General features: G+C 46.3%; 3 protein-coding genes and 3 long non-coding RNA genes across 6 annotated transcripts in view; 2 read left to right on the forward strand and 4 right to left on the reverse strand.

The window, feature by feature from the left end:
- Positions 1-20,772: 20,772 nt before the first annotated feature.
- Positions 20,773-22,484, reverse strand: LOC127297403 (uncharacterized). The gene is made up of 2 exons (XR_007849138.2): positions 22,147-22,484; positions 20,773-22,041 (listed from the first exon to the last, which is right to left on the reverse strand). It is a non-coding gene; the product is annotated as an uncharacterized lncRNA (long non-coding RNA).
- A 5,030-nt stretch (positions 22,485-27,514) lies between these two features.
- Positions 27,515-28,526, forward strand: LOC139830115 (putative FBD-associated F-box protein At5g56690). Its single transcript, XM_071818421.1, has 2 exons — positions 27,515-28,469; positions 28,522-28,526. The coding sequence occupies exons 1-2, from the start codon at positions 27,515-27,517 to the stop codon at positions 28,524-28,526; spliced, it is 960 nt and encodes a 319-aa protein (XP_071674522.1).
- Positions 28,527-28,564: 38 nt separating this feature from the next.
- Positions 28,565-30,072, forward strand: LOC127348159 (uncharacterized). Its single transcript, XR_011744251.1, has 3 exons — positions 28,565-28,763; positions 28,912-29,204; positions 29,597-30,072. It is a non-coding gene; the product is annotated as an uncharacterized lncRNA (long non-coding RNA).
- Positions 30,073-30,699: 627 nt separating this feature from the next.
- Positions 30,700-34,589, reverse strand: LOC127297404 (uncharacterized). The gene is made up of 3 exons (XM_051327711.2): positions 34,381-34,589; positions 31,790-33,700; positions 30,700-31,329 (listed from the first exon to the last, which is right to left on the reverse strand). Exons 2-3 carry the CDS (start codon positions 33,689-33,691, stop codon positions 30,991-30,993), a joined length of 2,241 nt encoding a protein of 746 aa, XP_051183671.1. The 5' UTR covers positions 33,692-33,700; positions 34,381-34,589; the 3' UTR covers positions 30,700-30,990.
- Positions 34,590-48,079: 13,490 nt separating this feature from the next.
- LOC127297405 (voltage-dependent chloride channel 1, chloroplastic) lies at positions 48,080-51,902 on the reverse strand. Its single transcript, XM_051327712.2, has 4 exons — positions 51,129-51,902; positions 49,359-49,526; positions 49,064-49,270; positions 48,080-48,678 (listed from the first exon to the last, which is right to left on the reverse strand). The coding sequence occupies exons 1-4, from the start codon at positions 51,897-51,899 to the stop codon at positions 48,475-48,477; spliced, it is 1,350 nt and encodes a 449-aa protein (XP_051183672.1). The 5' UTR covers positions 51,900-51,902; the 3' UTR covers positions 48,080-48,474.
- Positions 51,903-66,765: 14,863 nt separating this feature from the next.
- The window catches only part of LOC127297406 (uncharacterized), a 5,031-nt gene continuing 106 nt past the window's right edge, over positions 66,766-71,690 (reverse strand). Inside the window, exons 1-3 of the long non-coding RNA XR_007849142.2 lie at positions 70,950-71,690; positions 69,948-70,032; positions 66,766-69,856 (exon numbers count right to left, since the gene is read on the reverse strand). The exon at positions 70,950-71,690 is cut by the window's right edge and continues 106 nt beyond it. This is a non-coding gene — a long non-coding RNA (uncharacterized lncRNA). The remainder of the gene's footprint in view (positions 69,857-69,947; positions 70,033-70,949) is intronic.

The following is a 71,690-nucleotide window of genomic DNA, read 5'->3' on the forward strand; positions in this document are numbered from 1 at the left end:
CGACAACTAGGAGTCTTCCGACGTCAAGCGTTGGCCTGTGGACTAGAGAGTCCATTTGTATTTACGCTTCCGCTATGAACTTGTGTTTGTTCGTTGATCAATAGATCAACTATTCGTGTAATATGGATCATGTGATCTGAAGTTGTAAGACAATATGGTTTGTAATGAATGATGACTATGATATTCGACTATTATGCCTCGCAACAACACTATTCCTGGGATTGCGATGAATGACATAATAGGCATCTGGACTTAAAAATCCGGGTGTTGACAAGTTGGTATCAGAGCCATTGTTTGACCTTAGGAGACCCTAGTTAGAATGGACGTCTGAAAAACTTAGTTTCAAAACCAATGAAGTGGATATTTATGAAAACTTATTCTCACCCTTATCCTTGAGATCTTTTTCAAAATGAGAAATTCATGCTCTACTTTCTTGAAAATTCTACATAAAAGTTTGCACACTTGACCACTTCTCTAACTTACTTATCCTCATTATTCCTAGATGGAGTACACCTGCAAGTCCTATCAGCTTGGCCACGGAGGAAACCTCATGTTCGAGAAGGATCTGAAACAACTGGTTGAATATCTGGGACGCCCGTATCCAGAGTTCTTCGGAATACCCCTCAACCATCCATCAGGAAGACAACCTCAGTGGGTAGTTACTGCAGATCTGAGAGGAAAGCTAGGAGCCCCAATTTGGGAAACCATCTGGTTTTCTGTAACGGGAAACACTTGGAAGGAAGGAATAGTTAGAGCTATACAGGAAGCACTTGCCCGTCTGTGTGGGCAGAATGTGAACAAGCTCAAGAACACTCGCTTCATCTACTACCCAAGACATGATCCCATGGGAAGACCAATAACCATGTCCCCGCACCCAGAGATGAACCACTATGTCGCCTACCTGGACTTCATGCTGTACAAGACCCGCAAGGAGTTGGAAAACGCCCTCAACTTTCGCCAAGCATATCACCCGTAAAGACGAAGAATCCACCCTGAAGAGTAGTATCACTACAGCACTGAGTAGGTGTGAGTTGTATCAGGATCCCCTTGTATCGTAGAACGAATGAATGGTTCTTAAAACCCCCTGTGTGTTTGTTTGTAATGTGTGATGCTTGGTATAAATGAAAAAGTGTTGTTGGTTTTTTCCCCCTCAACACTACTCAAGTTTTCAAGTTTTGAACTTGTTGAACTTTAAACCAAACAAACCATAGAATTTCCCTCTTATCCTATCATCCACCTCAATGTTCAGATGGCCCCTCCAACTCGCAACAGCAGCCAAGATGCCATGATGCAACTACTGCAGACCCTGATGGCAGATAGAGAAGCTGAAAGAGCTGAAAGACAAGCCAACATAGCTGCACTGCAACAGCTTGCCAACAACAACCAAGGCCATGGAAACCATGACCACCCAGGATCAAAGCTGAATAACTTTCAGAACACCAACCCACCTATTTTCAGCAAGACCGAAGAGCCCCTTGACGCCGATGACTGGCTCCAGACAATGGAGAACAACCTAGAAGTTGCGGGAGTAGAAGCCGCAGAGAAAGTGCTATTCGCTACCCACTACCTGTTAGGACCTGCACGAGCCTGGTGGACAAGCGCCCGCGCAATGAATGCGGGACAGATGATGACATGGGAAGACTTCAAGCTGAAGTTTAGCAAGTACCACGTGCCCCCTGGTCTTATCAAGAAGATGAGGGACGAGTTCCGTGAACTCAAGCAAGGACGGATGACGGTGGTGGAATACCGCGACAGATTTCTCACTCTGTCAAGGTACGCCCCGGATGAGACCGACACCAATGAGAAGAGAAAGGAGAGATTTCTGAATGGACTGCATGACGAAATGCAAACTGTGTTAGTGAACATTCTGTTCGCTGACTTGGAAGCCCTGGTGGACTCAGCCATACAGATGGAAGGGAAACTGCACCAAGCCAACGAGAACCGCAAACGCCGGATGATGAACCAGCATGGGTCCGGCAACACCCAGAAGTACCGCAACAACTCATCTGGAGGATATGCTCCAAGATACAACAAGCCCACTGCTCAGAATTACCGCCCAACCTACACCAACAACCCCGGAGGACCCCCGAAGCCCGGAGACAACAACAACAACAACCCCAACAGCAACAACAACAATGGGAACAACAACAACTCCAACACTGCTCCAAGGACTGGGAGCAATGCCATCCCCGTCGCCCCCAAGGACAAGTCGACCATAACTTGTTACGAATGTGGAATTGTGGGACACTACTCCAATGAGTGCCCCAACAGGTTAGCCAAGATTGCCGCCAATACCGCTGCACCTGCTCAGAATCAGCGCCGCTTTGCCACAAGAAGGAACCAGAACAACAACAACGGTCGCCTCTACAACATGACTGCCACAGAAGCCCAAGAAGCACCTCAGGCCATGCCAAGTATGTTTTCCTGTTAAATCATATCGCCCAATCTCTCTTAGGAACCTAACTTTTCTTAAAATCTTGGGGCGAGATTTATTTAAGGGGGAAGAGTTTGTAACATCCCAAAATTTCAATAAAAGAGAGAAGAAGAATTCCAGAGATTTAAAATTCAGAACCAACAAAAACTTTTATTTGCATATAGGGCCATGCATAGGACTTGTGCATTTGAGTGATATGCCATGATGAGTGTTAGTGTGATAAACCCTAAAGCCCTAAAGTGATCAATTGAAGATCACAAACCAAATAAAATAAAAAAGAGAAAGAAATCAAATAGGGATAAAACCCTAAAACCCTCACTTATGGCTTATGCCATTTTTGAAAATATTTACCCTAGACCATTTTTGTCTTCACCCTTAGTTGCTTTATGTTACTAAACACTTATTACAACCTTTGGAATCAAAGAAAAACAAATTAAATCAAATCCCAACTCAATTGATGGTCACATGAAATAATGGCCATTTCTGCCATTTACAGCCTGATCACTACTTTGAGCCCCTGGATTTCAAGTTTTTCAAACTAAACTTTCCCAATTCTTTGCACCTCATCCAAGAGCACATCAAGGTGAACAACTTTTGTAAAGACCACCATACCAAAATCATCTTGGATAAAAATCTATGCTCATGCAAAGTTGGGACTTTTTAATATGAGCAACAATCCCACTTTGTCAAATTTTGCAATTCTTTAAATTTTAAAATTCCACCACCACACATGGTTGTCTCTGGTCATTCACAACTCAACCAAACCAACCACTTTCAAATTTGGAATCTAATTGAACTCAACCAAATTTTGCAAGAAATTGAATTGGGCAAATATGGAATAAATTCAACACTATTTGAAATAGTGTTTTTGGACCAACCCTATGCCACCACTTGTGCTCTACCTGTCCCCTGGTCCCCTCTCAACCTCACCAATGCATAGGAGCCCTAGATAGAGGCCAAACATGGCCATGGCAATGCCATGCCGGCCACCTTGCATGCACACATGCTACTCTCCATCTCTCTCAACCCTAGCACCTGCCACCATGTCCCCCTGCTCCCTCACACCCTACTGAGCAAGCCTACCTCAGCCCTGATCGGTGAACGACACGGCACCGCCAGGAACGGGACGCGCCCACGACGTCCAGGACGCGCCAGGGTGCGCATCGGCACGCCCTGGACGCCACAGAGCGACGACGCGTGCCGTCGACCCAGGCCCCCCTCTCGCCATCTCCCTTCACCAGCGAGCTCCACTGGACGACAGCCGCCCGCCAGACAAGCTCCCTTGCCCGCACGCGTGCTGTCGCCGACGGCAACATCGCCGCCTTTCCGCCACGGCCTCGCACACGCCCGACACGGGTAGACGCCGCCTGGCTTCGCCAGCCTGCTCCCCAGGACCGCCTGGAGACCAGGACGCTGCTGCGCACATCGCCTTGCCCTTTTGCGCCCTGGAACGCCATCGCCATCGTCGACCTTGCCGCACCCCACGGCCACCTCGCGCCACTATAAAAGACGCACGTCCCTGGACGATTTGAGCACGCCATTCCGCTCCCCTCCTCTCTCTGACCCTCCTCCGCTCACTACCTCTCCACATTATCGCCGGTAGACCCCCAATCGACCGCTCGAGTCCGCGGCGGAGCTGCAGAAGGCGCCGTCGATTTCGGCCACCATCGGAGTCGCCGTCTGTCCCAGCCGCCTCGCCATCGACGACAATATCGCCCTGCCACAACGCCGCCGCTCGCCGGAGCCCCAGCTCGCCGCCGACCCCCTACCTCCGCCGTACCAGCGCCTCCCTCGCGTCGATGACGACGACGAAGCTCCACCGTCCGATTAGATTCTAATCCTACGACTCCCAGCGACCGGTACCGTTTCGGTGAGTTTCAGTCGCTGACGCGCGGACCCCACTGTCAGTCGGCCCGCAACGCTAGCTGGGCCGGCCCACCTCTCTCTTCCCCGATTCGGCCTGTTAATTTTCCCGCCTAGGCCCATAATTCAAATTCTGTTAAATCATTTTAGTATGAATTCAAATACTGGCCCTGTACTAAAATTTAAATAGTTTCAAATCTACCCAACCAAATTTAGCAAACTTTATATCCCTGGAAAGCCCATGAAATTATCTAAACAATGCCACTGGTCTCAACCCTAGATTTGGTGTAGAAATAAAATAACAAAATAAACAAGGCAGAGACTTTTTCAACTTCAAATAAATCTTAAAAATCAACCAAAAATGATATTGAGTTGAGTTCAACTCTCAGAGCTCACATTTCACTTACACTAATTGTTTCTGCAAAAATATGGTGTGGTCACTTTGCATGATCATGCCCTGGTTGAAATAAAGGACTAGATGGCTAGCTTAGTTAGGGGTTATTGTCCAAAAATATTATGTAAACCATATGAATTGTTCACTTCATTTAAATCTTGTCCCAAATACTTTCATATGAAGTTGGACCACTGGTCAAATACTCTCACATGAAATACTTGGTGACATTAAATCATTTATAGAATAATTAAATAGTATGAGGTGGTCTACCTCATTTAAATCATTTTCTCAAATAATGATGATGAATGGTTGACTTAGGTCAACATGATTTCATGTAGGATTGTTTGAGAAGTTAAATCTTAAGAAGATATAATGAGAGGAAATTATTTCCGCCACACAAAATGGAAACTATCATTTACATATATAATGAGAGGAAATTATTTCTCTAACACTAAATAAGAAAACCCTAGATTTATTTTAGGTAGCAAGGTTAAGTGATCTTTTGGAGTGAGCCATTAAGGCTAATTAAGGCTACTTAAGTATTGTTTGGTGATTGTATCCTAGTATTCGTGTATAGACGTTAGTACCGGAGAATACTGATACGTCTCCGACGTATCGATAATTTCTTATGTTCCATGCCACATTATTGATGATTTCTACATGTTATATGCACACTTTATGTCATATTCGTGCATTTTCTGGAACTAACCTATTAACAAGATGCCGAAGTGCCAGTTCCTGTTTTCTGCTGTTTTTGGTTTCAGAAATCCTAGTAACGAAATATTCTCGGAATCGGACGAAATCAACGACCAGGTTCCTATTTTCACCGGAAGCATCCAGAACACACGAGAAGGACCAGAGGGGGGGCACTGGGCCCCCAGACCATAGGCCGGCGCGGCCAGAGGGGGGGCCGCGCCGCCCTATAGTGTGGCCCCCCTGTTAGCCCTCCTGCGCCGCCTCTTCGCCTATATAAAGCCCCTGGATCGAAAACCCTGATACGTTCGACGAAAACCACAGAAACCTTCCAGAGCCGCCGCCATCGCGAGGCCAAGATCTGGGGGACAGGAGTCTCTGTTCCGGCACGCTGCCGGAGCGGGGAAGTGCCCCCGGAAGGCTTCTCCATCGACACCGCTGCCATCTCCACCGCCATCTTCATCACCGCTGCTGCTCCCATGAGGAGGGAGTAGTTCTCCATCGAGGCTCGGGGCTGTACCGGTAGCTATGTGGTTCATCTCTCCCATGTACCTCAATACAATAATCTCATGAGCTGCTTTACATGATTGAGATTCATATGAGTTTTGTATCACAATTCATCTATGTGCTACTCTAGTGATGTTATTAAAGTAGTTCTATTCCTCCTGCACGTGTGTAAAGGTGACTAGTGTGTGCACCGTGTGGTTCTTGTCGTAGGCTATGATCATGATCTCTTGTAGATTGTGGAGTTAATTATCATTATGATGGTATTGATGTGATCTATCTGGTTATATTGATCTATCTTACACTATAAGGTTACTTAAACATGAGCATTATTGTGGAGCTTGTTAACTCCGGCATTGAGGGTTCGTGTAATCCTACGCAATGTGTTCATCATCCAACAAAAGTGTAGAGTATGCATTTATCTATTCTGTTATGTGATCAATGTTGAGAGTGTCCACTAGTGAAAGTGTAATCCCTAGGCCTTGTTCCTAAATACTGCTGCGTTACTACTGCTTGTTTCTTGTTTCTTTGTGTTACTACTGCTGCAATACTACCACCATCAACTACACGCCAGCAAGCTATTTTCTGGCACCGTTGCTACTGCTCATATATATTCATACCACCTGTATTTCACTATCTCTTCGCCGAACTAGTGCACCTATTTGGTGTGTTGGGGACACAAGAGACTTCTTGCTTTGTGGTTGCAGGGTTGCATGAGAGGGATATCTTTGACCTCTTCCTCCCTGAGTTCGATAAACCTTGGGTGATCCACTTAAGGGAAAACTTGCTGCTGTTCTACAAACCTCTGCTCTTGGAGGCCCAACACTGTCTACAGGAAAGGAGGGGGAACGTAGACATCAAGCACTTTTCTGGCGCCGTTGCCGGGGAGGAAAGGTAAAAGGTACTCACACTCCGGAACTCGGCTACCAAGCTATTTTCCGCCATTGTAAGTACTCGAAGCTATTTCCTTTAGATCCTGCAATTGCAACTTTTTGTTTCTTGTTTTACACTAGTAAGGCATAATGGAAAACATCTGTGAGCTCTTTGTACTATTTCCTGAGTCAAGACATGAATGGTTTAATGCGAAAATTAAAAAACCTATGGAACCTTATTTGCATGATAGTAGCAATGATATTAGTATGAACACTTTGAACACCATTGTTGCTAATGATATGGAAAATTCTAAGCTTGGGGAAGCTGGTTTTCATGATCTTTTTAGTCCCCCAAGCATTGAGGAGAAAATTTACTTTGATGATACTTTGCCTCCTATTTATGATGATTATAATGATATTGGTCTTTTAGTGCCGCCTACTATGGAGAGTAATTTTTATGATGATAATACTATGCCTCCTATATTTGATGATGAGAATAATAATGATAGCTACTTTGTTGAATTTGCTCCCACTACAACTAATAAAATTGATTATGCTTATGTGGAGAGTAATAATTTTATGCATGAGACTCATGATAAGAATGCTTTATGTGATAGTTATATTATTGAGTTTGCTCATGATGCTACTGAATATTATTATGAGAGAGGAAAATATGGTTGTAGAAATTTTCATGTTACTAAAACACCTCTCTATGTGCTGAAATTTTTGAAGCTACACTTGTTTTATCTTCCTATGCTTGTTACTTTGCTCTTCATGAACTTGTTTATTTACAAGATTCCTCTGCATAGGAAGCATGTTAGACTTAAATGTGTTTTGAATTTTCCTCTTGATGCTCTCTTTTGCTTCAAATACTATTTCTTGCGAGTGCATCATTAAAACTGCTGAGCCCATCTTAATGGCTATAAAGAAAAGAACTTCTTGGGAGATAACCCATGTATTATTTTGCTACAGTACTTTGTTTTATATTTGTGTCTTGGAAGTTGTTTACTACTGTAGCAACCTCTCCTTATCTTAGTTTTGTGTTTTGTTGTGCCAAGTTAAGCCGTTGATAGAAAAGTAAGTACTAGATTTGGATTACTGCACAGTTCCAGATTTCTTTGCTGTCACGAATCTGGGTCCACCTCCCTGTAGGTAGCTCAGAAAATTAAGCCAATTTACGTGCATGATCCCCAGATATGTACGCAACTTTCATTCAATTTGAGCATTTTCATTTGAGCAAGTCTGGTGCCATTTTAAAATTCGTCAATACGAACTGTTCTATTTTGACAGATTCTGCCTTTTATTTCGCATTGCCTCTTTTGCTATGTTGGATGAATTTCTTTGATCCACTAATGTCCAGTAGCATTATGCAATGTCCAGAAGTGTTAAGAATGATTGTGTCACCTCTGAATATGTTAATTTATACTGTGCACTAACCCTCTAATGAGTTGTTTCGAGTTTGGTGTGGAGGAAGTTTTCAAGGGTCAAGAGAGGAGGATGATATACTATGATCAAGAAGAGTGAAGAGTCTAAGCTTGGGGATGCCCCGGTGGTTCATCCCTGCATATTTCAAGAAGACTCAAGCATCTAAGCTTGGGGATGCCCAAGGCATCCCCTTCTTCATCGACAACATTATCAGGTTCCTCCCCTGAAACTATATTTTTATTCCATCACATCTTATGTACTTTACTTGGAGCGTCTGTGTGCTTTTGTTTTTGTTTGTGTTTGAATAAATTGGATTACATCATGCTTGTGTGGGAGAGAGACACGCTCCGCTGGTTCGTATGAACACATGTGTTCTTAGCTCATAATATTCATGGCGAAGTTTCCTCTTCGTTAAATTGTTATATGGTTGGAATTGGAAAATGATACATGTAGTAATTGCTATAAATGTCTTGGGTAATGTGATACTTGGCAATTGTTGTGCTCATGTTTAAGCTCTTGCATCATATGCTTTGCACCCATTAATGAAGAAATACATAGAGCATGCTAAAATTTGGTTTGCATATTTGGTTTCTCTAAGGTCTAGATAATTTCTAGTATTGAGTTTGAACAACAAGGAAGACGGTGTAGAGTCTTATAATGTTTTCAATATGACTTTTATGTGAGTTTTGCTGCACCGGTTCATCCTTGTGTTTGTTTCAAATAAGCCTTGCTAGCCTAAACCTTGTATCGAGAGGGAATACTTCTCATGCATCCAAATCCTTGAGCCAAACAACACTATGCCATTTGTGTCCACCATACCTACCTACTACATGGTATTTCCCGCCATTCCAAAGTAAATTGCTTGAGTGCTACCTTTAAAATTCCATCATTCACCTTTGCAATATATAGCTCATGGGACAAATAGCTTAAAAACTATTGTGGTATTGAATATGTAATTATGTACTTTATCTCTTATTAAGTTGCTTGTTGTGCGATAACCATGTTCACTGGGGACGCCATCAACTACTCTTTGTTGAATTTCATGTGAGTTGCTATGCATGTTCGTCTTGTCTGAAGTAAGAGCGATCTACCACCTTATGGTTAAGCATGCATATTGTTAGAGAAGAACATTGGGCCGCTAACTAAAGCCATGATCCATGGTGGAAGTTTCAGTTTTGGACATATATCCTCAATCTCATATGAGAAAATTATTAATTGTTGTTACATGCTTATTGCATAAAAGAGGAGTCCATTATCTGTTGTCTATGTTGTCCCGGTATGGATGTCTAAGTTGAGAATAATCAATAGCGAGAAATCCAATGCGAGCTTTCTCCTTAGACCTTTGTACAGGCGGCATAGAGGTACCCCTTTGTGACACTTGGTTAAAACATGTGCATTGTGATGATCCGGTAGTCCAAGCTAATTAGGACAAGGTGCGGGCACTATTAGTATACTATGCATGAGGCTTGCAACTTGTAAGATATAATTTACATGATACATATGCTTTATTACTACCGTTGACAAAATTGTTTCATGTTTTCAAAATCAAAGCTCTAGCACAAATATAGCAATCGATGCTTTCCTCTTTGAAGGACCATTCTTTTACTTTTATGTTGAGTCAGTTCACCTATTTCTCTCCACCTCAAGAAGCAAACACTTGTGAGAACTGTGCATTGATTCTTACATACTTGCTTATTGCACTTGTTATATCGCTTTGCATTGACAACTATCCATGAGATATACATGTTACAAGTTGAAAGCAACCGCTGAAACTTAATCTTCCATTGTGTTGCTTCAATGCCTTTACTATGAATTATTGCTTTATGAGTTAACTCTTATGCAAGACTTATTGATGCTTGTCTTGAAGTGCTATTCATGAAAAGTCTTTGCTTTATGATTCATTTGTTTACTCATGTCATATACATTGTTTTGATCGCTGCATTCACTACATATGCTTTACAAATAGTATGATCAAGATTATGATGGCATGTCACTCCGAGAAATTATACGTGTTATCGTTTTACCTGCTCGGGACGAGCAGAACTAAGCTTGGGGATGCTGATACGTCTCCGACGTATCGATAATTTCTTATGTTCCATGCCACATTATTGATGATTTCTACATGTTATATGCACACTTTATGTCATATTCGTGCATTTTCTGGAACTAACCTATTAACAAGATGCCGAAGTGCCAGTTCCTGTTTTCTGCTGTTTTTGGTTTCAGAAATCCTAGTAACGAAATATTCTCGGAATCGGACGAAATCAACGACCAGGTTCCTATTTTCACCGGAAGCATCCAGAACACACGAGAAGGACCAGAGGGGGGGCACTGGGCCCCCAGACCATAGGCCGGCGCGGCCAGAGGGGGGGCCGCGCCGCCCTATAGTGTGGCCCCCCTGTTAGCCCTCCTGCGCCGCCTCTTCGCCTATATAAAGCCCCTGGATCGAAAACCCTGATACGTTCGACGAAAACCACAGAAACCTTCCAGAGCCGCCGCCATCGTGAGGCCAAGATGCGGGGACAGAGTCTCTGTTCCGGCACGCTGCCGGAGCGGGGAAGTGCCCGGAAGGCTTCTCCATCGACACCGCTGCCATCTCCACCGCCATCTTCATCACCGCTGCTGCTCCCATGAGGAGGGAGTAGTTCTCCATCGAGGCTCGGGGCTGTACCGGTAGCTATGTGGTTCATCTCTCCCATGTACCTCAATACAATAATCTCATGAGCTGCTTTACATGATTGAGATTCATATGAGTTTTGTATCACAATTCATCTATGTGCTACTCTAGTGATGTTATTAAAGTAGTTCTATTCCTCCTGCACGTGTGTAAAGGTGACTAGTGTGTGCACCGTGTGGTTCTTGTCGTAGGCTATGATCATGATCTCTTGTAGATTGTGGAGTTAATTATCATTATGATGGTATTGATGTGATCTATCTGGTTATATTGATCTATCTTACACTATAAGGTTACTTAAACATGAGCATTATTGTGGAGCTTGTTAACTCCGGCATTGAGGGTTCGTGTAATCCTACGCAATGTGTTCATCATCCAACAAAAGTGTAGAGTATGCATTTATCTATTCTGTTATGTGATCAATGTTGAGAGTGTCCACTAGTGAAAGTGTAATCCCTAGGCCTTGTTCCTAAATACTGCTGCGTTACTCTTTGCTTGTTTCTTGTTTCTTGTGTTACTACTGCTGCAATACTACCACCATCAACTACACGCCAGCAAGCTATTTTCTGGCACCGTTGCTACTGCTCATATATATTCATACCACCTGTATTTCACTATCTCTTCGCCGAACTAGTGCACCTATTTGGTGTGTTGGGGACACAAGAGACTTCTTGCTTTGTGGTTGCAGGGTTGCATGAGAGGGATATCTTTGACCTCTTCCTCCCTGAGTTCGATAAACCTTGGGTGATCCACTTAAGGGAAAACTTGCTGCTGTTCTACAAACCTCTGCTCTTGGAGGCCCAACACTGTCTACAGGAAAGGAGGGGGAACGTAGACATCAAATACCAAGAAGAAGAAGGCTTCTACCAAGAGGAGGAAGAGGAGAACTTTGACCACTACCAAGGCAAGCTAATATTCTTGCAAGTGCAAAGCTCTCATGAGCAAGGCACTATTCCATTTTCACCCTATGTTGAAATTTCCCAACCCAAGTTTTTACATTGCAAGCTTTTACTTGGTTTGTTTAAAGCCTACTTTTATAGTTAACTTTGGTCTAAGTATAGAGTAGAACAAGAGCATCAAACTTAGCCTAAGAAGCTTATGAGTTAAGTAGCACTCATCAAGACTAGTTGCTAGTGCTAACAAATAAAAGTGGCTACTCTAGATGGGAACATGTGACTTGTTTTTGAATTTGAAACCTTGGAATGATGAGTCATTCCATTGAATGATTTTTGAAGGTGAATATGACCAAGAGAAGATGGTGATTTTTGATAAAACTGATATTGGTTTGGATGCGATACCTTTCCAATTTTTGAGTACCCCCACAATACCTGATTATGGGTAGGGCTTAACTGGAAGTTTACACATCTTAGTATGGGTTCCCTCTGAACACACGTCATAGGGGTTATGCCGCGGCTGCCTCCGTTGTTGAGAAATGATGTGAATTGAGGTGAATTGTACGGCCAAGCCCTGTGCAGTTCCCAGGTTGACAGTTGGTCTTCACTGGGAGGCCAAGCTCATGGGGAGAGGTGCTCATACTAGGGCATGTAAGTGAAAGGTTATGGTTGATGATCCGCGTACTGAGTTACGATGATTCAGGGTTATCCGTGACGGATGTAATCAAATGTTGTGGCACAAGTGTGCAACCTCTGCAGAGTGTAAACCTATTCGAATAGCCGTGTCCACGGTTACGGACGGTTGGAAAGGCCATACAGTTTCCGGTGTCAGATTCTTAAAAATATGGGTGAAGTGAATGATGAATGGGGACTTGTTTTTGAATCACACTTGACTTGTGGGAATGACACTAATGTTCCCACTTGAGTTAGTTAGCACATGAATAAGTCTTTCTCAAATGCTTGTGAACTAAAATTGGCTTTATGCAAATAAACTAGAGCTTAGACCCCCTTACTAAAATTGTTAGTACTTACCCTAATGTTAGTTTGCGAGTACTTAAAGTACTCACGGCTGTGTCCCTGGCTATTCAAATGGCCAGAGTATGAAGATGGACAGAACTACCAAGGAGATGACCAGCAGGATGCCTACGACAACTAGGAGTCTTCCGACGTCAAGCGTTGGTCTGTGGACTAGAGAGTCCATTTGTATTTACGCTTCCGCTATGAACTTGTGTTTGTTCGTTGATCAATAGATCAACTATTCGTGTAATATGGATCATGTGATCTGAAGTTGTAAGACAATATGGTTTGTAATGAATGATGACTATGATATTCGACTATTATGCCTCGCAACAACACTATTCCTGGGATTGCGATGAATGACATAATAGGCATCTGGACTTAAAAATCCGGGTGTTGACAGTGGGTGCATCTTTGCACTCGTTTAATGGAGGTTCAATTGTCGGAGTCACCTGATTCGTTTGTTTGGAAGTTGACAACGTCTGGTGTTTTCTCGGTTAAGTCTATGTATTTAGACTTTATGAATGATAATGTTAGATTTCTTTGTAAATACATTTGGAAGATCAAAGTACCACTAAAAATTCGTATATTTATGTGGTTCTTGCATAAGAAGGTTTTGCTTACAAAGGATAACTTAGCTAAACGTAATTGGCAGGGTAACAAGAGATGTTGTTTTTGTGATAAAGATGAAACAATACAACATCTATTCATTGCATGTCCTTTTGCTAAGATAGTTTGGCGAATTGTTTACATGGCTTTCAACATTTGTCCCCCCGGCTAATATCACTAATCTGTTTGGGAATTGGCTTGGTGGAGTCCCGAAATATGATAAAGTGCAGATCAGAGTTGGTGTTTGTGCTTTACTATGGGCGATATGGAACACAAGAAATGATTATATCTTTAACAATGCAAAGTCAAATTCTTTTATGAAGGTTATCCCTAAGGATACTCATTGGATCTGTTTGTGGTCCTTCCTACTGCCAATGGAGCGGCAACAGGCTTTGGATATTGGGTGCAACCGGCTAGAGAGGGTGTCACGGGATTTATACAACCAGTGCAGCTGACGTTTTGATCATAGGATTAAATGTTAATGCCAAGCCATTTTATGTTCCTCTTTTTGTTTCGATGGTTGATTCATGTATCGACCCTCAGTGACCGTTGAATACTTCTTTTGTGTAACTATACAATTTTAATAAAGTAATAAAAGCTGCATGTATCAATTGATGCAGAGGCTGGAGCTTGGCCTCCATTTCAAAAAAAAGGGGTTTCTCCCGAATTGACGCGAGAAATGGTGGAAAATATTCTCCTTCTTGAACCTCATACGGGTATACAAGGTTGGTGCAAAGAGAGAAATCACATGGGAACACTACTTTCACGATTCTTCTTGCATGTGATAACGCGTACTCAGTAACATTTATTTAGGTTATAACTCAGATTTCCGGTCACTGATTTGGGTTTGGTATCTGTGATTATGATTCGACACTCAAGATAGTTAGGTAAAAGTGATTCAAGGAAATTTATGTTGAAGCTTTATAAGGCGTTTCTATGTTTTTGGAGGAAAAATATATTTATTTAATGGTTCGAATTAATTGAAAAAATCTGTGCATGTCTACTGGGCTGAACTGAACTATCCAAAAGACCAAAAGGAGCCTTATTTGTTTGATGAGAAAAAAAAAAAAGCGCCGTTCCCTTACATGTTTTTCCCCTCCATCTCCTCCTTCCAATCGCGCCATCGCCGCCTCTCCAACCCACCTAGCCGGCCACCCCAGCTCCTCCCACCGCCGGCATGGACGCCGCCTGCCCTCTCTCCCTCTTCCCCTCCAATATTCCTCCCCCCTAACCCTCCACGATGGCATCACGGCGGCGGTACCAGTTGAGGACCCGTCCGCGTGCACCGTCGGGAACGCCTCGTAGACGGGTCTGAGTCGAGCCGCGAGCGAAGACGACGGATGTGGGGACGAACGTGACGGCAGCGGGCCGGCGGTGGCGGTCGGAGCGGTTTCGCCGGACCACGTCTACTACGGCAGCGCCAAGGAGCGGACAGGTACCTACCAGGACGACGCCATCGAGCTCGGCAAGGTGCTTGTATGTGCCAGCTTGCTCGTCCTTAATTCCGTTGATATCCTCCGACAAAAAGGGCCCGTCTTTCCCATCGATTTTTCCGCGTTCAGGGTTAGGTGGCTCGCTAGCTAGTTTTGTGTGCTCCCTGCTTTGCTGCGCCGAAAATGGCAGCCTTGTGGTTGTGGGGGCAGGTTTCTGCTGCTGCTGGGGCCTCGGGCTCCATTGCATTGCATTGCATTGCCGGTTGGAGGAAGTGGAGCAACCATCCGTGGCGATTGTATTACTCCAGTTTTGTTTCTTCAGAGAACTAGCCAGTTGTTTCCATCCTGTAATTGCCACCATGGCAATAGTGTTATTGCTCTCTGGTCTTATTTGTGTAGTAGTGCTTTATTCTTGTCTTTTGGATCAAAAACTTACCCAGCATATACACAATCGCCAGTTTTGTTCCTCGCAGGGAGCTGCAGCTCGTCGGCGTCGAAGTAGTGATGATCATCGCCTGCAAGTACGACGAGGTCTCGGCGCCCGCGGTATGGGCTCCAATGCCTTGTCATCTGCTTCGTCTCTTTCATTGAATCAACTGTCAAGTCTGAACCTCACATGTGTGTGTGTTTTGCAGGTGAAAGATGAGCTGTGGAGTGGTAGATTGGTGGAGGTATTGAACAATTCCTCTTAGCATCGAGACGGGTTCGGTGCTGGAGCCTCATGCGGCGGCTGAGTCATGCCGCAAGCGAAGACGACCGAACTCGGCAGCGGGCCGGCGGCTGCGTCGGAGCAGTTTTGGCGGACCTTCGTCTACCGCGGCAGCGGCAAGGAGCGGAAGGACAGCTATGAGGACGCCGCCGTCAGGCTCGGCAAGGTGTTGGTATGTGGTATCTCAATCGAGTCCGTTGATTTTGTCAGAGACAAAGGGGCCGCCTTTCCCATGGATTTCGTCCGTGTTCTGTGTTAGGTAGGTGGCTAGCTAGTTTGGTGTGCTCCCTGATTTGTTGCGCCAAAAATGACAGCCTCGTGGAGCAATTTGGTGCTGCTGGGGGGTCAACCATCCATGCCGATTGCGTTATTTTTGTTTCCCACAGAACAGCTAGTTTTTTTTTTGATAAGGTACCGCGTTTCATATATTAGTTGCAAGGGTGCCATTGCAGGCACCAAAACAACTAGCTGTTCTGTCGCCGGAGCTCTGTTTCTCCGGCGACAGAACAGCTAGTTGTTTTGGTGCCTGCAATGGCCACCATGGGCACTGTGTTCTGAAGCTGCTAGCTGGGGAAAGCAGTAGTGTCATTGCGCTCTTGTCTTGCTTAGTGGTTTATTTCTTGTTTTTTATATCAAAACTTACCCAGCATAGTCACAACCGACAGGTTCCTCCAAGGGATCCGGAGCTCGTTGGGTCGCACCAGCAATGATGCTCATCGCCCGCAAGTACGAGGAGATCTGGGTGCCCGAGGTATGGGTGCCAAAGCCTTTTTCATCTGCTTCGTCGTCTCTTTGAATGAATAGTCAATTCTGATCCTCATGTGCGTGTGTGTGTTTTGCAGGTGAATGATGCACCATAGAGTAGTAGTTTGGTGGTCGTCTTGAACAGCGCCTCTTTGCGTGGCAACCTGGAGCTTCTGCCCTTGACAACGTCCCGGAGCTGCTGCTGCTGCTGCCGGCTCGTGTGTTGCGCGGAATGGAAGAGCAGCTCGACCGCTTTCCTTTTCCTCGATTGACCGTCCCCATCCTGCCACCCACACACACTGTCACTGCCCCACGCCGCCGCGAGGCTCTCTCCGGTGGTGGAGCTCCGCTTCGCCCTCCGGTTCAAGTTTTCTACGCGCTCTTACATGGATGTGAAGGCGCCGCTCTTCCACCGCGCCACATCCATCGACCTGCACGGGCTCCGCTACCTCGCCTTCCCCGGCTCACCGCCCAGGTGGCTCCGGCTGCATCTTGCGCCCGGCCTCCATCAGGCTTGACCACGCGCGTCTACACCGACCCACGGGACATGCTCCCCGCGCTCGAGAGGCCCGTCATCTGCATCGCACGCCCATTTTATTTCATTATTGAAGATTGATGATTACAAAATAATGCTACAACTCATGGGTCGCATCAATCAACCATCTAAAGAAAGATAACAACATGAAATGCTTTTGCATCAACATGATATTCTATTGTTAAGACGCCATAGATTTCAAAGGCTGAATTATTTCTGTAGATTTCATTTAGTTTCCCCGAGGCAGCAGCGGTAGAGCTTACCACAGAGATAGAGAAACATACGATTATCCATTTCTCTATTTTGGAGCTACATTTCATGACAAGGGGACAAGTTTTCGGAGCACTTGCATTGCATATCCTTGGGATGCACCGGATTTGTACCGCTACACGAAGCCTTAAGATCGTCCTGTCGAAAGAGGTAATTCATCCCGGTGCTTATATATTCTGAAGAAATCTAGATACACTCTTGATCTAAGGTCTTAATTATGGAGCATCTATGATGCATTGGAGTGATTCACATCTTTTTAGGATAAAGAAGCATGCCCAGTAAATTGCACTTGTGATGAGCCCAGGAACTGGCGAAGCCAATCAATCTCCTCGACCAATCTCGAAAGTGTAGAAATCAAAGGCTTCGAAGGAGAGAATCATGAGTTTGATTTCCTGGAACTGATATTCAGATGTGCAACAATGCTGAAAAAAGTGACCGTGAGACCATCAGATGGGGTCACAACAATGTTGAAAAAAGTGACCGTGAGACCATCAGATGGTTACTTGAAATGGGCAAAGAATAATGAAGGGGCCAAAGCTGCCAGTGGTCATAAGGGCAAAAATCTTGTTTCTTCCTGTAAGTTCCAAGTCTTTGTCTCTTTTCTTCAGCATAGGATCCATAAATTAACTGTATTGGTAGCCTGTGGCGGAGATTGAAGATTGAGGCCGAGCAGGCCAAGTAAACAAGATACACATGGAACTTTGGACATTGTTTGGTGCCCAAGTGTATATAATTAAGAACTCCATTAAGCGTTTAGTTTAGATTGTAAAAGTGTCTTTGTCCACGGACCACCCTGGTTGCTCATAGAGAACTCCGCTCCAGCTGCCAGCTGCGTAATTTCAAAACATAGCGAGGACACTATACTTTTTTAATCATACCCATATTTCTTTTATTAGTAGCCCAAGGAACCAATTCTCCCTGGGACATTCCACATTTTCACCAGGCCTGCTTAAAGATATTTTTGTTCCGTCTTTTTTCAGCACCATTCCTGTCAGCTCACCGCCGCCTGCTCTTCTGTGCTGCATCCAGATTTCAGAGGGCAGTTATTCCATGGATGGAGCACGCCGTCATGGTGGACATTCGGAGCTTGGTGGTCCAAGCAGCAGCGGAGGAGCTGACCTCATCAGCGCCCTCCCGGACGACATGATCATCCAGGTCCTCGTCCGTCTGCCCTGCGCCGGCGTCGCTGCGCGTACCAGCCTCATCTCCCGCCGGTGGCGTGGCCTCTGGACCCGCCTCCCTGACCTCATCTTCCGCGATGTCGTGCCAGGTTTGCTCCTAGCGGCGCTCTCCTCACTTGGACCCGGCGCCGCGTCCCTCTCCCTCCTAGACATCCACGTCCCTGCGGTACTGGACGTTGTCAACCGTGTCTCTCCAAGTTCAAGGGCAGGTCTCCGATCTTCGTTAAGAAGAAGGTGGCCTGCCAACTACGTCTCCTCACTGCTCCGCGCCGCTGCGAGGCTCTCGCCAGCTGCGCTCCGCTTCAGTCACCCGCTGAACCTAGAGAAGCCTTACGTTGACGTGGACCTGTCCGCCTGCTTCCATGTCACCACCTCAATCGAGTTGCACGCGGCGTTCCTCTGCTTCCCTGGCCCGCAGTTTGAGCTCCCTGCGCTCCAGAGCCTATCTCTCTCTGGCTGCCGCATCAGCCTTGTTGCCTTGGTCCCCCTCTGCCCGCGCCTGAGCATGCTCAAGGTGGTCGACGCTTTCCTCCCAGCTGATGACATCATCATCCGCTCGGCTTCGCTGCAGGAGCTCATCATGGAAAACAATGTCATGGGCGCATGGACAGGACGTGTCCATGTCGAGGCCCCGGCGCTCAAGCAATTGACCATGCACCTCCGCACCGGCAGTGACCTCAGCGTCTCCGTCTCGGCACCACTGCTGGAGAAGGTCTCTTGGCGGTGCATGTATTCTGGAGCTTTTATCGGGCTTGGCATTTGGGGGCTCTTGGCAGCAAGATTGGAGACAGAAAAGAGCAATGGGCAGCTGGGAGATGACGCCCCTCGCGTTCAGGTCCTCTGGCTACACATGTTTGCCAGAGTATGTATATATGTCTCCTCGATCTCCTGCTCAATTTACTTGCTGGATTAATTTCCCAACTATATTAAACTTCTGATCATAAATCATGATGTACTTTCGAAAATTGTTTTACCAGTGTCCACGCAGCTATCCAGACACAGAGACCGGTTTTGCCACGGAGATAGAGAAACATATGATTACGGACTTCTCTGGCTTAGAGGTACACCTCATGACACCAGAACATAAGTTTGGATACAAGTTTTACAGTGATTGGTATTTTTAATAACCATCCATCCACCTCGATCTAATGGTGGTAAATAGACGGAACCAGATGGACGGAACCAAAAATATGGGACCGGAACCAAAATTTGTGGGACCGAAACCTCTAATATATTTTACGAATATTGTAAAAAAAGAATATCCTTTTGAGTGGCCATAGCATCCGATGAGAATGCACGAATCTTAAAGTCACGGGTGATTATATTCGCGCTGGAAAAATTAAATAAATTCGCAACAAGGGGGTTCGAACCATTCATCTAAAGACGCGCGATGGAGGCCTCTAACCAACTAAGATGGTCCTTCTGTACGTTTAGGGAATAGAAATTATAGTTTTGTAATATACTACCTACAATGTAAAACTGAAAACTGAACAAACATGACACTTGTATGTTTTTCTCCTTGCACTTGCAGCTTGCGCTGCATGCGAAATACATACACCGGCCTGCTAACCTACTTGAGTACTTGGCGGTTTTTGGCTGTAGACCTTTCTTAGTACCCATGATATGTAGGGTGGTGAATGGGTGATATCTAAGAGCATCTCCACTCGGTCCCCCATACGGCGTCAGGTGAATTGGTTTTTTGGCCCGTGTGGGGGGTGCCGGCGCCGATGTGATTATGGAGAGGTGTCGGTACCCCGTTTACCCCGTCCCCCGCCCGCCCCTCGGTTCACGTAGCAACCTTCATCCTCTTTCTCTTCCTTCGGGTCATCAGTGATGGCATCTTCCTCTGTCCCATGGGGATTCTCCTCCTCCTCTTGGTCGTCAACTATGGTGTCGTGTGGTTTCGGGTCGTTCGCCGGTGACATCGTTCGGTAAGGAGCGGGTGGCAGTGGCGCAACTTCAGATCTCCGATAAGGCCCTTTTCCTAAACTATGGGGATTGTGGTCAAGAAGTATAATACAATCAAGCATGAAACACTTAGAGCATCTCCACCGGCGAGCCCACCCTCGATAGAGATTTGGGGGCCATCTCCAAAATTGGGCTCACACCGGCGCGCCCCAAAAAGCGCCAGGAAGATTTGGAGCCCAATAAAAGCACCAGCAATCCGCGCTGGCTCTACGAAGAGGGCACCGATCAGGCCCGCCGGCGCCTCGCGTCACGTCGGATTCCGTTCGTGGGCTCCTCCTATCTTCCGCACGACCCCAATCCCTACAGGTTTCCCCCAAATCTCTCCCCTCCCGCCGCCGCTCATTTTCTCCCGCCCGCCGCTCCATCTCCTGCGCCTCGCCGCCATGCCACCGAAGATGAAGGCTCCGGCGAAGCCATCAAAGACGCCGGCAAAACCGAACATGGTGGCGCCGAAGGAGAAGCTGACGACATGATTTGAACTTTCTTATGTATATGTGTATTCCATCCATATAGTGATATCTATTAGAGCTAATGTTCTGCAGAGAACTGAGGCAGCAGTTAACATCCTTGTTTGTATTTCGACATACTACTCATCAAAATTTGGAACACACACTAAAAACAGCTGCAACAGTTGAAAACAAAAGCCTCTAGTGAACAAAGCAATCTAGTGAGCATTTCATAACCACACGCATAAAACATCACTTCTACATCATCAACACGCTATAGATGGCCATTCTAGCAGCACATCATTTTTACAGAATTGAACTTACGGACACACGTGGATAGCAGCCGGTGGGGTTACAACCCGGAAATCAAGGAGGGCCAAAGATTTGCACCAACCAAACTTTTCCACGTATGTCCGTAAGGTGAGCCCGTAAGTCCAATTCCGTAGGTCTAGGATTTCCGCCTACATTATCATTCAGCGTGTCGCTAGCTGCTGTGCTCCTGCTAGCCCATCGCGTTGCCGGCCTGTGCTCCTGCTAGCACGTTGCTGGCCCCTGTGGTCCTCCTAAGATCATTAGAACATACAAAAGAGAACTGAGATCATTAAGATGCCAAAGCCAGGCTCGAATTATAAAAATAAACTGGTCCATTATCTTTGTCATGAATATGAAGAACTCACGTACATTCATAAAGAAAAACTAGCCAGGAGTAAGAAAGAGTATGGAGAGACTATACTGTCAAGCAATAACTGTTTAATACAAGCAGTGATAATATTTTCCAATATTCTTGACTATACTGTCGAGCGGATAAAGAGATGGTAGCTTCGATCTGATTACTTGGAACCTACAAGAACCAGGTAATCATCAAATGAAATAGACATTGAATATATCAGAGTCTAGCTACAAGGTTCAACAAGACCAAGATAAATTTCACATTTAGATGTCTCACTGTATGCAAGTACAAAAAGTCAAGATCACTAGGTATAGCCGAAGTAAGTTGAGCTAGGAAGGATTGAAATAATTATCCAAAGGCTGACATGTTGCACAAGTCTACCCTATTCACTATTCAGCAAAAAGCTAAATGCCGCTTCTAGATACTAATCGCTCTATAGAAACCTGGGCACTAAAAGCAGTCCAATAACTAGATGTCTGCCAGGAAGCAACATGGTACGACCAGAAAATGTTTCAAAACATTATATTGTTCACTACAAGGATAGTTTACTAAGAGATGATGACCCCAACAAAAATCTGAAATTGCTAGCCATCTGCTGCAACACACCATAGCCAAACGGTACTAGCAGCTTAACTGTTGAATTAGATTCCTCTTTCCTTTTCTCTTTCCTTTAAACTACAAAGGAGATACTCGTTGTATGGCTGCATCTGCTCAAATAAAAGCAATCAATCACGCAACGACCAAACTAGCACCAAAGGGAAGGCAACCACGCGTACCTGGCGGCCTCAAATTTCTTGAAGTAATTGACTAACCTTGACGAATGTTGTCCGATCCCGCAGGAGAGGAGGGCAGCGGCTGCCGACTCCGATCCATCTATGGTGGCTGGGACTCCGATCCAGCTGGTGTAGAGAGCGATGGCGCAACAGACATGGCCGCGGAGAAGTCCTTGGTCAGGCGTCGGCCGGGATCTGCGCCGGGAGGATCGAGATCTCCAGTTTCTGGGAGGCGTGGGGTGGTCTTCATGAGGGCCTTCGATGAGGAGCGCCACACACCGTGGTGGTTCTCCGTTGAAAGAGGTGGCGGCGGCGCTCCATTGAACGGATGTTTGACCCATATCCACTGATGGGATTATAAAAAAAAAAAATCAACCACTCGCATGTACAGTTTTGATCGTCGAAGTAAAATAATTGTTACGGGTTGTTTTAATCAACGGTCACGAAAAATCAGATTAGACGGAACCTAAATCAGATTAGACGGAACCTAAGTTCCGTGCCAATCACCGTAAAACAGCTCAAGTTTGGATCATTTATGTTGAGACTACTTGGAATACATCGGATCCGAACTGCTACACGCAGCCTTAAGATCATCCTCCAGAGATTTGAGGTAATTTTCGATGTGCTTACATTTGGGAAATATGTAGAGACAAAAAGGTTATTGGTACATTGTTGAGCTTATTAGATATGAATAGTGGATGAAGCATGTAAGATCATCCTCCAGAGATTTGAGGTAATTTTCGATGTGCTTACATTTGGGAAATATGTAGAGACAAAAAGGTTATTGGTACATTGTTGAGCTTATTAGATATGAATAGTGGATGAAGCATGTAACTCGCGTTTGTTTCAGATGAAAGGCAGATGTACACCCCTAGTGAGTTGTTCTTGTGATGAGCCAAAGGACTGGACAACCCAGACTATCTCCTTGACCAATCTTGAAAAGGTGGAGATCAAAGGATTTGAAGGGCAGGATCATGAGTTCGATTTCTTGAAATTGATATTTAGATGTGCGCCAGTGCTTATAAAAGTAGGCCTGGAGCTGTCAGAGGGATTCATACCAAATGATGATTGGTGTACAGAAATACAAAACACCTTCATGGCCTATCCTTCTGTGGAATACAGTGTTGATCATTGTCCTGGTAAGCAGGTTCCATGCACACACTCCTACATGAAACAATTTTTTTTTTCTGTACAGTTTCGTCTAAGGATAAGATTATTGATGTTAACCTTGTGTCTATATTCTGCTCTCAAACCTTTATAGCCATGTCACTCAGTGCCTTCCATGCTGTGAAAGTGTGTAGGGGTGGTTAGAATTTGTTGTTGACATGTCAATTATCCATTCCAGGCTAACTTAATTTAGCTTACCTCTGCCCCTATTTGTTTGCTAAAGGATGGTCATTGTGACGCTCTATATGTTTAGGTGGTGTATTACCACTCTTAATGCTTGTATTTTGTTTAGGTTCTGTTTCCTGTAATGGAGCCCAGGGACTAAACCATCATCCTATAAACTTATTTCCAAACAAAGTATAGTTCTAGTCTGCCAGGAAAAATTGCTAGTTTGCATGAATGAGAGGCTATATTTTTTGTCCGGTCCACTGATGTTTGGTTCTGACTCTATCACAAAAGTTGTCTGAGTATGCTATATAAGTGCTGATTTTTCATTGAGTATACTATTTCTGCTCAATTTGTAAGCATACATTCTCAATTTTTTTGTTCTTTTAAAAATGACAGTTGAGTGGTGGAAGTGAGAGTTTTTAGGTAACTTTCTAGTCTATGCAGTCTCCTCACGTTACTAGCTGCCCATTTGTTTGATGCAACCGTCTCTATTTGTTGCACCCTTCGGTTTTGCGCCAGTACGTTCAGTAGACAATAAAAGAAGTTTTTGCGAGATTATCTGAAGCTAATTGTCTCAATTTAATTAATCAAGCAATCAGACATATTAGAAGGAACTGCTAGCTCTAATATTTCGAGATATGCATATTTTTATTCTGTGGTTGACATTCTAGTTTCTGTACACAAAGACTCCATATTCCCATTCCAAGATACTGACCAAAACTGGTTTCGATTTACCTCCTCTGCATGCAGGGTCTATGCAGGGCAGCCCAAGTTGAGCTCCCAAATGATTATGGTCTTCACACTGCTGTATCGGTCCTTAATCCAACTTGAATGAAACCTCGGCGGCTTGGCGAGGAGGTGTTTCTACTGAAGAGATGTAAGCGGCGAGGAGGGGTTTTTGCCGAGTTCCTGCACGTACTGAGACGTGAGACCGGAGCAGAGAACCTAGTCATCGGCAAGGCGAGAAAACTGTCATCAAAGGCAACCGAAAGGAAAAGGGACTGCCGTTATGAGCGCTGTGTGACGGATGTGACCGGCGCGAGCGATGGTATACTGTTTGGAGCTCAAATTCGTAGTTGTTTGGTAGCAAAGAAGATAACAAAATGTGCTTGAATAGTAATGGTAAATTCGTTGTCACTATTATTTTTTCTGCGAAAGAATTCGTTGTCACTATTCATCACTGGGTTTTGCTTCCTGAATGGATTTGGTTTTTAACTTCCATATCTACCCATGCCATTGTCTGGAACACTGTCGTCACGCCATCTGATCAAAAGTACAAAATTTCTACAGACTTCATGTAGACTAAGTGACGTTTTGTCCAAGAGTAGAGGTTCGATGTACTGCGCCGCTCTCCAGCATGAACATGTCACACGCACCAGAACGACGTCCCTCTGAACCCTATATATACCATGTACATGCCCAAAGCTTAACCCCAAGGCTTCACTCTCCTCAATCCTCATGTCGTCGAGGCGATAGCAAAGGAGAAGAGATGCCCAGGTCCTGCTGAAAGGGGCAAGTCAATGGAAATTTAAGGGGCAGCAGAACAATGCGATGAGATCTGGGATCTCTCCCACCGGCGATCGCTGGTGATCGGGTGTGTTCCTGCCGTCCCTGCGCCCCTCCCTCTCTCCACGGGCACCATGGAGGGCGCGCCAGCTCGCTGGCAGGTAAAATTCTGCTCCTTCCTCTCCAAGCGTCCTCTCTCCGCGGATTCCGACTCTGGCTTTCTCTACCTCCGTCCGCATGCAAGGCGGCTTGCCCTTATGGATCAGGAGGGGCTTCTGGTTGACGCCTGTTTCCTCCGCTCCGGCGAGGTTATCTCTCTGGGCTCTGAGATCTCCCTGCCATGTCACCGGGTCAAGATCTGCTCACAAGATCAGCCCTCTATGCGGGTAATGGCGGATCATGAGAGTGGCCCTGCTCTAGATCTCCGCCCTGGCATTAATCTGCAGAAGCAAGTCTGGAATCTGTTCCACTGCCCAGTAGCCTTCTCGGCATCACATAGTCGACAAGAGTTCTTCTTGGTGGCTTCATTTGGTCGTTCAAAACATCGTCTGGACGCAGCCATGGTCGCCCTGCTTCTGCAAGCGTGTCTGGGTGGTATCCCGCAGGATTTCAAGGTCTCGCACCTGCGTGACAGAACTTTCAGGTTCTCGGTCTGCAATAAGCAAGTTGGTTTCTTTGTTAACAACCTCCGACATTTTAAGTGTAAGGATTTTGATGTTTTCTTCCTCCTGTGGGGTAATGGAGGTCCAAATTCTGTTCGGGAATTTCGTCTTTGGGAACACGAAGAGCACCAGTCCTGGACAGTTGTCGGCAAGAAGTCGTATCTTTGCAGTTGTCAGCCAGCCTCTGACTGGAGCAAATACAGTCCCCCTTGCAAGGCCTGCTCCCAGACCAGCTCAACCCCCCAGTTTTACCTTCCTGCACTGTCTATCTGACGAAGAAAAACAGACTCTTTCAGAAGCTATTCTTGCTGGGTTTGATTGGCAACAGATTTTACGCTGCTTCCGTTTTGGTCTTGATGATCAGCCTGTTGCCTCTGTTTTGGATTCCCTTGATGATGGGCACTTACAAGAAATCAAGGCGCTGCTTGCGGCCAAATATTCGGAGGATCAACTGGGGAAAATCTTTTGGGGCCCTAATCCTGCTCATCAAGCTAATGAGATCCCCATCAATACGGTTTTTAACCGTTTGCAAGCCTCAGTTGGATTGGCAGGCGCGAATCCTGGTTTTCAAACTCAGCAAGGCCAGGCCGCTGCGACCCATGAGCCAATTTCCACAGCTCAGCCGCGTGATAATGGGCCATGGGCCAAAGGCCAAATGCCCAAAAATTACAGCACATGTAGCATGGTGGGAAAACTTCAGAGGGCGCATCGGTTGCATGTCACCATGCTTCGTTGAAGTTGTCTTCCTTTGTATCGCTTTACTTTCTCGTTGGACATGTCTGCGTTGTTGCCTCATCATTTTATTTTTTTCGAACTGTTGTATGGTGTTGTTGATTTATTTATAAAGCGGAGTGAAAGCATGTTTTGGGGACACTATCTCAAGCATTCTGGAGGCATTGATTTTGTATGGTTCCGTTAAAGTTAAGGATGGCACAGCAGAAGATGGAATGGTGCTTCAAGAAGACGATGGCCAAGTTATTTTCTCTGCTTGTCGCAAGTTGCCTTTGGAAGCTGAGGCAAGAGAATGCGAAGAAGGTTTAAATTTTTCTTTACATCAAAGTGAGTTTACAATTGAGGTAAAACTGGACTGCTTGTGTTTGATCTCATCAGTCAATGAAAAGTTTCAAGATCGCTCGCCGCTTGCGCAGATCGAGTAGATTTTTTTAATTAATTGTGATAGACACACAATACTTCTTTGTAAACGTGAATCGTTCGCAAATAGGGCTAGTTAGTGTCTCGCAAACTTCGCGAGGACATAATTGGGCACGGTTGTTTGGCTTGGTCAGGATCGGAAGTTTTGTCTTGGCCAAGACTTGCTTGTAAGTTTTATTGCTTAATACAAAGGGATTTGCTACTTCTTAGCTAAGCTAATAACTGAGTTCGTGCTCGATTAAATATTACACCATTTGAAATCATAGTTATTCGTGCACATAAGTTGTAAGCCGGATTGCCACTGAGTTTTTTTTAGTTGCAACTAAGATTGTTTTTAGTTGCAAGTGAGAATGCAACTAAACAAATTATATAGATCATAAGATTTTCCTCATGATTAGTGCTAGTGAACTGAGAACGAAATTATTTCTCGGTCGACTAAGAATTAGTCACACCCTAATATAAAACCCCTTCTACTCGCAAAATAAAAATAGTGGCTTGGAGTGTAAATTACCCGTACGACTTATTAACCTGCAAAATCTCGTATAACAAGTCGACTTTATATACTACCGTTATTTTTTTTTCAGACAGGACGTGATTACATGTATTTCAGGTTTTGTATGTGCAAACAATATAGAACAACATAATAAATCCACAACTATTTCAAAATTGTTATCGTTTCAATACAACCGGGTTTATCTCGTCTCTTCCGAATTGCAATCGCATTGGAGGAGAGGAGGAGGGATCGCGCCGTCATGGCCGACCTCATCAGCGCCCTCCCAGATGATCTGCTTCTCCAGGTCCTTGGCCGCCTCCCCCTCACCGCCGCCGCCGCACGCACCAGCCTGCTCTCCCGCCGGTGGCGCGGCCTCTGGACCCGCCTCCCAAACATCACCTTCCGCGAAGTCGCGCTCGATCGTCTCGGATCGGCGCTCGCGTCGCTCAGAGACGCAGCGGTTGGCCCTGGGGTGCCCTTCCTCGACATCGCGTTCGACTCGGCCCAAGCTGCGGCCGGGGTCGACGACGGCTTCACCAGGGACGGGCTTCAGAAGAGGGTGCTCGCCGGCCTCCCTTCGCTGCTCCACGCCGCTGCAGGGCTCTCGCCGGTGGAGTTCCACCTGGCCCTCCCGCGCCGCCTGGACGTTGGCGCAGACGTGGAGCTGCCACGTTTCCACCGAGCCACCTCCATCCACCTGTATGCGCTGAACCTCCGCCTCACGCTGCCACCGTCCACCGGCGGCTTCCCCAAGCTCGAGACACTGTCCCTCTCGGGATACCGCGTCGACCTCGCCGCATTGGTCCGCCACTGCCCGTGCCTGCGCGTGCTCAGGGTGACCCAAGCTACCCTAGGCGCCGACATCAACATCCGGTCGGAGTCGTTGCAGAAGCTGTTTCTGCGGACCAATGAAACTCGCAGGTGGACAGACTCGATCAACATCGAGGCCCCCAAGCTCAAGCGATTGACGCTGCTCTTCCGCACCGACACCGGTGCCAGGCTCAGCGTGTCCCTGGTGGCACCACTTCTGGAGAAGGTATCATGGTGCTGCTCGTATGCCACCAAGGGTGCTGGCCTTGCTCCTTGGGGCCTCTCAATGGCGCGCTTATATGCTGCAGAGAGCCTCGGACAGCGGGTGACCACCTGTGCCGGGGAAGACTCAAGGTCGTCGCAGCTCTCCAACGTCAATGTCCTGTCCCTTAAAATCACTGCTCGTGTATATCTCATGTCCTGCTCAACTGGCTTAATTAATTTCACCACGACTAGATTGAACTTCTTCATGATATGTTACCTTTTGGCAGGGCCCGGTTCATGCACAGCTCAACTTTCAGCAGCAGATAGAGAAACATCTCGTTACCGACTTCGCTGTTTTGGACCTCACATTGGTGTATGATGATCCTTGGAGATCGCATAGGCACGGTTTTGGACCGTTTGTGTTGCATCTACTGGAGATGCATCGGATCCGCGCTGCTACACGACGACTTCAGATCCAATTTATCAGACACCAGGTAATACTTTCTCTGCTTATATATCTCAAACTACACTACATATTTTTGGTACTTGTTTCAACCCAATTTTAAAAAAATAGTAGTACTAGGTAAGGTCTTAATTACGGACCACAGGTAAATACATTGTAGTGATCCACATCTGTTCCAGGTGAAAGAAAAGTGCCCAGTAAATTGCCCCTGCGATGAGCCCAAGAACTGGAGAAGCAAAGATATCTCCTTGATCAATCTTGAAGAAGTGGAAATCAAAGGCTTCGTAGGGGAGGATCATGAGTTTGATTTCTTAAGAGTGATATTTAGATGCGCACCAATGCTTAAAAAGATGTGCTTGTGGGTGTCAGGTGAGGCCACCACAGGTAACGATTGGTGCACGAAAATGCACCAAGTCTTCAAGGAGTATCCTTTCGTGGAGTGCAGCTTAATGCAACGTTGATCTTAGTTCCGGTAAGCAAGTTCTTATCTTGGTTAGTTAACTTAGTTTAGCTTGCTCCTTCTCTCTTTTGTTTTGCTAAAGAAATAGCCCTTGTGATGCCCCATACGTTTTCGCAAATGGCAATGTGATGCCCCATATAGTATTCTGAGTTTCTGACTGCCTATACCCCAATAGTTTGTTGAATATGCTAAAATAATGATTTTCTTTGGGGGAAATCTAGTGCTGAATCTGTGTGCAACTGTGCATGCATCCTTACATTGCACAACTGGGTAGCCAGTAAAAGAAGCTTCTGATTTAACGTGAGTTAGGTGTCTTGTTTGATTTTCATGGGCGATGACTTTATGGTTTTTTTATGCTGAGATAGTGATTCAAACTGGTTTTGAATTGCCTAATTTACATGCAGGGTCGATGCACATCAGCGAAAGTTATGTGTTGACCTGATCCAGCCTCTACTGTGAGGACCAACTCCTTTCAGAATTTTCCTTCAATGGACAAACTGAGCCGCTGAGGTGTTTATTTTAGCGATGCAATGGAGCTACAGGATGCAACTTGTGTACTCTACTCTTAATTTACCCTTGGCCTATGTATGGCATTATTAATCCTTGAAGCAAATCACTGAAGCCATCTAATGCCATAGTTTCTATGACACTGTCAAATTTAGTGTACTCAATCTGTGTCAGTCAAAATAATGCTTTGTTAAGCCTGCCGCTTCGATGCTTTTCTTCACCAAAAGCTGGAACACCAGAGAAGAATGTTCACGTTGTCCTCTCTTTATGTGGAGCATGTGACTAGTGTGCTAATGATCCCATCTTCGGTGGCCACAGGAACCTAATTAGCCCCGTGATTAGCTCACTCACATCCCATCACTGGCATGTGAAAAGTGCGCTGCTGCTTGGAAAAAGAAAAATGAAGTGCCTGCGGCAGGCAAGGCATGCACGTTGCAGAAGATCAGGCGTCTTCTGGTCCAAGTCCAAAGCTGGGTCAAGATCCAAACATGGTCCCTCCGACAACTGTTTGTTTTTCCTTCAGCATAGCATATTAGCATCCATCTGATCTGCAACAGTAGTATCTACATTAACCTTAATCGTAGTATTTTCTACAAATAGCATTCCCAGAATTGATAGGAGAGTACCAGAAAAAAGTAGGAAGGATGACCAAACCCAAGTTCTGGGAGTACATGTTAAGCATTGTAGCTCGATGTATGTGCAGAGGAACATCTTTCTACTGCCAAAGCTCCTACTCCCAGGCATTCAGCCTCAGAAAATTTGAACATTTTTTCCTCCAGTCAACTCATAGGATTCTGGAACGCAACAAACAAACAAACAAAAACGAGTATCCAAGATCCAGGCAGCATTTTAACTCCTACCTCGTGGCCTGCTCCATTCCAGCATCGTTAACGCAAAACATTGTGCATACTCCCAAGTTCTCAGTTCAAATCTTCAAAATGCAGAATAAGAATGAGCACAAATGACACAGCACTTAGCAGAACGGTGAGCCTTTCAAGTATACAGAAGCAGTGGCCAACTGTTTTTATTTATATTCTTTCTGTTGGAACATGGAACTGACACCCTCTTGTACAAAGCAGCCTCTTCTGTTATGCATTTCCTTCAGCCAATAACATATGGCCATGCTGGTTCCCTAAAACCTAGACTAGAAACTACTGCATGCAACCCCCTTCCATCTCTATGAACAAGATAAATTTACCCTTTCTATCACAAAAGAATATGGACATCAAGCCAAATGATGACTGATAATGTTACACTTACACATGATGAGAAGAGCACCACATAGTTCAGTCTATACTCTTCCCAGTGGAGAAAAGGGCGGGTGACGCGGGTCTAACGCGACAGATGGAGGCGCCTTTTCTCTCTTCGTCCTCTGTTTCTTCTTCTCTTCTGCCGTGACAGCCTCAATCAGGTGCATCACCTCCCCCTCAAGGAGCATCTTGAGTGAGCTCGAGTAGAGCTTGTGCTTGCCCTTCTCGATAATGACCGCCGTCGAAGCCTCGGAGCAGTGCAGCAGAGAGATGCAGACTGAGAACGCCTGTAGTGCTGATAGGCACGCGTGAAAATCCACCAGTAGCTGTCCTTTCCCGTTGGCTTTCATGGAAAGGGCAGGTAGCTCTTCTTTGCTACCCTGTTTGAACAATGGACAGACATGAAAAACTGCTCTTGTTTGAAGTAAGATCAATATATGGATGTATCCGGCTAACTCGGGCAATTGATCTACTGCATAAGATTAGACTAGATGCCAAAATAAGTTTTATGCTCCTAAAATCCAGCTAGCTGCATTTGACCTTTAAAATGAAACTTTGCAACGATATAAATTGTTGCATTTTACCTAAAGAAGGTCCTATTTGAAAGAAATTGTTTTACAGCGTAATGCAAAGATACAAATTGATCTGAGTATAATTGTCTTGAGGAGCAAAACTAATTAGTTAGCATCTTTAAGATGTTTTGATCAGTTCCGTGTTATCTTTTTAGGAAATAACTACTATCCTACCTGACTCATTATTCTCAGAAACTATAGATGTGCATAATACTAAGTAAATGAACAAGTATTTATTAATATACAAGGGTTGCATTGCATGGTGCACCTGAACAAGGAGCTCCATAGGATGCTTGCTTTCCTTCGTTGCGGAATCCACCCAGTTATCATCATAAGCATTCTCAAGGACAACAAGTGGACATGCCATGTCCCATCCACCACAATCGCACCCCCCACCATACCTCCATCTGTCTAGCAAGGGTGACGGGCTGGCATCATTATCGTTCGATAATCCATGCAGCCCACTCGATGTCACCACTTTGATAGTACCAGTGGATGAACCATTATCGAGTTCTTTGGATTTGATTTTATTAAATGGAATCTGGATGACAGTTGCTGCAATCTCCAAATGAGGATAAAGATCCTCTTCAGACCATGGGCGGGATGTTGATACCTCTGAATTGTTTCTTGCATTGTGTTGGTGGTCAATCAGATTAATCTGCTGTGGATAGTCACCACAGAACGATTTATCAACGACACCGCAAGTTTTTGGCTGAGTGGTCTCTGTACATTGAGTCTTCTCCTCAGCTGCAAAACTTCGTCTTGCATGAGCAATATCATACAAAACAAACTCGGTGTTGACAGAATTATTCAGAGTGCCATCTTTTCCAACCTCGGAGCATAGATAGGATGAGACATGCATCTGGCCTACAGTCGGAGGTGAACATCTGCGCTCATCTTTGGAGGACCTTCCAGCTGTGCTTCCTCGTTTACCACCACTATGAAAAGTGTAGATTCTGTTCAGCTCACTCCCACTTTCCCAAGACCTGGCAGAAATGGATTCTTCCGGGCCCTCAACACAAAATTCATAAAAGGGAATACCATTCTTGGAATCGAATTTAAGAACTGCTCGAAGATGAGCAGGTGACAAAGCAGCCGCAGTAAGCTGGCTTTCTCCATTTGGCTGGCAACAAGATGCTTGGCTCCGTTCGGTCCTTGAGAAATCACTCAGTAACGACTTGCGGGGTACACCATTTTTCCTGCTACCTGGCACAGCGGTAGAGCTGGAGTACTCCTTTTCAGTAACAGATGGGCTTCTAACAGACTTGGACTTCATGATAGGGTTCAGCATCTTCTTGAAAGGACTTGATCGAGCTTTACCGATGTTCTCCGTGGCATGTTGGACACATACAGATGGACTTGTACCATCAGCAGCGCTTGTCTTTGCTGATACGGGCTTAGGAGTATCAATTACTGGAACCCTCTCCCTGTCACCGCAGTCCATCTCGCCAGGACATACACCAGCCCTCTGCCGACAATCTGCTATGGCACCTCTACCGGACTCTCCATCTAGCAAATGCGGAGCTGCATTTCTGCAGGGGGCTTGTGTGGACTCTTCTTCCTCAAGAGATATCTCCAAGAAACCATCATCACACGCATCGTTCCTCAACAGGGTGCAGTCCATCCGTGGCCGGTCAAGCTTGAAATCCTCACCCGGGAGCTCACGGAACGATAAATCCAGAAAGTCCTTGGACACTCGGCGAACACTACGGGTCTCCACAGAAGTCTTGGCAGCCTCCGATCGCCGACCCTGGTGCGAAAACAGGTACGCTCCTCCGCTCGTGCTCGGCTGAGAGGACGAGTCGACGATGTCAAAGGACAGGAACTCGTCCCCTCTAGGTGGCGCCGAGTCTATCTTCCTCCTGCCTTCCTGGATCCTCCTTATCCTGCTGATCTCGCTAGAGCTCTGGTACATGGAGCCACGCTTTGCCACAGCGATCTCCTCCTCTGCATTCGTGAGGCGGCGCCTTGTCGGCAGGCTCTTGCAGTGGAAATTCGGGATGTGGCTGAAGCGAGGCTCCCCCAAGCTGCCATCTGAGCATTTCAGCTCAGTGTGCCTTCTGTCCTGGCTGCCACTTTCTCCATTAATGTGGCAAGGTGTGTAGGGAATTTCAGGAACTGGTCTCAGTCTAGAATGCGACTGGCGCTTCATGCCAGAATCCTGCCACATTGATGGAACCTGAAGATAACGATGTAAGATTAGGCTTTGGCAATTATGAATTAAATGTGATGTTGTTGCCCGCAGAGAAAAAACTAAATCTGCAGAACAGGCAGGAGGAAAAGACTCCGAAATCCCACCATGAACAAGCGTAAACGACAAACTATATATGCAATGAAATATTGAAACGAAAAAATACTGGGAGAGCAGGAGGCATCATATACATCACATCGCTTGTCCCGTGGAAAAGGCGAAAGTGAATAAAAATACTTGGCACAAAAGGGAAAGAAAAAGAAAAGGGCGAGGAGGGTCGGAATTCCAAACTGCCCCAGATTTGCGAGGGGGAAACAGGGCAATGCTCACTCGGCACGGCAGATCTCGCTCACGAATCAAGCTTAAGAAAAAGATAGCGACTTGGGGGCGCGGTATGAAATCTCTCCCCAGCTTGGCTAATGGCTATCCCAGCAAGAACAGGGAGCGCGCAGGGGCGCGCGTGGTGAACCGCAGAAGAAGAAGAAGAAGCTACATTCTGCAAATCAAAAGCAGAGAAGGAGAGCGCGCGCGCGCGCGCGCCTCTGTCGGTGGAAAGGCCAAGCGTCTGCGCTGGAATCCCGCCCTGCCGCAGCAGTTACCCCAAATCTGCTGAACGCGCCGAAGAAGAGAGGAGGTGGAATCGGGAGGGAGGAGGCGGCATGGATTACCTGGGCAAGAAGAAGCAGAGGTCGCCGCAGATCGGGGAGGAGGAGGGAGAGACGGGTCCTCTCTTTCCCCTGGGGGAGCAAGGGGACATTGGAGTGTGGGGGTCGGTGCTCTCACCTCACTCACTCACTGCTCACTGCTCCTGGCGGCTGCTGAGCTGAGCTATACTCGATCCAGCTCCTCTCTCCTGCCGTTGCGAAAGGGGAGTGTGTACTAGAGACTGACGCACAGAGAGAGGGGATTAAGATAGTAAAATAATGGTTGATTGATTAGCTTTGGGTTTTGTTTAGGTTGGCTGCACCTCAAGGGATCTCCTCCTCCCGCTGCCACTGTAGTATAGTAACCGGAGACGACCGCGGCGGGCGGCCAAATGATGGCCACCATTAACTAGTGTTTTAGTGGTGGTATGTATCCCTTGGGAGACGGGACGGTTTAATTGGCCCAGGCGATTAGTCTACTCCCGGCTAGTAGAGTGTTTGAACGGCATATTAACCCTGCAATCTTCTTCATTACTCACTCCATGAGTGTGTCGCGTCTGCTGAGTGGGTTGGGAAATGAGCAAACTATAAGGGCGCGTTTGGTAGCCTGGATGCCCTTGTCTCGCATCGGCCCAGTAAATTTCGGGCCGTTTAGTTCCTGGGTGCACTCGCGTTCTTGCATAGCACGTGTTTTAAAACACCCCTGGGATAGGCCCCGGAGGAACGCCCGGTTTGACAGTCTCTTCAGGGTCAGGCCCTGACGAGACGAATATCGACAACGTCGTTCGCGCGGGAGCTCCGCCTCGACATGGCGGGAGAAGCCGAAATCCCAGTGGCGTTGCGCGGCAAAGGTAGGGGTAACCTCCCTCTTCGGTTACCCTCTCCATTAGCCCCCTCCCAAATTTTGCATTCCCCCAATTTCCTTACTAGCGGCGGCAGCGATCCAGATCTGGCAATGCGCATCTACCTTCGGTCTCCAGCGCCGGACGAGGGTCCTCTTCTCCAGCCGCGGCGGAGCCTGCGCACATCTGCGGCGGCTTTCGGCCATGTCCATCATCCGCCATGACGGAGGTAAGGGGAAAATCCTCTGCTCTACTGTAGTGTTCGATTCATGTTCGTAGAACTGGTTGGGTTTGATAAGACCGTTCATAATGCATAGATCTTGTTTGAGTAGACCGACCAGCTCCATCTTGTGCATCACGCCGCAGCACTCATCATTTGCATACAAGCCTGGATCTTGATGGTGCACAAGAGAGGAGAGGATTGCCAACCTAAACAACATCTACAACTGCAACGACGTAGAGGCCATCCAGATGCTACGGATGAGAAGAGCCCCTTTCTATGCACTTGTAAAAACGTTCAGGGAAAGAGGACTGCTGACTGATAGCATCCACACATCTGTCGAAGAACAAGTCGCAATGTTTCTTCATGTCGTCGGTCATAACCAGAGGTTCAAAGTCATCCATAACACATCCAGGCGATCCACGGAGACTATCACTCGGTACTTCCAGCAGGTGTTGTACGCAATTGGGGAGCTCAGAGGTGAAATGATCAAGTCAGCATCAATGAACACACCAACCAAGATCAAGAACAGCTACAGGTGGTTGCCCTATTTCAGGGTGAGTACAAAATCATGTTCCTTCTACCTATCAGATGTGTGCTACTGTCAGAAACATGATTGTGTGCTAATCTTTTTACAGGATTGCATTGGGGCTATTGATGGTACTCATGTCACTACAAAGGTACCGAGATCAAAGTCTGCAGCATTCCATGGGAGGAAGCACTACACCATTGCTGCATTGAAGAACAGGTTCAAAGTCCTTGACCAGAAACTGTTCCACACGTTTGACACTCAGGTAAAGCTGGTCCTTTCTTTGCTGCATTCTTCACAACTGGATCCTAGGTTGGGGCGAGGATAAGTTCTTCGAAGAGGTTGTCACTTTTGATGAAGAGGCCATGGCGTGGAAGCAAGCGATGATGCCTGGAAGGTGAAGAGGCAAGAGTGGGCAGACGCAATGTGGGAAGCCAGAGGCAATACCACCATCTGAGAAGAAGTGAAGAACAAGAAGTGAAGAAGAAGAAGAAGAAGAAGAAGAACCCCTATGATCCCCTATTTCTCGAACCCTTTTCGATCCCCGTATGTTGAACGACCCCATTATGATAAACTGCAATTCGTAGTAGCGAGGGAGCATCGTGTTATGAACTACCATTCGTAGTAGCAAGGGATGATTTCGTGAACTGATTGCAACTATCATGAACTGTGATTTCTGTGTGATGGGAGGTGAGAGCATGGCGTAAGGCTACCCGTCATAGAGAAGAGGTAACCGTAGACATGCCTGGATGGTACCAAACATGCCTAATATCATCTACATCGAGATTTGGGCTTGGCTGCAGGCAAACAAACAGAAAGTTTTTTTTGGCCCAGCCGATGCAACCCGATCTACCAAACAACAGACCAATTTAGGCACGTGGCTCATTCTGAACGCACATGTGTGCTTGCACGGCTGCGCCAGTGAGCCACGAATTAGGCCCAGGCAACCAAACGTGCCCTAAGTAATAGCAATCTACCATATTTTGGCATAAAGTAACAGGTCATTACCAATTTTACCATTTTTTCAAAAAACTACCGATTCAAAGGCACATCGTTACAAATTGCACTAATTGACATCTAACAACATTTTGATGGCAGTCCTGTCTGGTGGAGCCAGCTGTAAGAGCTGGCGTGGCTACCAACGTAGAGGATGAGCAGAGTTAGAGGTAGGTCCCACTTGTCAGCCACCCATTTTATTTCCCATCTCCTTCCTCCCGTCTCCCTCCGACCTTATTGTGGGCTTCCTCCCGTCAACCAGAGGCCGCCGCTCGCCCTCCCCTTGCCCACCATCCTACGAACTCGTGCCCGCCCTCCCCTTGTCCACAGTCACCTCTAGGCGGTGGTGGTTTGGGTAGAGCGTGCCCGTGTACCAGGTAGAGCGGCGACAAAGGCGCCTCTTGTTCCACCCAACTAAAAATCGCCCTCGGCGAATTTGCTGCCATTGACCAACACCAAACCGACACATCTACCTCTCGTGACCGCGGCCGACCAGCCCTTGGCGCGCAACCATTCCCATCGAGCGGACCGGATCTCCCAACCGCGACCTCCGGCGCGCCGCCAATTCCTCGAGCATACTGGATACCTTAGCACTGCCGACTGGAATCCCACGGCCCCTCTTCCGCCTCTCGCCTAGGAACGCGTTGTAGGACATATTCGCCCCATCAAGTCCAAGTCGAGGTTGAGATGCATAGGGAGACGCGGCATGGAATTCGCCGGAAGGAGGGCGTGCGGGGAGGCCGGCGCAGGGGGAGGCGATCACGGAAGGCGCACGGGTGAGAAAAAGAAAAGAAAAAAGGAACAAAGAGGTGGTCATATGGTACTGTTCTAGAATCTCGAGTACTAGGTTTTGTGTGCACCTTCCCCGTCGAATCTGCGGGACACGTACGTGCCAAGTACGTTAGCGATTCATTAATCTGTTCACGTATAGTTCCACGCATTGCATAGCATCGCACGGGTGGATCCATACGCGAGCAGCGACCTCTCGTTTCATTTTGCGCGCGCATTGAATTGCTTGCTTTGTTTGCGGACTCGTACTACCTCGAGTTGATCAGATCCACCTTGATGCCAATTGTACTACTTTCTCCGTTACATAAAAAAATATTTAAATTTTGTTAAAATTAAGATATATTTACTACTACATACTAGTATTTAGATGTATCTAGATTTTAATAAAGTTGGGACACTTTTGATAGGTTGGAAGGAGTATTTGTTTTTGTCCGTCATAGTCATATCGCGATCAACGGATAGAAATGAAGCGGCATCCTCGTTTTGTCTATTTGGGTTGGAGGCCAACCCAACGAATAGGCGTATCTTTTTTTTTAAATGACATATTAAAACGGAATATATATAGGTTGAATAAAGCAGAAACCATATAAATATAAATAAACCAAAACGTAGATAATGCCGTTGCTGCCTAATCCTTACCAGCCATGTCGATGAAGACTACGGCTAGGCGAAGTTGTTCTGCTCTGTGCTAGCTCAGATTCACATAGCATGAAGGTGAGGCCCTCCTACTTTGCCAAGTGCTATAGATCGCTCTAGCGATGGCCAACTTAAGGGTAGCTCGGCTCAGGTGGATGGCGGAAGCTCATCCTCCTTCTTCACGGCCGCCTCCAACTCCTTTCTCAATATGTCATTGTTGCCGATCAGCGGCTCCTGGTCCATGGCACCGTCATCCTTGTCGTGCAAGAACTCGTCGTGGCACTACGGGTTGTATTTCCACGACTCATAAGTGTCCAAAGCATAGGAGTTGGAGACGTACTCACAGTCGTTCCACGGGATCCGACGGTGCCCTCCCACCGCCATCAGATCTCATCGGGTCGCACTTGTCCTTCCCTTTGCATGGGTGGCACCGGTACCCTCCATGCTTCCACGTGCTAGCATGTGGGAAGATTACCGTCCGATGATGGCACTATTGACCCCATCTCCTATAGATGTCGAGTCTCGCCGATGGGGACGTATTGCCGTTTCGCTGGGTGCAGCGGTTACCACCACGAGGGAATAACTTCTTTCGAATCCCCCGATGGTGCGCCATGACCAACGCTCGATGTCGGTTCTGGGCCTCTGGTGTAGCAAGGCTCGTCTAGGAGAAAGCTTGAAAAACTAGGCACTTGTATAAGCTGCGATCAGAAAATCATCGACTCCAGAAGAAGCTACCGACCACGATCTTAAGGATCGCCACCCCTGGAGAAGCTAGCACTGAGGTGAGCTAGAGAGAATCTCTACTCTGGCTAGACATAGATGGAGGACACAAAACTCGGAATTTCCCCCATAGAGTTGAGTTTCATCTGGCGGAAGAGAAACTTGGGGTCACCGTCCGGTGAGTCTATTGGGGGGCGACGAGGAGGACGGGGAGGGGGCGGAGAGGTGGCGGCGGAATCGCCCTGGTAGGGTTGGGCGACGCCGGACTATCCATATGTTATTGTTTGATTTCATTTTCTCGTTCATGACACATTTTTTTCTTAAAAAGCAGTAGCCACCATTTTTGGTGAGCTCGTTATGTTGGCGGCCACGATTAAGAAGCATTTTGGTCCCATAAATAATGGCCTGTGTTAAACACGACTTGAACCAAACTAGACAGGTGTGCTGCGAGACGGACGGAGCAGCGGACAGCAAGTGAGACGGCACATGGCACGCACGTGGTCCCACCCGGCAGGCCGGTGTGTGCGCGTGGGTCCACCGCCCAGCCAAGCCAGCAACTGCACATGCCTTAAATGCGGCCGCTCCGACCATGCTTTAGTCTTTTTTTTTTCTTCCTTCTTCTTTTGCTTTGGCTTGGCTTGTGCCCCGGCTCGCTAATCATCATTTTCGATTACTCTTATCTTAATCCTAATCTCACTTGCTCATCGATGAAGCAGCAGCAGACATGAGTAATGATGAAGCGAAGTGGTGAGGTGGCAGACAGAGACAGGAATGATTGGGGCGTTTACGTATGCCTCAATCAAGCCGCACATCTGAACTCGCTTTGCCCCAGCATCAACCCAGCTCTCCAATCATTCGGTCCAAGCTTCAGCTCCACATCCATTCATCCTGCCCTACTGCTTTCTCACATTACGGCCAACTTTTGTCTCGCGGGATGCGCGCGGCGTCATCGCAACGCAGTCACGTTTCTTCACCCCTCGCACACGCCCGGTTTTTTTTTTTTTTTTTTGACTCTTTTTTTCTTTAAGCGACTCTCATGGGATCGATTTTCATTTAGGAGATAACGAAAACAATACAGGCTCTTTAAGTAGCAGAAAAGAAGACAAATTTGACTCTGGATGAAACTAATTTCTCTTTCACGCCTCTTTTTTTCGATAAAGTGTGTTTTATTACTTTAAAAGGGTTTAAGTATTAGGTTCGGCCTCTGCGTAGCTAAGATACACACCCCAGATAGTGACGAATATATAAATGTCGGTACAAAACGAGTGCCAAAAGAATGAAGCCAAAATTGTGCCCATCGGGGCCAACACAATGCGACTCCAAAGCACCAAGCCGCATGGCGTCGAAGTGAGGTCGGCGCCAATGGCAATGGCTTCGAACATTTTTTGTTCGCGTCGACCTATACAACTACGACTCGATATTCGTTGACACCAAACCTACCGATCAGATTCTAGAATAGTTTTGATGAAAGTTCACACAAAAAAGTAGTTCTGTCTAAGGATTAGATTTGTCGAAAATAAAACAACGTACTTGTTTCAAACGGTAGGCCATTGGGCAATTGCTCACATCTGTGAAACTGGTTCGCTGCCTCCATTTACATAGGTAAGCTCGTTTTTGGTGAAGATGGATTTCTTGCGTTGTTTTGGTGGTGCTTGGTTCGCTGTTATAAGAAATAGATCGCTATAGCGGGACATTTTTTCGGTAATTCTTATCTTTTTTTTGGTGGTATGCATTTGTATGATCGTTAGGGCAATGTATTGTTGCAGATATTGGGTGTACTTTGTATCTTTACGATATTAATATATTCTTTTTATAAAAAAATGATGTTATATTCAACACCAAAATTTCCGGTATTCTTCTATCCATCATCAAGCGAGAGCAGCAAGGGCATTCTTCTATTGCACTTCCTCATATTCATATTCTTAATACCCCGCGAGAAATAACGCATTGTTTCTAAATTGTTTTCTAGGAATTCAAGTGAGAGCGGCAATGGCATTTTCTTATTGTACTTCCTCCACTCATTTTGTTGCTTTGCTACATTACTAAGAGCATCTCCACCGGCGAGCCTAATAGTGCTTTCAATAGTATTTTGGTGGCCGGCGGTAAAATTAGGCTCACACCGTCACCCACAATAAACGTCGGTAACCCCGTGTCGGTCCCTACGCGTTGGGCGCGAATCGGGTGTGTCGACGCCTCGCGCCATGTCAGATTCTAGGTGCAGGACTGCCATGACAGTGACTCAACGTCCGGCGCCATCTAAATGCGACCCTCGTATACTCTGCGATCAGTTGTCGATGAAGCCACCAGTTCTCCACGTGCAGACGCCGCCATAAATGTGGCGCCTCGAATGCTCTGCGGCGAGTTGGCTCCGCCTGTTTAGTGCGCCCTCCGCCTCACCAGCCTCTCCACCACCGACGCTCTCCTCACCACCACCGACGCACTCCTCTCCAAAACAATGTCGCGGCGGCTGGCTACCACGTACTCGATGCTAGGTTGTAACGGCCGTGCACCGCCATGGCGCCGCAACCAGGACCCAGCCACAGCCGCCGCCTGAGCCCGTGGCCCCGTCACATCCTACCGCCGAGTTCGAGCTACCGGACTTCAACTCCGACGACTCCCAGTTCGACGAGTGGAATGAGGTGTTCATCGCAGGCGCAGAAGCCGATGCGGCGGAGGAGCTGGCACAATGGGGCGAGGACCTGCAGGTCAATGGTGACCCGGAGCATGCGGCGATCTTCGCCTCCTTCAACGCGCAGCGCTTCCGGAGGCTCAACGACGAACAACGCGAGTATGTCAAGCATGTTTCTGGAGAAGATGTTTTTGGAGAAGATGGATTTCTTGTGTTGTTTTGGTGGTGCTTGGTTCGCTGTTATAAGAAATAGATCGCTATAGCGGGATATTTTTTCGGTAATTCTTATCTTTTTTTTGGTTGTATGCATTTGTATTGTCGTCATGGCAATGTATTGTTGCAGATGTTGGGTGTACATGGTATCTTTGCGATATTAATATATTCTCTTTATAGACAAAATGTTATATTTAAAACCTCCCCTCACATCTAGGCCGGTGGGTATTTTTTTCTTAGATCTCGCAAAAGGTTTAGACATGTATCAGTTTTTTAGATGTCGTAAAGGTACATCCATTTTAACATCAAGTAATACGAATCGGAGAAAATACTAGGATTGATTTCAAGAACCATGTAGAATCGCATGGTCTAACAAGTTCTGTAGGGATTCGTAGCATAGAAAACAAAAATTTTCCTACCGCGAGAACGCAATCCAAGCCAAGATGCAATCTAGAAGATGGGAGCAACGAGGGGATGAACGAGACTAACCCTTGAAGATTTCCAAAGCCTACAGGAGGAGGCTCTCGTTGCTGCGGTAGACGATCACTTGCCGCTTTCAAAAGCGCGTAGAAGATCTTGATGGTGCCACAATCGGGCAGCACCTCCGTACTCGGTCACACGTACGGTGTTGATGACGACGTCCTTCTCCCCGTTCCAGCGGGCAGCGGAAGTAGTAGATCCTCCTCGGAATCCCGGCAGCACGACGGCGTGGTGGCGGTGGTGGTGGAGAACTCCGGCAGGGCTTCGCCTATGCGCTGCGGGAGTATTATGTGGAGGAGGAGAGGCTAGGGTTTGGGGAGAGGGGGTGGCTAGGGCGCCGGCCATGGGCAGCCCTAGGTGGTGCGGCCAAGAGTGGCTGCCCCCCTCCCTCTCCTCCTCATTATATAGGTGGAAATCCCCAAGAGTTGTAGTCCAAGTCTTCGAATAAGACCCCAACAACAAAACCTCCCATAGGTGGGAAACCTACTCAAGGGGGGAGTCCTACCCAAGGTGGGACTCCCACCTTTCCCTTAGGTGGGGTGGCCGGCCACCTATGGTGGAGTCCACCTGGGACTCCACCCCTTAGGGTTTGGCTGGCCATGCAAGGTGGAGTCCCTTCGGGACTCCACTTTCCATGGTGATTTCTTCCGGACTTTTCTAGAACCTTCTAGAACCTGCCATAAATGCACCGGATCATTTTCAAACTTGGAATATGACTTCCTATATATGAATCTTATTCTCCGGACCATTCCGGACCTCCTCGTGATGTCCTGGATCCCATCCGAGACTCCGAACAAAACTTCGAACTCCATTCCTTATTCCATATCTACTTAAACGACATCAAACGTTAAGTGTGTCACCCTACGGTTCGCGAACTATGTAGACATGGTCGAGATCTCTCTCCGACCAATAACCAATAGCGGGATCTGGAGATCCATAATGGCTCCCACATATTCAACGATGACTTAGTGATCGAATGAACCATTCACATACGATACCAATTCCCTTTGTCACACGATATTTTACTTTTCCGAGGTTTGATCATCGGTATCACTCTATACCTTGTTCAACCTCGTCTCCTGACAAGTACTCTTTACTCGTACCGTGGTATGTGGTCTCTTATGAACTTATTCATATGCTTGCAAGACATTAGACGACATTCCACCGAGAGGGCCCAGAGTATATCTATCCGTCATCGGGATGGACAAATCCCACTATTGATCCATATGCCTCAACTTATACTTTCCGGATACTTAATCCCACCTTTATAACCACCCATTTACGCAGTGGCGTTTGATGTAATCAAAGTACCTTTCCGATATAAGTGATTTACATGATCTCATGGTCGAAAGGACTAGGTAACTATGTATCGAAAGCTTATAGCAAATAACTTAATGACGTGATCTTATGCTACGCTTAATTGGGTGTGTCCATTACATCATTCATATAATGACATAATCTTGTTATTAATAACATCCTATGTTCATGATCACGAAACCATGATCATCTATTAATCAACAAGCTAGTTATAAAGAGGTTTACTAGGGACTCTTTGTTGTTCACATAACGCACATGTATCAATGTTTCGGTTAATACAATTATAGCATGGTATGTAAACATTATCATAAACACAAAGATATATTATAATAACCATTTTATTATTGCCTCTTGGGCATATCTCCAACAAGTTCAACCAAAGACTGATTTTATGGATAAGACTAAACAATTTATTTAACACACACAACGAATGTGGAGAAAGAAAAGATATAAGATGATGATGCTATAGTCATTTTAGGTAGGTAGGTTATAGGGCGACTTCTTTTGGGCTCCTGCTTATGCATAAGCCAGCTTATAGGAAATGGTGGGGAGAAACTGTGGTGGGAAGAAGCTCGTATAAGCTAGTTCCTCCTATTTTTTTGGGTTTCTAGAAATTTGGCTTATTGACGTGTTGAGTTATGAAATGTCTGTAATGTCCCTAAAATTGGATTGTGTCCTAAATAAGTTACAATACCATACATATGGTAGTTTTTAGTGAAAAAAAAGCTATAAATGAATCAACAAAATTTTGGAAAGTCTAATAATAATTAAAATATGGTGTTATAGTATAATTAAGTACATTCCAAAAATATGGTGTTATAGTATAAAATATGATAAAAGATGAGCAAATGGTCATGACAAATGCTAGTTCAAATCAAATAAACAAATACAGGTTTCTGGGAGATACAAGTTCATGGCAAATAGACCTTTATTATCAACCAAATGTTATACAAAACCACCCATGTACATGTACAGATTTGATATTGAAAGTGCCCAGAATCATAGTGTGCATGGACTGAAATTAAAACATAGTGTTCATGGACATATAGATCATAGTGTCATTCTGGACAGAAATTAAATTAGCAGCAATAACATATATCACGACATTCTGGCCAGAAAATTGAACTATCACAGCCATGACCATCTACACAATAGCATGAACAAACTGACATGAGGCAGAGGGGTCGTCATCGAGTGGACGAGATGTTAACCTGCGGCGGCGGATCGAGGAACTTCCTCGGCGGCGGCGGCGGATCGAGGAACTTCCTCGGCGGCGGCGGCGGATCGAGGAACTTCCTCGGCGGCGGTGGCGGATCGACGAACTTCCTCGGCGGCGGCGGATCGACGAACTTCCTCGGCGGCGCCCGTCCGTGCTGCGGGAGGATAGCCGACCGTGAATAGCTCTGGGCCGGATCCGGTAGCGGCGAGGGGAGGGGTCAACTTCGAGCGGCGGGGGCGGCGTCGGCGGTGGTGGAACAGCGTCGGATTTGGTGCTGCGGCTGTGCAGGTCGCGTTCAGGAGAGGTGACCGACTGGGAGAGATGAGGTGCGTTTCCCTTTTCATTTTTTTTTTCTGGATTTTTCTGACGGACAACCCACTTCGGAGTGGCATTTGCTGTAAAATGCTCTGAAATCGAGGGTCAGGTTGATATACCGGTTCGGTTTCCTCACGGAGAAGCTCGGGAAACTGGTCTCGCCCAGTTTCTCGATTTGCACTGCCCGCTCGCTTCTCGGTCAAAATAAGCCCAACATAAGCTGGAGAGTTCTTTTGGGCTTGTCCGATTTGGCATCTAGAAGCAGCTCTAGAAGCCCAAAAGAAGTGGCCCATAGCTAGGTAGGAATATATATAGTAGTATTATTTTATACACAAAGGCTGATTACATTTGGAAGCAACACATGACGTGGTGCCCTGTTTTCATAACTTGTACAAGGAAGGATATATGGTGGATTGGGTGACCGAACCTCGGCCCGCTTTGCCAAAAGTGGGCTACTCAACTTTGGTCCCTCCCTTGGGCTTGTGCCTTCGAAAGGCATCCTAGCTTGCAGACGCATTCATCCAGAGAGCCAGCCAGGACAATCGTGCATCGTCAGCTAACTTGATACCGGAAATTTAGGATCGATCGCATATCTGCTACTATGCCATTTCCTCTATCCATCATCAAGCGAGAGCAGCAAGGGCATTCTTCTATTGTACTTCCTCATATTCTTCATACCCCGCCAGAAATAACGCATTGTTTCTAAATTGTTTTCTAGGAATTCAAGTGAGAGCGACCCTTCTTCTATTGTACTTCCTTGACTCATTCTGTTGCTTTGCTATGTTACTAAGAACATCTCCACCGGCGAGTCCAATAGCGCTTCTAATAGTATTTTGGTGGCTGGCCGTAAAATTAGGCTCACACCGGCACCCACAATAAATCGCTAGCACGGTTCCAAGCCCAATAAAAACGCCGACAACCCCATGTCGGCCCCTACGCGTTGGGCACGAATCGGGTGTGTCGACGCCTCGCGCCACGTCGGATTCTAGGTGCGGGATCGCCATGACAGCGACTCAACGTCCGGCGCCATCTAAATGCGACGCCTCGTATGCTCTGCGACCGGTTGTCGATGAAGCCATCGGTTCTCCACATGTAGACGCCGCCGTACATGCGGCGCCTCGGATGCTCTGCGGCGAGTTGGCTCCACCTGTTTAGTGCGCCCTCTGCCTCACCAGCCTCTCCACCACCGATGCTTTCGTCACCACCACCGACGCTCTCCTCTCCAGAACAACGCCGCGGTGGCTGGCGACCACGTACTCGATGCTAGGTTGTAACGGCTGTGCACCGCCATGGCACCGCAACCAGCACACCAGCCACAGCCTGAGCCCATGGCCCAGTCGCATCCTACCGCCGAGTTCGAGCTACCGGACTTCAACTCCGACGACTCCGGCGACTCCCAGTTCAACGAGTGGAACGGGGTGTTCATCGTAGACGCAGAAGCCGATGCGGCGGAGGAGCTAGCACAATGGGGCGAGGACCAGTAGGTCAACGGGGACCCGGAGCAGGTGGCGATCCTTGCCTCCTTCAACACGCAGCGCTTTCGGAGGCACAATGACGAACAACACGAGTATGTCAATGACGCTAACTTCGAGCGCGCCGTCGAGATCTCGCGCTAGCGGGCGGACACGGAGGAGGCGGGTCGTCTCCTCATGGCGGCTGAGCAGCAGAGAATTCTTGAGCTCAACGCTCAGCGCCAGACTGAGGCAGCCACCCACGAGCAAGCGAGGCTCGCCCAGAACGAGAAGTCTCGCCCGTGGCTAGCGGTGTTGAGGGGCAGCGCTGCCCGCAACCTCCAGCGTCCCTAGCAGCCATGCTCCACTGCCAAATGCGCGAAGAAAGGACAGAGAGGCAATCACAGGGGCAGGCGGCAACAAAGGGGAAGAATGACACGAGGCAGGCCCGTCTGGCACCCAACCGACGGCCAATTTTAATTTGCGGTTCAAGTTTCAGTCAATGCCATGTAAATTTGAATGAAATTTCGCAGTTTTATTTATATTTTCTTGTTCAAAGTTTTTTGGGGGAATTTTATCGCGGTTGCTGGTGTGTGCAACAACTCCCCAAATTGGGGAGCAGGTGTCGGCATCCCCATAGGCTAGTGCCAGCGTAGGTGCCGGCGCCTATTTGGAGGCCACCGATGGAGATGCTCTAAGTCACTAAAAGGGAGTGATGTTTTAGCACATGGGAGCATATGCTTCTTTTGTTTTGAAATGCATCTAAAACATATTTTAAAATATTAAAAAAGTTGAAACAAAAAATTCGCGCATACGTAGCTACTCGTTTCATGAAAAATCGACTTGTTGAATGGCACGTGTAAGAAAGACAACATCCAGTGCTAAAAATAAGGTTTTTCACAGTAATTATTATTTTTTTACATAGAGCATAAAAATTATCGGTTTTATGCAAAATTTGACTAACCCACATACATTGTAGAAATGTACATGCATAATTTTTTGTTAAAAAATTTAAATATGATTTTTTTTGGTAGAGGGAGTATATGCACCCGGTTTCCGTGTAGTTAGTATTTGTTACTGTATTATTTTTCATCCCCCCTCTGTGTAAGGAAAAATCACTTGTCCATTACCTATCAGCTCCACATGGCTCAATTTTGCACCTCTTACTCTTAGTAGGTCACGGTTTTTAATTATTCCCTCATATAGATAGTACTCAGTGGCGTTTTCTTCTTAGCAGTGGTATCCTTTTTCAATACCAGAGGCTGAAAAGGCGAAACCACTGCCCAGGAAAATGGTCAACCATTGCCTCTCCTCAATTCTTTGAGGATGAACTTGTTAACCATTAATTGATAGTACACAACACAAAGTAACTCCAACGAATATCAGTAGGCTAAATATTGCTTCCACAGATACACGTAGGCATAGCTCACCAAAACTATATACAAACTACGATAGAGCTACATCCCTCTTTATTGTAGATGCACGAGATGCTGCTGCCTGTACACCTTACCTACTCAAGTGACCAGTAGCTGCACTACACTACAACACCCCCTCACCACACCACTTCATTCATCCTACTTCGCTGAGTTTACTCCATCCTCCACTCAGCCACAACGAATGCACCAAATGGACCTTCAAAGTTGTTGTTCGTTGCACATCATCTCTACCTGGAAGTGGGACTGCACTGGGAATTAAGGCATGGTACAGACAACGAACAACTTGGTTGCTTCCAAATGTCATGCTTGAATAATTCGCTACCAGCTCAGTCGACCTTCACTTGCTCAACTTTGGCGCCAGCCCAGCCATTCTGCGGAAGCCTACCGCGTCTGCGGGCCTTGGTCTTGGCAACCAGTCGCTTGCGAACCGAATCTTGCACCGACATCATGTCATGCATGCTGTCGTGGAGCTGTTTGCACTGCGCGTCGAGAGCTAGCATAGGGAATGGTTCCTCGATAAGAACACCGACCTGAAATGTACTAGGCGTTATGGTGTTGGTGGTATAGCACAGGTAGAAGGAAGGCGGCAATACAAGTAACTAATGGGAGGAAGCAAATTTGAAACACTGCAAAACAAACAGACAGAGCAGAAATAGCACAATGTTTATTATCCTCTTGAGCATCAGGAGTCTGCATAGTAGGAGCATACTAAAACTTAAGCAGAACAAGTATGAAACATATTAACTAGTTGGATCTAAATTCTATTCTATACAAAGTTCAAAAGAACCATATATAAGCTTATTGGTCAGCATACATACATGTCACCCGGAACAGTTTGAAGCATTTAGCTAGCATATCACTATTCATGAACAGTTTGAATTTTTTTGTGTGGGGTGAAAATAGGTAGAAACTTACTTCCTCAATGCAGAATAAAGAGGCGGCACTGACAAAAGTAGCTGGAACGACTATCCATTTACATTCATTCCACAGTATTATTGGAAGTGTAAGATGCCACAGAACAAGAAACCTTGAAGTAAGTCTAGTATACGACAGAGGAACAGGAATCCCAATGATCTGCTCACAGACACAGATTCCTTCAAGAAAATAAGACAGTTTAGACTCCTACAACCAAGAAAAGAACTAGCATTAGGATACAGATTATATCATGAATTTTGAAAGGTTTTGTAGAACGATCAGACAGAACGGTTACCATGACGCTCCGCCTATGTTCCTCAAAATCTAGCATCTGAAGACTCTGCGAAATGAACTCAATGATACAACGAGGTCGATGTTTTGAGCTTAGAACGACATTCAAATCATCCTCTGAGAGCAAGCCCTGAAGGTCTTTTCTTATGTCAGAGTTGCTGGTTATATGACACTGAAACAAAAAAAAAATACAACTGTAACATTAATTGCAGTACAGGGGAGAGGAGGGAAACAAACAGTGACAGTTTAACAGCTATTTAAGAGACTGGTCCAGTCATGCTTATATGCTAGGTACAGAATATAAACTGAAGCATGTGCAGGAGTGGGATGAAGCATTATGAAGCATCTATTCATAATGAATTTCACACGAATCTGGGAAATCAATTTTGTCAGGACATGATCCATTGCTGGTGTGGTGCACATCAATGTAAGCAGATCAAATTATAAGGACATATCACAATTCGCAAGTAGATGCACATCAATGTAAGCAAATAAAATTATACAAGACATATCTGTTCATACAGCCTTCATTCATCTCAAGCAAAACTTTCGCTGGACAGGCATAACGACCAGCAGCATATCCAAATTACATGTACCACTTGAAATGAATGAGTTAATACTACTCCCTCCGATCGATAATACTTGTCGTGGTTTTAGTTCCACGACACTTATTATGGATCGGAGGGAGCAGCATTTTCAGGGAAGCCTAATGATACCAAGTATGTACTGATTTCAGTAAAATCATAAGAGAGTGCATTACGGTACACTACGTGCGTGTTCATAGACTCTTCATTTATGTCAAGCAAAAGCTTTTCCAGGAGAGGCATAACGAGCAACAACATATCCCAATGACAAGTACAAAGCACTATCTATAAGGACATATCCATCGCAGGTACATATGCACATCAATGGAAGCAGAGCAGATTATACAAGCACATGATGAATTGCAAGAGCCAAAATGTACCATTTGAAATGAATGAATTAACAGCATTTTGAGGGCAGTTTAGTGATACCAAATCTGTACTGATTTCAGTAAATTCGTAAGATTGTGCAGTTTTGTACTAATACTAAATCTGTCTCTCACCTTGAGCAGTTCTGAACAAGTTGTGCAGGGACAAAATTAGTTGCAAGATCCAAGACAAAAGACTTGAAATGAATGCATTAATGCAGTTTCAGGGTAGCCCTTACCAAAACATGTCAAATTTCAGTAAAAGCATTGTCCCTTACACTACACTACATTCATGCTTGTAGTTCCCTTCTTCATTCATATCAAGCAATGCTTTTCCAGGGACACAAGCATAACGAAATAAATTCACTCGTGCAAAGCTTCGTGTCCTTAAAAGTAGTAATGACTGCTACTACACACGATCGTTGCAAGTAGGTGGACATTAATGTAAGCAAATCAAATTATAAGGACGTATCCGTCCCAAGTAGATGCACATCAATGGAAGGAGAGCAAGTTGTGCAGGGACATAATGAATTGCAAGAGCCAAGACATGCCACTTGAAATGAATGAACCAATTGATGCAATTCCAGGAAATCTGTACTGATTTCAGTTAAGTCATAATATATGAGAGCGTATTACAGTAGTACTACAGTACACTACTACATGCATGTTGATAGATTCTCCATTCATTCCAAGCAAAAGCTTTTCCGGGACAGGCATGGCCACGAACAGCATATGGCAATTACAAGTGGTACTTGGAACAAAGGACGATAGTAATGATTCATAAAATCGAAGAAATTAACTGACACAGGTTCACTCATCTCTCACCTTGAGGGCGACGGGGAATGCGAGGATGTAGTTGAGGAGCGCGCCCCTCCCGAGCTCCTCGTCCCCGCCGCTGTGCATGACCATCCCTGCGAGCTCGGCGGCTCCGGCGAGGACGCGCATCCATGCCTTGCGGCCCTCATCAAACCTGGCGTAGGATGCCTCGGTGCGGAAGACGAGGAGGAGCGCGAGCGCGGGGGCGGTGAGCTGGTAGGGCAGGGAGGAGGCGGTGAGCGCGTAGTCGGGGACGAGCGTGTTGTAGGTGGCGACGGCGGCGGCGAAGGCGGTGAAGGCGGAGACGGGCGGGACGAGGGAGAGGATGACGCGGGAGGAGAGCGAGGAGAGCAGGTGCCGCAGGTGGCGCAGCGAGCTGCGGTGCTCCCGCCACTGCGCGTGCGTGTAGAGCGCGCGCTCCTCCCGGATGCGCCGCTCCGAGACGGCGTCCGCCCAGTCGGGGACGGCCGTGAGGAGGGAGAGGAGCGGGTTCGGGGACGGGGGTTTGGGGAGCTGGTCCGGGAAGCAGCGGGCGACGTGGAGGTGGTGGCGCGTGGGATTGGGTGCCGCCCGGTGGTGGTGGCGGCGCGGGGAGGGCTTTGGGGGCGGCGGCGCCGGCATGGCCGGGCCACTGGCGGCGCGGGGAGGGGAGGGGAGGGGGAAGGGGGATTGATTTCTTGGTCGGCTCACGCCATGGCCGGAGTGGCAGAGCGGGAGTGTGTGGCGGAGGAGAGGATGCGGCGCGCCCTTCGCCTCAGCCTGGTTCGCGGCCACGTGCATCTCTCCCAGGATCAATCGGACGGCTATGGAGATGCCACGTACTCCTAGACTCGTACTTCAGTCTGGGAGGCCGACCATCTTTAAGTCCAAGCGACACAGGCGAGAATTTTTTTTTCTGAGCAACCGGCATGGGCACTGCTTCTTGCATTTCCAACAGACGCGCTATATCGGTCGCGCTCCAAAAAAACCGCCGGTATAACGCGCGGGAGGGAATCAGGCGCTCCAGCAGGCGCGGTAAATGGCGCGGCGCTGTAAATTTTTTAGAGCGCGCGACGTTTTGCACAAACCGGAGCGGCATATCTTCCGCGTCGGCTACAGCGCGCGGCATCGCTCGTCCAAGCGAGAAAAAAACCCCGCGCTGAAACTTCCTCTTCTGCGTCGCCGCCCGAGCGCCCAATGACATGGGCATACCCTTCGGGTACCCATTATTGGTATACCTGGATTAGCTCGGCCCAATATGGAGAGAAGGCCCAGCAAGGCAACCCGAAGAAGTAGTCGACTAGGACTCTTGTAAAACCCTAGGCTGGTTGCATATATAAAGCTAGCCAGGGCACCCGAAAGAAGGTGGCCAAGACATAGACAACAGATAGACATAGAGATAGACAACATACCTCCGACTATGGCGGCACCCTGTAAACACATCTATGATTATATACTGGATTACTAGCAGCACGTAGGGATCCTCCACCGAGGGGACCCGAAGCTGGGTACGTCGTGTGCCTAATCTCGCCCCCGGAATCTCCATCGTCGCTCTCCCGAAACCCTAGTCTACAATACGTAGGCATTGCCGAGGTATTCCCTCGTCAATTGGCGCCGACCGTGGGGAAGCGCGACGACTGGATTTTGTCATCCGGGCGGGAACCCACATCTACATCAACAGCTAGATCGCATCTAGTCTACTTGTCTTCTTCAACATGACCAACTTCATCAAGAAACGACGGCAACAATATCGTCGTCACCAGGCAGCAGAGATCGGGTCCCGAGTTGCACTGATCCGTTTTGATCTTCGGCTTGCCAAGTCGTCTACTTCGTTAGATCTTGGCCGCATACAACCCGCGACTCGGACCGTGCAGATTTCGTCGCGAATAGCACCCTCAGACTTGGATGATCAAAATTAAGGAAGATTGAGACTATGTCGGCGGTGTTACACACGCTTACATCTAGATGTTTCGTCAGCAGCTAATGTGGCGCCGGCTCACCAGAATCAAGGCAGACAATAACCAAGGCCAGGTCCCAAGGAACTACAGTGGCCGCATAGTCAATGCAAAATTCATTAAAGAAAATAGATTGGAAGCAGCATGAAGATCGGATCAAACATCAAGGAATACCATAGCGGCTCTCAAGTCCGTAAGATCGGTTTTAGCTATAAGCAAGGAGCATGAAGACCGGATTACAACCCAAGAACCCGAAACTTGAAAGTTAAGACGCCGCGCAACAACGTCGACTTCTTCTGGCCAAGCGAACTATTTCAACTATGTCAACTTCCTCGACTGCTACTCCTCTACATGGATCAAGCTATCAAGTTCATCAATGATAAACAAACGATACAAAAATATCAGGTGCTATACTTCCAATTAATTACTACGTACTCGCAAAATTTTATTTTGCCAAGTATTATTCGGCTCGTACTATTATTAGCGCACAATTTTTTGCGCCTTAATATAACTGCAGATCAGAACAAGTTTCGACTACTTTGCCGCGCACAGTTGCCACACTCGGGGGCTCGCTCGTCGCATCGCAGACTCGATATATTCGGGAGCTCACCCATTGTGGACCCATCACTACATCGATTACTACCACATGGATCCAGCCATCCGATACAAAAATATCAGCGAGGATCCACCACATCTACTACGTCCACCGTTTCGGCTGCGTCTGTCGGACAACTTACTTTCACATCGGCTTCGTCGCACCCGATAAAAAGCTAAGTTTTCTTCTTTCTCCAAAATTCAATTATTTGTTTACTTTCCCACACCCGAATACTCGGGGGCTGCACCATTACATCATTAGAGCAAATTCACCCCAAATATCCGGGGGCTGCACCATTACTTCGTCACCACAAATATAGTCGGTTACTTGGTGAATTTCTTTTCTTTGGCTCTGGATATATCTTCTCCGGCTCAGTGGAATTATTTTCTTCGGCTCAGTAGAATTATTTTCTTCCACTTAGTGGCTTTATCTTCTTCGGCTCAGTGGATTTAATTTTTTCGGATTACTGGATTGGTTTTCTTTGGTTAATAATTGGTTCACTTATACAATATTACCCGATGTGTTTCCGGGTCAGTGGACTCATCTTCTATGGTTATTACTGGAACTATTTTCTTCGGGTCAATGGATTCATCCTCTTTAATATCAACGGATTCATCTTCTATGGTTATTACTGGATTCTTCGGTTCAATGGATTCATCCTCTATGATATCGGCGGATTCCTCTTCAATATATGCTTTATATTTAATGGCGTAATCTTCAATATGGATTCATCTCAAATACTTCATCTTGGATTCATCTTCATGGACTCATATTATATTATTGACAATGGCTACATCCTAAATGGCTTCACCTTATATGACGCCGCGACTACGTCAATTTTTTTCGACATCATGGCTAACACTCGGGGGCTCGACCATGACTTCGCCTCGGGTTGCAACTGCGACACATCATCTAAGTAACAATCATAAAGTCACCCCAGCAGCGCTCGGGGGCTCGGCTATTTCTTCATCAATAATTTGGCGGCATCTATTATCGCTATTTGGTGGTTTTTACTTCGGTTCGACTTCCTCTATGCAGTCGAAAACTTCATCGCGCGTCGACTCCATCGTACCCAATAAAGCTAAGTGTTCCTTTATCTTATACAAAGTTGATTATCGTTTACTTTTGCCGCACCCGACACTCGGGGGCTGCGCGGCGTATATTCACTTTACATATCATCGAATCTAAGCATCTGACACCGCATGCGAAAAAGAGAGTCAAGGAAAAGATAGAAGAAGTTTGTTTATTTGTGCAGGAGAAAGCAAAATTCAAAGTATATAAGAGAGAACCCGAAGAATCATCTTCAGGGAGGAACCCGACGAAATCAAAAGAGTACCCGATGAAATTGTCCCGGACAGGACCCGACGAAATCAAAAAAGCACTCTACAAAATTGTCTTCAAGAGAGAACCCGACGAATTCAAAAGAGTACCCGACGAAATCTTCTTCAAGGATGAACTCGACGAAATTTTATTCAAGGAGAACCCGAAGAATTATCTCCTAGGAGGTCCCGAAAAATTATCTCCTAGGAGGTCCCGAAGAATTGTCCTCAAAGAGGTCCCGAAGAATTATCCTCAGGAAGGACCCGAAGAATTAGGGAGGACCCGAAGAAATTTTCCTGAAGGAGGAACTCGACGAAATTATCATCAAGGAGGATCCAAAAAAAAAAAAAAAAAAGACAGGCAAATCTTCGGGTCTATTGACTCGTCATTTGTTCCGAGCAGGAGCATCGGTGATGTACCCGACAATATAGAAGAACCCAATATATTCGGCTGTCTCATCACGCCCGAGAAAAATATAGAAGAACCCGCAAAATGGGTCATTGCATCAGCCGAACAAGGCACTTGACAAAATATTCTCAGAGCGCCAAAGTCGCGAACAATCTCTGAATGCCGCAAAACTCTGCGAAGGTAAGACCCCGGGTCCGTCCTGTGTGGCGTGGCATCGCCAAAGACTGCGCTCTGCTACTTTTTTCCACATCAACAGATGTGAAGAAATATCCCAACGGACGCGCTGTGGACCCGATAAAACATGACTGGGACTCGACAGAATGGTAAGACCTTAAGCGGCACCTGTCGAGTTTACACCAGTATCCCGAGATCATGTCCAGGGACGTGATCTTGAAGTAGGTTTTTGCGGATTGCCACTAGAGCAGTTAACTAGTACCTGATCCATCAGATGAACTAGCCCCAACTACCATTATCCCTGTGCAATATAGATATTGATGTCAAATAAAAATAGCAACGGCCTGGATTCAATAAAAAGAGGGGTTGCGTCAAGTTATTTATCGAGTAGTACAACTTGAGCCTATGCCTAGGTGCAAGCACCTGCCCATAGGCTCGGGGGCTACTCTTATCGAGAGCATTGTTCACTCTCCCGACAAGATGTAAGAGGAAAAATTATGGAGTCGATTAAAAGCAAGTTGAGCCTACACCCAAGTGCAAACACTTGGCTGTAGCCTCGGGGGCTACTCCCATCGGGAGCGCTGTCGCGCGCCCGATAGAAAAATAACTTCGACAACATCTACAACAATCAAGGTTTGTAGACTCAACTCGAGTTTGCGACTCGAGTGGAGCCTACTCCTATCGGGAGCACATGGATTTCATCAAGTTCTTCGGAAATATAGCTAAGTTCTTCATCGAGTAGTACAACTTGAGTCTATGCCCAAGTGCAAGCACTTGCCCATAGACTCGGGGGCTACTCCTATCGGGAGCGCTGCCGTGCACCCGATAATTTCAAGAATCGTCGACATTATCTACGCTACACATGATCTACGACATGGACCTCGCCTTGTATTTCTTCGACTTCGGAGATGGTTATGCTTGGAGTTTCTACGCAAGTCTTTGACTTCCCTATAAACTCGGGGGCTACTGACATGGGCATACCCTTCGGGTACCCATTATTGGTATACCTGGATTAGCTCGGCCCAATATGGAGAGAAGGCCCAACAAGGCAACCCGAAGAAGTAGTCGACTAGGACTCTTGTAAAACCCTAGGCTGGTTGCATATATAAAGCTAGCCAGGGCACCCGAAAGAAGGAGGCCAAGACATAGACAACAGATAGACATAGAGATAGACAACATAGCTCCGACTATGGCGGCACCCTGTAAACACATCTATGATTATATACTGGATTACTAGCAGCACGTAGGGATCCTCCACCGAGGGGACCCGAAGCTGGGTACGTCGTGTGCCTAATCTCGTCCCCGGAATCTCCATCGTCGCTCTCCCGAAACCCTAGTCTACAATACGTAGGCATTGCCGAGGTATTCCCTCGTCACCCAATCCGTCGTCTTCGCGTGCCGCCGACGAAATCCCGACGATGGACGACCCCTCCGGCAACCACCGACCCCTCCCTACTTCGTCCAACCCTCCGCCGCCGCCACCACTGCCGTCGCGCCGCCGCCAAACCCCCGGGGCGGCGCCGACGGTGGCAACGCAATGGCTGATGCGCGCGCGCTCTTCGTCCCGCCGCGCGGAGCGCTGCACGCAGGCGCAGCCGCGCCGGCAACGCGTGGCCCGCGCCGAGGAGGGGGAAGGCGCCGTCGACCAAACGGCCGCACATCGGTGCCGCCTCCGTCGCGCCGCCGAAGAAAGCGAAGGCGCCCGCCACCCGCCGGCCGCAGCCTCCTCCTCCTCCGGCGAACCAGACGCCTCCTCCTCCTCCGCCGCCGACCCAGCCGGCGCCTCCATCCGGCAACCGCGCGGGCACACATACCGTGGATGATGAAATGCCCGAGAGGTAAAAAACACTACTTTTCGTCTAATTGTAGTTTAGATGCATACCTAGCCGTATAGTCATGAATTTCATTGCAATGTAGAGTGGATGATGCGGCATTCATGGAGACAATGAATGTTGGATCCTCGTTCTTGCATGATGAAGCCGTGATACGTCTCAAACGTATCTATAATTTCTTATGTTCCATGCTACTTTTATGATGATACTCACATGTTTTATACACATTATATGCCATTATTATGCATTTTCCGGCACTAACCTATTAACGAGATGCCGAAGAGCCGATTCTTTGTTTCTGCTGTTTTTGGTTTCAGAAATCCTAGTAAGGAAATATTCTCGGAATTGGACGAAATCAACGCCCAGGGTCCTATTTTTTCACGAAGCTTCCAGAAGACCGAGGGAGAGACGAATTGGGGCCACGAGGTGGCCAGACGCCAGGGCGGCGCGGCCTGGGCCCTGGCCGCGCGGCCCTGGTGTGTGGGCCCCTCGTGATGCCCCCTGACCTACCCTTCCGCCTACTTAAGCCTTCGTCGATGATAGTTCCAGTACCGAGAGCCACGATACGGAAAACCTTCCAGAGACGCCGCCGCCGCCAATCCCATCTCGGGGGATTCAGGAGATCGCCTCCGGCACCCTGCCGGAGAGGGGAATCATCTCCCGGAGGACTCTACACCGCCATGGTCGCCTCCGGATTGATGCGTGAGTAGTTCACCCCTGGACTATGGGTCCATAGCAGTAGCTAGATGGTCATCTTCTCCTCATTGTGCTATCATTGTTGGATCTTGTGAGCTGCCTAACATGATCAAGATCATCTATCTGTAATGCTACATGTTGCGTTTGTTGGGATCTGATGAATATAGAATACTATGCTATGTTGATTATCAATCTATTATCTATGTGTTGTTTATGATCTTGCATGCTCTCCGTTGCTAGTAGAGGCTCTGGCCAAGTCGTTACTTGTAACTCCAAGAGGGGGTAATTATGCTCGATAGTGGGTTCATGCCTCCATTAAATCTGGGGGAGTGACAGCAACCTCTAAGGTTGTGGATGTGCTGTTGCCACTAGGGATAAAACATCAATGCTATGTCTAAGGATGTATTTATTGATTACATTACGCACCATACTTAATGCAATTATCTGTTGTTTGCAACTTAATACTGGAGGGGGTTCGGATGATAACCTGAAGGTGGACTTTTTAGGCATAGATGCATGCTGGATAGCGGTCTATGTACTTTGTCGTAATGCCCAATTAAATCTCACACTACTCATCATAACATGTATGTGCATTGTTATGCTCTCTTTATTTGTCAATTGCCCAACTGTAATTTGTTCACCCAACATGCTATTTATCTTATGGGAGAGACACCACTAGTGAACTGTGGACCCCGGTCCATTCTTTTACATCGAATACAATCTGCTGCAATACTTGTTCTACTGTTCTCTGCAAACAATCATCATCCACACTATACATCTAATCCTTTGTTACAGCAAGCCGGTGAGATTGACAACCTCATTGTCACGTTGGGACAAAGTAATTTGGTTGTGTTGTGCAGGTTCCACGTTGGCGCCGGAATCCCTGGTGTTGCGCCGCACTACACTCCGCCGCCAGCAACCTTCAACGTGCTTCTTGGCTCCTACTGGTTCGATAACCTTGGTTTCTTACTGAGGGAAAACTTGCTGCTGTGCGCATCACACCTTCCTCTTGGGGTTCCCAACGGACGTGTGTCTACACGCCATCAAGCTCTTTTTCTGGCGCCGTTGCCGGGGAGATCAAGACACGTTGCAAGGGGAGTCTCCACCTCCAATCTCTTTACTTTGTTTTTGTCTTGCTTTACTTTATTTTATTTACTACTTTGTTTGCTGCACTAAAACAAAACACACAAAAATTAGTTGCTAGCTTTACTTTATTTACTATCTTGTTTGCCATATTAAAAACACAAAAAAATTAGTTACTTGCATTTACTTTACTTGTTTCATCATGTTTCCTCCTAAGTTTATTCTTAAAGATGTACCAGTAGGACGAGGGTCTATTCTTGGGAAAGATAATATAGAAGATTTTTTCACTCATATTAGTACGGTTGAAGATTTTGAAGATAGACACTTGGTAGAACTTGCTCCTACTTATAAAATTATTGTTGCTTCTTTAGTACACGCATTAGAAGCTATATTTGTTAATCTTAATCCCGTGATTCAACATATGTTCCTTACACTCAGTGATATGGAAGAAGGAGAAAAGAAAGGTTTTGTATTAGAAACCCTTCTCAAATAATCTGGGGGTATTGCAAGAGAAGCTAGAAAGGTTTTTATTAAATATAATATGCTTGGCTCTTATACCAACTTTGCTAGTATCCTTGAAAAGATGGAAAAAGATAGACAAAAGTACACTAATCAAGTTAATTATGAGGGGGATATTAAAACATCAATACCTTGTAAGCTCTTAGGGATGTGTGAGGCACTAGAAAATAACTATGCTTGGCTTGTTCCCGAAAATTTGTTTGATAAGACTAATGAAAAGGGAGCCTCTGAAACTTACATAGATAAGATACAATGCATAGTTGAGAAAACCCCGAACACCGCTGTTGATGCTTCATCTCTTGATAATACTTGATACACACTTTCTGCGCCTAGCTGAAAGGCGTTAAAGAAAAGCGATTATGGGAGACAACCCATGATTTTACTACAGTACTTTTATTTTATATTTGAGTCTTGGAAGTTGTTACTACTGTAGCAACCTCTCCTTATCTTAGTTTTATTGCATTGTTGTGCCAAGTAAAGTCTTTAATGATAAAGTTCATACTAGATTTGGATTACTGCGCAGAAACAGTTTTCTTGCTATCACGAAATTGAGTCACTACGTCTGTAGGTAACTCAGAAAAATATGCCAATTTACGTGTGTGATCCTCAGATATGTACTCAACTTTCATTAGTTTTGAGTTTTCTCATTTGACCAAGTTAGGTGCCTCTAAAAAATTCGTCTTTACGGACTGTTCTGTTTTGACAGATTCTGCCTTTTATTTCACATTGCCTGTTTTGCTATGCTTGATGGATTTCTTTGTTCCATTAACTTTCAGTAGCTTTGTGCAATGTCCAGAAGTGTTAAGAATGATTTTGTCACCTCTGAACATGTGAATTTTTGATTATGCACTAACCCTCTAATGAGTTTGTTTCGAGTTTGGTGTGGAGGAAGTTTTCAAAGATCAAGAGAGGAGGATGATACAATATGATCAAGGAGAGTGAAAGCTCTAAGCTTGGGAATGCCCCCGTGGTTCATCCCTGCATATTTCAAGAAGACTCAAGCATCTAAGATTGGGGATGCCCAAGGCATCCCCTTCTTCATCGACAACATTATCAGGTTCCTCTAGTGAAACTATATTTTTATGCTGTCACATCTTATGTGCTTTACTTGGAGCGTCTGTTTGTTTTTGTTTTTGTTTTGTTTGAATAAAGTTGGATCCTAGCATTCATTGTGTGGGAGAGAGACACGCTTCGCTGTTGCATATGGACAAATATGTCCTTAGGCTTTACTCATAATATTCATGGCGAAGGTTGAACTGCTTCGTTAAATTGTTATATGGTTGGAAACGGGAAATGCTACATGTGGTAATTGGTAGAATGTCTTGAATAATGTGATACTTGGCAATTGTTGTGCTCATGTTTAAGCTCTTGCATCATATACTTTGCACCTATTAGTGAAGAAATACATAGAGCTTGCTAAAATTTGGTTTGCATAATTACAGTTGGGAAATTGATAGGATTGAAATAGCATTAAGACAGAACATCAAGATTATTAATCATGTAGGCATGTTTTCCATATATAGTCATACGTGCTCGCAATGAGAAACTTGCATAACATCTTTTGTCCTACCAGCCGGTGGCAGCCGGGCCTCAAGGGAATCTACTGGTAATTAAGGTACTCCTTTTAATAGAGCATCGGAGCAAAGCATTAACACTTGGTGAAAACATGTGATCCTCATACCTAAGCCTTCCCCTCCAGTTATCCCAGTTGCTGTCACTCTAGGGCCTCGGGTTCCGGACATAGACATGTGCAAACAACTTGTAGATACAATCTAAGCAATAAGTGTAGAGCTTAAATCTAAGATCATGTCACTCGTGCACTAGTGACAAGCATTAAACACAACAAGATTGCAGCAACAATAACTTCACAAACTTATATAGATAGACTGATCATAATGTAAAAATTCATCGGATCCCAACAAACACAACACCGATTACATCAGATGGATCCCAATCATGTAAGGCAACTCATGAGATCATTGTATTGAAGTACATGGGAGAGAGAGTACCAATTAGCTACTGCTAGAACCCGTAGTCCATGGGGGAACTACTCACAGAGCATGATGGAGGCGGTGGCGTCGATGGAGATGGCTTCCGGGGGCACTTCCCCGTCCCGGCGGCGTGCCGGAACAGAGATTCTGTCCCTCGAAACGGAGTTTCGCGATGGCGACGGCGCCCCTGGAGTCTTTCTGGAGTTTCGTCAATTGGTGTAGGGTTTTTACGTCGCGAGGGACTTTATAGGCGAAGAGGCGGCGCGAGGGGTGCCTGGGGGGCCCACACCATAGGCTGGCGCGCCCCCCTCTAGGTCGCCCCGCCCTGTGGTCTGGGGGCCCTGGGCCTCCTCTCCGTCTCCCCTTCGGTGTTCTGGTCCGTCTCGGTGAAATAAGATGTTTGGCTTTTGTTTCGTCGAATTCCGAGAATATTGCCCGAACAACCTTTCTGGAACCAAAAACAGCAGAAAACAGGAACTGGCACTTCGGCATCTTGTTAATAGGTTAGTTCCGGGAAATGCATAAAATCATTATAAAGTGTGAGCAAAACATGTAGGTATTGTCATAAAACTAGCATGGAACATCAGAAATTATAGATACGTTGGAGACGTATCAGGCTCCTAACTTGGTTGGACAGGCCCAAACCAAAACTGACTCGATTTATTAAAAATCCCTAATGTTTCCATATATGGCAATTACATAAACTAAGATAATTAAGCTGGTGGAGTCCTGAATCTGGGCTCCACATAGGCCTCTATGCCCGTATCACTTAGAATTCGAGCGGCGCCATGGAGTAGTCCTCCATCTTGTCCAGGTGGACCAGCACCCGAAACATCGAGCCGTGCTTGCTGCCGTTGGGCCGGACCTCGTGGACGAACACCTCCGCGGCCGGCCCACCGCTGCCCCGGCTGGTGAAATTGAGCCAGAAGACCTTGGGGATGGCGCTGGGGTTATCTATCCACGCCCAGCAGTCGAGCGAGCGGGTGTTGGTGAGGAGAGCCGACGAGTCCTCGAGGAGCTCAAAGGAGCACCGGCGCGCGATGATCCTCTCGGCGACGTACGACGTGTGGCCGTAGGCCGGAACTCCCTCCAGGCAGAGCCTCACCCTATAAGACATGGAGGCGCCAAAGGCATGTTCCAGGGGCCTCCAAGGCCGAAATTGCAGAAGAGCGCCGTCGTCCTTGATGTGACCCTGCTTCAACACATCGGAACAGTGTTCCTTGCACACAAATTTGAGAAGGAACTGCACAGGCTGGTGTGGGAATACCGAGAGGTCATTGTGGCTGAGCTACAACTTCTTGCGGATGGCCCTGTCGATGGCGAGGGGCAGGATCTTCCGCTTGCCGTTGATGACCCAAGCAATGACCGAAGTGGCCTCCCAGTCCTTCATGTCTTGATCGAGTTCGTAGGAGGAGGCGATGATGATGGTGTCCTCCTCGGGCCTTGTTGCAGCAGCGCCAATGCTGAAGTGAGCCCTGGCCGGTGGAGGAGGCAGCTGAATCTGGGCCGGGCAGTCCGGGGGCGGGCGAGCAGCAGGAGAAGCGACAACCTCCACCCAGGACCGCGCAGCAGGGGCCTACGGCGACGACGGTGAGGGAGGAGGCGCAGGCTTGTGTCGAGGACGTGCAGACCTTGCAGCCCTGAGAGCTTGGCGGAGAGGGCAATGGCGCTCCTTGTGGCCGGAGAGGTTGCAGGAGAGGCACCAGATTTTATCCCGGCAGCCAGAGACGAGGTGGTGATGGGCAGGAGCGAGGTAGCGAGCACAGAGGCCCTCGGTCCTCCTTTTGAAGCGGGGAGCAGCAACCTCGGCCTGGGCAGCGCGGGACGTGTGCGCAGACGCGGCAACGGACGGACGGCTTGAATGCCCGTCCCGTCGAGGTTGGCGCCGCGCGGGTACAGTGATCCAACCCTCCTCTCGGGAGGAGGGCGCCGCACGCGGAAGGGACGTGCCATGAATTGTCACAGTACAGCGGTAGCTCGGCAGCTTGAAGATGATGGAGCGCAACGCAGGTGCAGGGCCATTAATGGCGTTGACGGGCCCCACCACCAGCAGAGGAGGGCGTGGGCGAGGGCGTCCGCGTGGCTCTGGAGCCCGGAGCGGAGTCTGGAACCTCCTCCTCCACCGAGCAAGCCCGCGCCGACGGTCGAGGCGGCAAGACAGACGGGGGCGGCGGCACAAGATCTAGATCTTGGGCCGACACGAGCGGCGAGGCGCGGAGGAGGCAGCGCCTCTCCTCCAAGAGGAACCAAGGAGCCTGCGGCGTTTGGCGCACCGTACCTAGGGTGGCTGAGGGCTGGGCGCCGGAGGGGAGCGGCGGGGATGGCGATGAGGTGGGGGAGGGCGCGGGGGGCGGCGCAGTCGCCATCGTGTGTTGTTGGTTATTCAAAAAAAAAAGGAGCGAATCTCCACAACACTTTTTTGGCTACTCACGTTTAGAATCATTTTTTTTTCATGTCGTTAAGATTAAAAGAAGTCTTCATTTCCCTGTATAGCATGGTTTCAAAGTCGATCGATCTTTGATTCCTTCAACACCATAGTAATGTTATGATGGGATGTGAGTGAGCTAATCACGGGGCTAATTTGGTTCCTGTGGCCACCGAAGATAGGATCATTAGCACACTAGTCACATGTCTCAACATAAAGAGAGGACAACGTGAACATTCTTCTCTGATGTTCTAGCTTTTGGTGAAGAAAAGCATCCAAGCGGCAGGCTTAACAAAGCATTATTTTGACTGACACAGATTGAGTAGACTAAATTTGACAGTGTCATGGTAACGAGTCAAAATGAAACTATGGCATAGATGGCTTCAGTGATTTTCTTCAAGGATTAATAATGCCATACATAGGCCAAGGGTAAATTAAGAGTAGAGTACACTAGTTGCATCCTGTAGCTCCATTGCATCGCTGAAATAAACACCTCACAGCGGCTCAGTTTGTCCATTGAAGGAAAATTCTGAAAGGAGTTGGTCCTCACAGTAGAGGCTGGATACGGTCAACACATAACTTTCGCTGATATGCATCGACCCTGGGTGATTTTTGACCCTTTTAGGTAAGACTAGTACAAATGCCCGTACGTTGCTACGGGTCTTCAATTTCATTTTTCAATGGACATATATAATTCACAGCTTACTATGAAACTTTAAAACAAATCAGGGATGTTATAATGTACTACAACATGATAATACCGAATGCAATAACAATACAACATTGTGCATCCACGTTGTTCCAAGTTCTAGGTCTTCCTGTTAGTTTTCCGCCATAAGCTTCACACCTACATTCTAAACCGTTATAACTGCCAACTCAACAACCTCTTATTTTAGATATATTTTTGTCTCACAAAACGTGGGTGCTGCAAACATAGATATAACTGAATGAATATTTTTTTGCTGATTAGTCCAAATTAGACTTTGATATTCATAAATATCCGGAGATAACCCCGAATCCTAGCCTTCTATGTCAAACATATATAAGGAGCTTAGCAAATCTTCAATAATGGTTGGTGTAAAAAAAAACTCCGTCAGCAGGCAGTGATGCGGATGCTAATTTTTTAGGCAGTGATTTCTTAACCGCTCCAAAAGAGGATAACCATGGAAACCAAGAAAAAGGGTGTGGATAATATCATTGCTAACTCCTAAAGTTTCCTGCAAAACCATGAACACCAATAGGTTGCGCGTTTAGTTTACCACTGATACACGGTGCCGCTGATTGTGACCCTGCAACAATTTCTTGTGCCATCATATCAAGACCTCGTTGCCCGGGCCTTAGCAAGACAAATTATTGTAGTTCTGCAATTCTAGACCCACAAACTTTGTTAATATTAGCAAAGAAAAGGGCTAAAATAATCAAGAAATGGGACAATGCATTATTGTTTTCATGTAATACCAACAATACCAAGTGCAAAACGCGTGATACCCCTTCGCCCAACTCTCGGGAGACCAGGCGGCGGCGGCCAGATCCAATCTCCACCGGTGTGAGATCTGGGCCCCTCTCCCTCCGCTTGCCGCTCCGGCGACAGGAGGGGGAGGGGACCTCGTTCCTCCTCCGTTTTGTAGTTAGGGCTTGGCTACTATTGTGCGTCGTTAGGGTGGTGGGAGCATCGCCCAAGAAAATAAATCTGCCTCAACTCCACTCCCACATTGGCAGCGACCTTCACGGTGGCGTCTCGGAGTTGTTGGCAACGTGTGCTTGTCGATCTTTCAGGTCGGCAGCTTGGTCTTCTCGTCGGTCTTCAGATCTGGCGAGATCTGAAGACCGACGTGTCACTGGCGCTTGTCGTTGTCCACGATGGCACTGGTGGTCGGGGCGAGGTGGTTCTTCTGGAGCGAAGATGTTGATCCGTAGGTGGTGGATATGCGGTTCTTCCCCGACTTCGTCGACGGGAGGCGGCGTTTCTTGGTACAAGACAGCACGGGACATCCCCCGGTTGGCGTGCCACAGCGACATGTGCCTCGTTGCTTGCAGCAGGCCTGTTCATCGACTCACAAAGCCTCGTTGGCGATGGTGCTTTTTTGGATCTTGCAATGGTGGAGGCTCAGCGTCCGTCTCGGCGGCATTGGAATTGGATGGCGGCCGCTGGGTACGGTGGTTGCAAGAAACCCTAGAAATTGTTTTGCATTTCTCGATCTTTTAGAATTTTATCTGTAAATTTAGGATAATCATTTTATCTTGGTTTGTCTTTTAGTTTCCACATGTGTTGCTTCATGTAACTTGGTTTTTGATTAATGAAATATGTGGTTCTAAAAAAAAACCAGATGCAACTTTAAAATACACACAGTTCATTGCTAATCGCTGACTACATCCTTAGCAACATTGCCTTGATGAGTTTGCCACGGTATATTGAAAGAGTAAAACATTTACTTTGAAATCGTGTAGAACCATATTCAGTATGGGCTCCCACGAAGAGAAATAGATGGAAAAGCAAACAGGGGAAGCCGGTCTAGTTGCATATGGCACGATGTATGCTCTCTAGTGGCGAGAGAGTGTGTGTCGTTCATCAGATAACCAAAACGAAACTCGCACGCCATGTATTCTACTAACTTCTCGACATACGTTCCCTAAACTGCTCCTAATCAAGCACAAGTAGAAATGTTGGCTAAGGATGTATTCCCTAAACTCAGCTATAAATTCAGTCTCAAGTTAGTTTTATATACAAAGTATAGCTAGAATATTTTGGCACGCATCACAACATTTGTCTTGTTTTTTTCCGAAGATGTAAAGTGTTTGAGGTACTGCTTCACCGCTATTGTTGGCAGGAGTATAATGATGGTCTTTCTTTGAAATGTTGCTGGCCGTAGAAGGACTGCAGGCTGGCTCTTCTGCATGTTGCTGGTTGCAACTGACTTCTCCCACCGTTTTTGTATTGATGTTGCAACCAGGATTTTCTGATTCCTGACTGGGTTCAGAGTTCAGATATCTCCATCTTGTTGTGCAATTGGAAGTTATTATTCTTCCTTAGTGGGTCTACTGCTGAACGAAATATAGCTTCTCATTGGGTGGCATACCTTGTTGCGCTCTCATCAATATCTTGTTGGTTGACTGTGAGCTGGGAACCCCTTGGTCATAATGTGACAACACAACAAAACTTCAGGTACAATAATAGGGCCGAAAAACACAACTTTTTCACACTCCCAGAACTTCATGTTAATGTGACAACACACAAAAAAAACTTCAGATTTAAGTTTTCATTTTGGTATCCGTCTACCATTCACTTCTCACACAATCGTAAAATTATCAATTATCAGGCTAAGGTAAGATCAATACTATCCTGGACTCGTTCATGTTATATAGTCTCAAAAGCAGTTTACTCTAGATGATGAGTAAATGCGCTGAAAATTGTTAATATTTAATAAGAACTGTTGATTTACTATCTTATTATCAATCATCGAGAAGATGGAAAATGGCACACTAATTTAGAAGCTTGATGATACGCAATTATGTAGTAGCTCTCACAAGAATATATAATGTGTTTTCATATATTTAAGTTTTACATAAGCAACAACTTTTGACTTTTTTTAATTCTCTTACAAATGAAACAACTTTTGACTTTTTTTAATTCTCTTACAAATGAAACAACTACCTCTCTGCAGTTCTACGGAAAAATACCACCCTCTATAAGGTATCATATCTGATCAATATAAAATGGCATGGTTCAGGACAATAGTGATAACCTGAAAGGCTGTATGTAAAAAAATAGAAACAGTGGACAGCATTAATTCAGAAAAAAGTTGCAATAACATACTTCATCAATCCAGTAAACTCAATATATTTCCTTGGCCTTCCTGATATGTGTGTGTTTTACTATACATCCAGCAAACACAATTAGAATGCCCACAGGTACATCCAGCTATGAATAGATCAACATTTATTCCATCTTTGTAAGAACGGAAATTTAGACCCGACAATAATCTGTTAAAGGATTAATGACAAATGGTTCTGCCACCGCAAGATAACACAAAAAATACAGGTCCACCTGATTTGTGAATTATATCTATCCTGATTTGTTTTACTTTTCATGTTTCAGTTAGCATCAAGATTGTTTTGGATGAAATGCTGCTGAGTGTAGGGGTGGCAAAACCCTCTGATTCAAAACAAGATGTTTTAGGCCTTATTTTCAAATAGTATTGTCTAGATAGAATGTACTTCAGCACCTGGTTTTGGGAAGCACTGAAGACAGTATCTGTCAGTGATGCTTCTTTAAACATTGTCAAATGAACTTGATCTATCTAGAGAATTTGCAAATACAGAGGATTGCAAAGCTGGATGGGCATTTCACCACTCCATTGTCATGAAGCCATATTTATAAGTTTTAATTATACTGTGAAAAACATAACAAAGCAAATCCTACATGATATGGCACTTCAGTCACTGCATTTGAGGAGTGATCTTCACAAAATAAGTTGTGTCCTACAACATCTAGTGATAACAATCACAACTAACTCAAAGAACCAAAAAAACCAGTAACCTTCACCTGCTTGTTGGTGTCGTGTGGCTGGTTCCTCTGTTGCATCTTCTGCAAATGAAATTGTTTTTATAGTAAAAAATGGGGTCATAATAGCCCCCGTCAATTACCGAAGCCCTGGATTGTCGGTCGTAAACAGTCCTGTGACAAGCAAAATCATCTAGCAGCAGCAAACATGCACATGGTGTCTGAACTCTGAATAGTCTTGTTTTTCCAACCTGTAATCCACTAACATTGCACCTGTGCCTTGGTACTCTCTGAGCCTCTCAAACATTGTACTCTTCTCATTGCATCATACCAAACTAAGGTATCGCTTCTTCAGTTCTTCTCTCCTATGATTCTGGGAGATAACCTCCCCTAGTTCCCTACTATTGGCACTCGCATTTCACAATAGATTATTAGTATATCACACAGGTGCAATGAACACACAGGTGCAATGCACGTCTACCAAATGGTAGTTTTCAAGAATGTGCTTTTATCATAAAATGTTTTTTTGGCAACGGTGTGAAGTCAATGAATATTTATTTTTTATATATAAACATGGAAATATCAGTTCAAATGACCAAACAAGAATATACTCATACATCGGTCAGCCCAATATATCCAAAGCTTCCTTGAAAAATGGCATGACGGCTTTTCGTGAAACTCCAGCAAAGCCCTACTTTTTGATTCATCGTCTATAGTTTGGGACATCAAGATATGCTAAATTTGAAGATATAAATGTGCAACATAATGAAGTAACAACATAATGAAATGGATATTCTGGAACAATGTCATACCGTGAGCGACAACAAGAATCAAGTCTGAGTATGCTTGAGCTGCATATGTGTAGCATATGGAGGCCATGGCGGTCAGCTGCAGCACCAATAACCAGCTTAACTGCCATATGAACAGTAGGCTCCCACACTATAATGTGCGGGGCAGCTTACAGTATTTTTTACTGCAATAAAAGGCTATTTCCAGACAATGGAATAATATCTTGTGGCACAGAAGTACAAGCAGAGATCAATGCAGCATATGCCCTAACAAAAGATCAATGCCACATAATTAATCGTGGAATTCTATCTCAGATTTCCACTATGAAGTTAGGTTACCTAAACGGGGGCTATGGTGAAGCGTAGAACTTAATCGTGTGTGCTGTTTGGAACACGCCGCGGCTGGCTAGGACCGCGAGCATTTTGATCGACACGACAAGCTCGGCCACAGTGGTCGGCGTCCTTGGCGTTCTGTGGTTTGCAGTTAATCAATCAGCTGAATAAAAAAATCAGAGAACCAGAATATCAGCATCCGACAGTTCAGATTAGAAAATATGCTTACCTTGCTCTGTTTCATGTGATTCAAATCAGGAAGATGAAGAGCAGAATAAGGCTATCGGCAGCGCTGCAGATGGATGGGTATTACCCTGCAGCGAAACAAATCACATTGCAAGCTTTAGATATATCTGAAAAATCAGAATGCTATAGCAATTAGTCATCAACAATCACACCAGTATACACTATACTGTCACAGAGGCAGGTTCACCTCCCACAATTTTCCGGATGCTTATCTCCTAAAAGTGACATAATATAGTCCGATGCACTAACCACTTTGTCATCTACACAGCTGAACACACCAAGAAATTCCATAGAAAAAGAATCAGTGCCTCTATCTCAAGCTCAGGAAGTCATAAAATATTAAAAACTCCACAAAACCAAACTGATAAAATAAAACCAATGTGATCCGAATTTATTATGGGATTTCAAAGCTGACAATCAAGTTTCATACCATCCTTGGGTGGAACCAAGCTAACAGTGAATTGCCACTTCAGATGTGAGAGCTCACTAATCTTCTAGATAAGCACTGCCATTTTTCGCGTTACATCGTCATCTATATGAAGATCAGTGAGGGCACGGAATATCCATATGCTCCAATCATACCCGTTGTGCTCCTACAGAAATAAGGTGCAGGCCTTGCTACTACATTCCTCTAGACAAGCATCATGTCTAAACCTTTAGTGACATGAAAAGTTTGACAGAAAGCCTAATTAATGGGACTCCATTATACCTAATTTGTTTATAATTTACAAACCCCAATGCTTAGGGATCATAGAACTGCAGACAATTACATCTAACATGAGGACAATAATTATTAAATGGTAGAAATTAAGCGAAACCTCTAAAAATTAAGCGAAACCTCTAGAAAACCATGAGGACAATAATTATTAAATGGTGTATGGAGCAAACGCTAGCTCTACAGTTTAGTTAGATAAGAACAAATAAATATAACTTGCTGAACGATATATGGTTTAGATTAGAATAAGAGTAGATAAATGCTACACACCTGGGGGTCCTCATGACTTCACGACATGGCATCCAGAAGTATTAGGAAAAAGAACCTCTCATTTATTGAACAAAAGGAATTTGAACTCTTAGACATTTGCACAAACACCTGGTGGGCTGGAACCGAACCATCACACGAATACAATTAGGTTTATCTGATTACTGGTTGAACCATATAACAGAAAGAAGGATGATACGTGTGAGTTGTGAGCAGTAATTTAAGACTGAGATGGAGAAGAGAGGATAATACAACCTGGATGATTTAGGAAGACCTCCCGAGGTAGCGGTTGAGCTGCGGCTGCCACCTATGGCGATCGACAGACCTGCGATGACGGGAATTTGTAGCATGGGAACATGGTCGGACGGATCGGAGAACAACAGCGGCGACACTGGCAGGGTGGTGCGAGAGAGAGAGAGCGATGGATGTGGCACAGGTGCAGGCAGGTGATGGCACATGCGCGAGAACGATGGAGGCAGCACGGCTACAGGTAGGCGGCGACGCGGGCGTGGAGGTGGATCCGGTGACGACTGACGACGGCCAAGGGGCCGTAGCAACAACGCAGGGGCTTGCTGGTGCGGAGGAAGCGAGGGATGACGGTTAGATCCGTCGATTCTCTCCAGGACATCACGCGTCGGATGTTGACCTTATCACCGATGGCGGCGAGTTTGGCGAGCACCCGACAAAGGTCATGGTCTCCTACCGGAACTGCAAGAGCTAGAGGATGGAGGCTTCTGGCGCGAG

The sequence above is a fragment of the Lolium perenne genome, chromosome 4, assembly GCF_019359855.2.
Source record: "Lolium perenne isolate Kyuss_39 chromosome 4, Kyuss_2.0, whole genome shotgun sequence".
Lineage (NCBI taxonomy): Eukaryota > Viridiplantae > Streptophyta > Magnoliopsida > Poales > Poaceae > Lolium > Lolium perenne.

What these genes read in the sequence shown, in the direction of transcription:
- LOC139830115 (XM_071818421.1), top strand. Translation starts at nt 27,515, where the DNA reads ATGGCCGACCTCATCAGCGCCCTCCCAGATGATCTGCTTCTCCAGGTC.
- LOC127297404 (XM_051327711.2), bottom strand. Translation starts at nt 33,691, where the DNA reads ATGTGGCAGGATTCTGGCATGAAGCGCCAGTCGCATTCTAGACTGAGA. An exon ending in CTATGGAGCTCCTTGTTCAG is followed by an intron (nt 31,330 to 31,789) that starts GTGCACCATGCA and finishes TTGTTCAAACAG; the next exon opens with GGTAGCAAAGAAGAGCTACC.
- LOC127297405 (XM_051327712.2), bottom strand. Translation starts at nt 51,899, where the DNA reads ATGCACGTGGCCGCGAACCAGGCTGAGGCGAAGGGCGCGCCGCATCCT. An exon ending in AACATAGGCGGAGCGTCATG is followed by an intron (nt 49,271 to 49,358) that starts GTAACCGTTCTG and finishes TCTTGGTTGTAG; the next exon opens with GAGTCTAAACTGTCTTATTT. An exon ending in CTTTATTCTGCATTGAGGAA is followed by an intron (nt 48,679 to 49,063) that starts GTAAGTTTCTAC and finishes AGTACATTTCAG; the next exon opens with GTCGGTGTTCTTATCGAGGA.